Source organism: Macaca nemestrina, chromosome X (assembly GCF_043159975.1).
Source record: "Macaca nemestrina isolate mMacNem1 chromosome X, mMacNem.hap1, whole genome shotgun sequence".
NCBI classification, from domain to species: Eukaryota; Metazoa; Chordata; class Mammalia; order Primates; family Cercopithecidae; genus Macaca; species Macaca nemestrina.
Genome location: NC_092145.1, coordinates 115,828,467 through 115,900,555, shown reverse-complemented (window position 1 = coordinate 115,900,555; position 72,089 = coordinate 115,828,467). Strand labels below are relative to the sequence as shown.

The 72,089-nt window shown below is 43.3% G+C and overlaps 1 pseudogene; it reads left to right on the top strand.

Annotated features, from left to right (window-relative positions):
- The first annotated feature begins 19,591 nt into the window (after positions 1-19,591).
- Positions 19,592-43,722, top strand: LOC112423499 (decreased expression in renal and prostate cancer protein pseudogene; annotated as a pseudogene).
- Positions 43,723-72,089: the final 28,367 nt, after the last annotated feature.

The window sequence follows — 72,089 nt, the reverse complement described above, 5'->3', positions numbered from 1 at the left end:
CAATTCCCCTGTCTTGATTAATTGGCTCTGTCTAGGCAGTGGGCAAGGTGAACCCATTGGGCAGTTACACTCTGTCACCCAGGTTGGAGTGCAGTGGCACCATCATGGCTCACTGCAACCTCTGCCTACCGGGCCAAGCAATTCTCGTGCCTCAGCCTCCCAAGTAGCTAGAACTATAGGCATGTGCTCCCATGCTGGGCTAATTTTTTTTTTTTTTTTTTGTAAATACAGGGTTTCACCATGTTGTCCAGGCTGGTGGCAAACTCCTCGGCTCAAACGATCCACCCACCTCAGCCTCCCAAAAGTGCTGACATTACAGGTGAGAGCCACCGCACCCAGTGGGTGTATGTAGGGCTTTTTTTGTTTTTTGTTTTTTGTTTTTTGTGTTTTTTTGTGTTTTTTTTTTTTTTTTTGAGCATTACAAATGAGCAGATATATAATTTTTTTTTTTTTTTTTTGACAGGGTCTCACTATTGTCTAGGCTGGAGTGCGGTGGCACAATCTCGGCTCACTGCAACCTCTGACTCCCAGGTTCAAGCAATTCTCATACCTCAGCCTCCCGAGTAGCTGGGATTACAGGCATGCACCATCACGCCTGGCTAATTTTTGTATTTTTAGTAGAGATGAGGTTTCACTGTGTTGGCCAACCTGGTCTCGAACTCCTGAGCTCAAGTGATCTGCCTGCCTCAGCCTCCCAAAGTGCTGGGATCACAGGTGTGAGCCACCATGCCTGGTCTTTTTATTTTCAAGTCTGTATTCAATGATGTCAGTAGCTAGAAATCAGCCACAGTGGTAATATTCACACCATAGATATTGGCGAATGCTAGAAAAGAGAACTTTTTATCCCTGCAGAGAGCTAGTGATTACATATTTACTACCACACTACTGCATATCCTGGTGTTTATGTAAAAAGTTTCTCTAGATTATAGTCACAGAAGAAGAATTTTTAAATCTTAAGATATTAACATTTAAATTTTTACTATATGTTGTCGAATTATTCGGGGAAGTGTTTGTACCATTTTATATCCCCACCACCAATGGGTAAGTTCATGACTTTTCAAATCCTCACCAATCCTTGCTATTTATTTTTATCAAACTTTTGGCTGTGAACTGGTATCATTATTTGGTTTTTGTTTATTAGTAACCGCCTTATTGAGATATAGCTGACATGCAATAGACTGCACATGTTTAACCTGTACAAAACTCATAAGTTTATATAAATATATATATGCACCCATAACATCATCACTATATCATGACAGACAATAATGCATATATCTATCATCCTTGAAAGTTTCCTTGTGCCCCTTTGTTATTGCTCTGTCTTAGTCCATTCAGGCTGCTATAACAAATATGATAAACTGGCCAGACATGGTGGCTCACACCTGTAATCCCAGTACTTTGGGAGGCCGAGGTGGGTGGATCACGAGGTCAGGAGGTCGAGACCATCCTGGCTAACATGGTGAAACCCCGTCTCTATTAAAAATACAAAAAAATTAGCTGGGTGTGGTAGTGGGCACCTGTAGTCCCAGCTACTCAGGAGGCTGAGGCAGGAGAATGGCGTGAACCCGGGAGACGGAGCTTGCAGTGAGCTGAGACCATGCCACTGCACTCCAGCCTGGGCAACACAGTGAGACTCTGTCTCAAAAAAAAAAAAAAAAGCCATAAACTGGTTGGCTTATAAACAATAGAAATGTATTTCTCACAATTCTGGAGGCTGAGAAGCTCAAGTTCAAGGCACCCACTGATTCAGTGTCTGGTAAAGGCCCATTCCTCCTAGAGGGTGGCTTCTCGCTTTGTTTGCACATGGTGGAAGGGAACCGTGCATTTCCAACAGTATGCAAGATTGTTGTATCATATCAGGCAGAATTATGACCCAGTTATTGTCTTTATTTTGAGATTAAATATGGTTTAAGGAGATACGTATGAGTGCCAAGTTGACAAGAGGTGGACTTGTGATGGTTAGTTTTATGTGTCTACTTCACTGGGTTAAAGAATACCTAGATAGCTGGTAAAACATTATTTCTGGGTGTATCTGTGAAGATGTTTCTGGAAGAGATTGGCATTTGAATCAGTGGACCGAGTAAGGTGAGTAAGAAAGATCCATCCTTGGCTGGGCGTGATGGCTCACGCCTGTAATCCCAGCACTTCGGGAGGCTGAGGCAGGTGGATCATGAGGTCAGGAGATTGAGACCATCCTGGCTAACATGGTGAAACCCCGTCTCTACTGAAAATACAAAAAAATTAGCCAGTGGGCCGGGCGCGGTGGCTCAAGCCTGTAATCCCAGCACTTTGGGAGGCCGAGACGGGCGGATCACGAGGTCAGGAGATCGAGACCATCCTGGCTAACATGGTGAAACCCCGTCTCTACTGAAAAGTACAAAAAACTAGCCGGGCGAGGTGGCGGGCGCCTGTAGTCCCAGCTACTTGGGAGGCTGAGGCAGGAGAATGGCGTGAACTCAGGAGGCGGAGCTTGCAGTGAGCTGAGATCCGGCCACTGCACTCCAGCCTGGGTGACAGAGCGAGACTCCGTCTCAAAAAAAAAAAAAAAAAAAAATTAGCCAGGGGTGGTGGCAGGCGCCTGTGGTCCCAGCTACTCGGGAGGCTGAGGCAGGAGAATGGCGTGAACCCGGGAGGCGGAGCTTGTGGTGAGCTGAGATCACACCACTGCACTCCAGCCTGGGTGACAGAGCGAGACTCTGTCTCAAAAAAATAAATAAATAAATAAAAATAAAAAATAAATAAATTAGCCAGGGGTGGTGGCAGGCGCCTATGGTCCCAGCTACTCGGGAGGCTGAGGCAGGAGAATGGCGTGAACCCGGGAGGCGGAGCTTGCGGTGAGCTGAGATCACACCACTGCACTCCAGCCAGGGCAACAGAACGAGACTCTGTCTCAAAAAAAAAAAAAAAAAAAGAAAAAAAAAGAAAAAAAAGAAAGATCCATCCTTACCAACGTGGGCAGGCATCACCCAATCCACTGAAGGCCCAGATAAACAAAGAGGCAGAAGAAATGCTAGATAGATGGATAGATAGATAGAGATCGCACCACTGTACTCCAGCCTGGGTGACAAAACGATCATATATATATATATATTTATATATATATATATATTTATATATATACTAATATATATTTATATATAAGTATATATATAAATATATATATATATATAAATATATATTTATATATATATGTATTTATATATATATTTATATATATATATATATGTATTTATATATATACACACACACACTATGTTGCCCAGGCTGGTCTCAAACTCCTGGGCTCAAGGAATCCTCCCACCTCTGCTTCCCTAAGTGCTGGCATTACAGTGTGAGCCACTGTGCGTGGCCTAGTTCATTTTCTAAATTTTTAACTGGTATTCCATTATATGAATATACTACAATGTGTTTATCCATTCACATATTCATGGATAGTAGGATGATTTCTAGCTTTTGGCTATTACAAATAAAGCTGCTATGTACAAGCCTTCTTGTGGACATAAGCTTTCATCTCTCTTGGGTAGATACCTAAAAATGTTGTCACTGGATTATGGGCATATGCTTAATTTTATAAGACATTGCCAAACTTTTCCAAAGTGTTTGTATAATTCAACATTGTCACTAGCAGTGTATGAGAGTTCCAGTTGCTCCACATGCTTGTCAACACTTAGTATGGCCAGATTTTTTTTTTTTTTTTTTTTTTTTTACATTTTAGACATTATAATATGTATATAGTGATATCTCATAGCGGTTTAATTTGTATTTCTCTATTGAATAGTCATTATTTTATTTTATTTTATTTTATTTTAATTACAGCCTCAAACTCCTGGGCTTAAGTGATCCTCCTACCTCAGTTTCTGAGTAGCTGAGGCAATAAGCACAAGCCACCACTCCTAGCAACTGAGAATTTTAAGTATCTTTTCATGTACTTATTTTCCATCTATATATCTTCTTTGGTGAAGTATCTGTTCAGACCTTTTTCTCTTCTTGTTTGGATTGTTTGTCTATTTATTATTGAATTTAGGAGTTCTTTATAGACTCAGAATACAAGTCCTTACCAGATAAGTGGTTTCCAAATATTTTCTCCTACTCCATGGCTTGTCTTTTCCTTCTCTTAATAGTGTCTGAGCAGAAGTTCTTAATTTTGATGTATCTCTTTTTTTTTTTTTTTTTTTGGATTGTGCTTTTGGTGTAGTATCACATAAATTTTTGCCTAACCCAAGATCACAAATATTTTTTTCCTATTTAACTGCCAGAGGGGGAAAAAAGAAGATATATTAGATAGAAGACAGTTGAAGAATATCCTTAAAGTACTGGAATTCTATATCCAGTGAAAATATCTTTCAAAATTAAGACAATGTAGCCGGGCGTGGTGGCCAGCACTTTGGGAGGCCAAGGTGGGTGGATCACAAAGTCAGGAGTTCAAGACCAGCCTGGCCAAGATGGTGAAACCCTGTCTCTACTAAAAATACAAAAATTAGCCGGGCATGGTGGCAGGCACCTGTAATCCCAGCTACTCGGGAGACTGAAGCAGGAGAATCACTTGAACCTGGGAGGCAGAGGTTGCAGTGAGCCGAGATTGTACCACTGCACTCCAGCCTGGGCAACACAGGGAGACTCTGTCTCAAAAAAAAAAAAAAAAAAAAAGACAATGTAAAGACTATCTTGTACATACAAAACCTGAAATAATGTATTACCAGCAGATCTGCACTACAAGAAATGTTTCAGCCTAGGCGACATGACGAAACCCCGTCTCTACAAAAAATACAAAAATTAGCCAGGCATGGTGGTGCGCGTCTGTAGTCTCAGCTACTCAAGAGGCTAAGGTGGGAGGATCACTTGGGTACAGGAGGTAGAGGTTGTAGTGAGCCAAGATCGAGCCACTGCAGTCCAACCTGTGCAACAGAGTGAGACCCTGTCTCAAAAAAAAAAAAAAAAGAAAGAAAAGAAAGAAAGAAAGAAAAAAAGAAAAATGTTAAAGTCCTCCAGGCAGAAGGGAAGTGATACCAGACGGAAATTTGGATCTATACAAACTTACAAAGAAGGTACTACATGTATGTGGGAGTATATTAGTTTTCTATTGTAACACATTATCACAAATTTGGTAGATTGAAGTTACACCACCATGCCCGGCTAATTTTTTTTTTTTTTTTTTTTTTTTGTATTTTAGTAGAGATGGGGTTTCACCATGTTGCCCAGGCTGGTCTCGAACTCCTGAGCTCAGGCAATCCACCCGCCTCTGTCTCCCAAAGTGCTAGGATTGCAGACGTGAGCCACTGCACCCAGCCAAATTTATCATTTTACAGGTCTGTAGATCACACGTTGATATGTGTCTCACCAAGTTAAAATCAGGGTACTAGAAGGGCTACATTCTTTTCTGGAGGCCCTAGGGAAGGATTTATTTCCTTGCTGTCTGTCAGCTGAGGGGGTTACCCTAAACCTTTAGAGTTCTGTGATCCTTGCACATGACCTCCTACATATCAGAATCTTTCTTACACTTCCATCACTCTGACTCACTCTTTCACTTCCCTCTTCCACTTTTAAGACTTGTGTGATTATATTGGACTTACCTAGTGATTCAGAATAACCTCCCCATCTCAAAGTCCATGACCTTAATCACATCTCCAAGGTCCTCTGGCCATGAAAAGCAACATATCCACAAGTTCTAGGAATTAGGATGTGGACATCTTTCTTTGAGGGATCATTATTCTGCCTACCACAGTAGTAAATATAAACGACCATTTTCTCATTATTTAAGTAACTTTAAAAGATAATTGAATGTTTAAAGCAAAAATAAAAACAATATCTTGTGGGGTTTATAAGATGTAAAGGTAAAACATATGATAACAATAGCACAAAAACCTAAAGGGGAGAAATAGAAGTGTAATGTAAACTCTTTTTCTTTTATTTTTTTAATTTACATTTTTAAATTTTAGTAGAGGTGGTGATATGGTTTGAATTTGTGTACCTGCCCAAATCTCAATTCGAATTTTTTCTTTTTTTTTTTTTCTTTTGAGACAGAGTTTTGAGTTTGTTGCCCAGGCTGGAGTGCACTAGCATGATCTCGGCCCACTACAACCTCCACCTCCCGGTTCAGGGGATTCTCCTGCCTCAGCCTCCCACGTAGCTGGTATTACAGGCACTTGCCACCATGCCCAGCTAATGTTTTGTATTTTTAGTAGAGATGAGGTTTCACCGTTTTGGCCAGGCTGATCTCAAACTCCTGACCTCAGGTGATCCTCCTGCCTTGGCCTCCCAAAGTGCTGAGATTACAGGCATGAGCCACTGTACCCGGCTCATGTCAAATTGTAACCACCTATGGGCTGGGCGCGGTGGCTCATGCCTGTAATCCCAGCACTTTGGGAGACCGAGGCAGGTGGATCACAAGGTCAGGAGATCAAGACCATCCTGACTAACACAGTGAAACCCCGTCTGTACTAAAAATACAAAAAAAATTAGCTAGGTGTGGTGGCGGGCACCTGTAGTCCCAGCTACTCGGGAGGTTGAGGCAGGAGAATGGTGTGAACCCGGGAGGTGGAGGTTGCAGTGAGCCGAGATTGCACCACTGCACTCCAGCCTGGGCAACAAAGCGAGACTCCGTCTCACAAAAAAAAAAAAAAAAAAAAAAAAAATTTAACCCCCAATGTTGGAGGAGGGGCCTGGTGGGAGATGACTGAATAATGGGGGTGGATTCCCCCTTGCTGTTCTCATGGTTGTAAGTTTCCTGAGGCTTCCCCAATAATGCTTCCTATACAGCCTGCAGAACCGTGAGCCCATTAAACCTCTTTTCTTTGTAAATTACCAAGTCTCAGGTAGTTCTTTACAGCAGTGTAAGAACAGAGATGGGGTCTTAAGCTATGCTGCCCAGGCTGATCTTTAACTTTTGGGTGCAAGCGATCCTCCTACCTCAGCTTCTCAAAGTCCTGGGATTACAGGCATGAGCCACTGTGCCTGGCCTAAAGTTCTAATACTAAACATTAAGTAGTATAATAAGTTAAAGATGTTGCCAATTTTAGCTAAGAAATGTACATCCTTGTACATTTTTCCTCGTATTTCTGAATGAGAACTTCTGTAGTTTTTTATCAATGAAGTGAATTTGTAAGGTCAAAGAGCATGTGCTTATTTAATATCTTCATTAGAGAGAACGGGTGGAGTGGCTCATGCCTGTAATCCCAGCACTTTGGGAGGCCAAGGTACAAGGATCACTTGAGCACAGAAGTTCAAGACCAGCCTTGGCAACAAGGTGAGATCCCGTATTTACAAACAATTTTAAAACTATACATGTGTACTAGTGTACACTTGTGGTCCCAGCTACTTGGGAGGCTGAGGTTGGAGGATTGCTTGAACCTGGGAGGTCGAGGTGGCAGTGAGCCAAGATCATGCCATTGCACTCCAGCCTGGGTGACAGAGCCAGATCCTGTCTCAAAAAAGAAGAAAAACATTTCACTAGAAATTGCCAAACTGGTTGTATTCATTTATATTTTTATTAGCAAACAATGAGACTTCCTGTTTTATCATGACAGTACTTGGTGTTGTTAGACTGCTTAACTTTCGTCAACCTCGAGGATACGAACATAATATGCCATTTTATTTTACATATTCAGCATCGGTTCATGTCCTTTCATATGCTTATTAACCATGCGGATTTCCTTGCCTGCTAAAGGCTTATTGTCCCTTTTTTATTATTTTTCCTTGAATTTATAGAAATTCTTTGCAGACAGTCTGTATATTAATCTTCAGGCAGTTATGCATACTGAAAATGTCTTTTGGCCGGGCATGGTGGCTCACGCCTGTAATACTAGCACTTTGGGAGGTGGAGTTGGGCAGATCACTTTAGGTCAGGAGTTCGAAACTAGCATGGCTATCATGGTGAAACCCCATATCTACTAAAAATACAAAAATTAGCAGGACGTGGTGGCAGGCACCTGTAATTCCAGCTACCCAGGAGGCTGAGGCAGGATAATTGCTTGAACCTGGGAGGTGGAGGCTACAGTGAGCCAAGATCGTGCCACTGCACTCCAGCTCAAAAAAAAAAAAAGAAAAAAGAAAAAGAAAAGAAAGCCGGGCACGGTGGCTCACGCCTATAATCCCAGCACTTTGGGAGGCTCAGGCAGGCTAATCACCTGAGGTCAGGAGTTTGAGACCAGCCTGGCCAACCACCATGGAGAAACCCTGTCTCTACAAAGGCATGCCAGTGGCGCATGCCTATAGTCTCAGCTACTCAGGAGGGTGAAGTGGGAGAATCACCGGAGCCTGGGAGGTTGAGGCTGCAGTGAACTGTGATCATCCCACTGCACTCAAGCCTGGGCAACAGAGACCCCTTCTAAAAAAAAAAAAATTTAAATCTATACAAAAAAAGAGACCACCAGCAATGTGAAAAACACAAGCCAGAGACTCATAAAAATACATTTTCTTTTCTTTTTTTTTTTTTTTGAGACCTAGTTTCGCTCAATCTGAGCCACCAAATTAAAAAAAAATTCTAATTCAGCCAAACTTATGGATCTTTCCTTTGATTATTTATATTTATTTTTATGTCTTGCTGGAAAGAAACTACATTTTCTTTTGCAAGTTTTTATTCTCACATTTAAGCCTTTAGTTCATCGGAATTCATTTTTGTTTAAGACCAAATTGTTTTTCTGTTTGGCTTCAGTTGCCCCAGTATCAGGTCATCTTTTCCCTATTGATTTATAAAGCTACCTCTGCTGTATATGAAATTTCCATAATTTTTGGGGTCTGTTTCTAAGTTTCTAAACTTATGTTCAATTAATCTATTTATCTATCTCTGAACTATTAGCACACTGGTTTATTTTACTATCGCTTTGTAATAAGTTTTAATGTTTGGTAGGGCAAATCTCACTTCTTATTCTTCAGAAACTTATTGAGTATTCTACAGAATTTCCTCACATTGCAGACAGAGTTTTTGTTTTTTGTAATTGAGATTAGCACTAAGGCATTGTGCAGTTCTCACCACACTTGGAAAAATCTGAATTCCTTACCCTGACCTACAAAGTCCTCTGTGATCTACCCTTGATACCTTCCTTTTTTTTTTTTTTTTTTTGGAGACAGAGTCTTGCTCTGTTGCCCAGGCTGGAGTAGTACAGTGGTATGATCTCGGCTCACTGCAACCTCTGCCTCCCAGGTTGAAGTGATTCTCATGCCTCAGCTTCCTGAGTAGCTGGGGCTACAGGTGCCCCTCATCACACCTGGCTAATTTTTGTACTTTTATTTATTTTATTTATTTATTTTTGAGATGGGATCTCCCTCTGTTGCCCAGGCTGGAGTGCAGTGGCATGATCTCAGCTCACCGCAACCTCTGCCTCCCAGGTTCAAGTGATTCTCCTGCCTCAGCGTCCCCAGTAGCTAAGATTACAGGCACCTGCCACCACACCTGGCTAACTTTGTATTTTTAGTAGAGACAGGGTTTCACCATGTAGGCCAGCTGGTCTCAAACTCCTGACCTCAAGTAATCTGCCCACCTCGGCCTCCCAAAGTGCTGGGGTTATAGGCATGAGTCATCCCGCCAGGCCTAATGTTTGTATTTTTAGTAGAGATGGGCTTTCACCATGTTGGCCAGGTGAGTCTCGAACTCCTGACCTGAAGTGATCTGCCCACCTCAGCTTCCCAAAGTGCTGGGATTATAGGCCTCAGCCACCGCACCTGGCCTTACCCTTCATACCTTCTATCGTGTACTTCTAATCTTTTATATGAGTTTTAGAATTCACTTGTCAAGTTCCAAGGAAATTCATGTTTAGATTTTGTTTTGAATTGCCTTGCATTTGTAGATTTCTTTCTTTCTTTCTTTCTTTGTTTTTGAGATGGAGTCTCACTCTGTCACCCATGCTGGAGTGCAGTGATCTCGCCTCACTGCAACCTCCCCTTCCTGGGTTCAAGCTATTCTCCCTGCCTCAGCCTCTTGAGTAGCTGGGATTACAGGCGCCTGCCACCATACCTGGCTGATTTTTGTATTTTTAGTAGAGACGGGGTTTCGCCATGTTGGCCAGGTTGGTCTCCAACTCCTGGCCTCATGTGATCCGCCAACCTCAGCCTCTCAAAGTGCTGGGATTATAGGCGTGAGCCACCGTGCCTGGCCGAATTTGTAGATTTCATCTGTTCTGTGATGCCATAGACTATGAGACACATCATTATTTTATGTGCCACTAAGAAAAATTGCACTGGGCATGGTGGCTCAGGCCTCTAATCCCAGTACTTTGGGAGGCTGAGGCGGGCAGATTGCCTGAGCTCATGAGTTCAAGACCAGCCTGGCCAACATAGCAAAACCCCATCTCTACTAAAAATACAAAAATTAGCCTGGTGTGGTGGCACGTGCCTGTAGTCCCAGCTATTTGGGAGGCTGAGGCAGAAGAATCCCTTGAACCTAGGAGGTGGAGGTTGCAGTGAGCTGAGATCACGCCATTGCACTCCAGCCTGGGTGACAGAGTGAAACTCAGTCTCAAAAAAAAAAAAAAAAAGAAAAGAAAAAGAAAATTGCTTGTTATCACTTAAATTGTTTAGTTTATACTCATTGAAAGAGCTCCTTTAGACTTATTTAGATACATACTTTTATCATATATTTTTCTCGTGTGTTCATAAACATGAAAATGTATGTGAAATAAATTAGTTAAGATATCTCTAAAACTTCTTGACATTCAGAATTTGACTTTTCTGGATCACTATAAAACTTCAATATCCATGTTTTTCTACACAATAATAGCCTCTGTGCCATCAAGGACATTGGTAATGCAGCATTTATTATAAGAACAGTCCATCCACTGCTGTCTCTGAAATGTTCTTCCCAGCCACAGTAACAAAACATAATTCAGTTTCAACCGCTGTGCGTATCTGCCTGTTTTAGACCCTATAAAGCTCTTGACTGTTCTTTGCAAGAAAATATGCAATTTCAGCCATTCTTCTGATAACATAGATTTGCTTCCTTGATATCAAATTTATGCCTGCTGCTCTGTTTCTGTGCCTTTCTGTACACACAATAAATTTTCACTTTATTTTTATTTTTATTTTTATTATTATTTTTTTTTGAGACGGAGTCTCGCTCTGCCGCCCAGGCTGGAGTGCAGTGGCCGGATCTCAGCTCACTGCAAGCTCCGCCTCCCGGGTTCACGCCATTCTCCTGCCTCAGCCTCCCGAGTAGCTGGGATTACAGGCGCCCGCCACCTCGCCCGGCTAGTTTTTTGTATTTTTTAGTAGAGACGGGGTTTCACCGTGTCAGCCAGGATGGTCTCAATCTCCTGACCTCGTGATCCGCCCGTCTCGGCCTCCCAAAGTGCTGGGATTACAGGCTTGAGCCACCGCGCCCGGCTATTTTTATTTTTATTTTGTTGCTTTGGGGACGGAGTTTCTCTCTTGTTGCCCAGGCTGGAGTGCAACGGCGCAATCTCGGCTTACCACAACCTCTGCCTCCCGGCTTCAATCTATTCTCCTGCCTCAGCCTTGCAAGTAGCTGGGATTACAGGCATGCGCCACCACACCCCGCTAATTTGTATTTTTAATAGAGACGGGGTTTCTCCATATTGGTCAGGCTGGTCTCGAACTCCCAACCTCAGGTGATCCGCCCGCCTCGGCCTTCCAAAGTGCTGGGATTACAGGCGAGAACCACTGCGCTCAGCCTAAATTTTCACTTTAATGCTAAATCACAGTATTACCATTTTAAGACATTTTAAACAGCTGTTAGGCACATAGTTCAAAAATGCACATGACTTGAAGTAACAAGAATATGAACAGCTATGACCAAAAGTTTACCCAGGTTTAGGCAATGACAGCTACAGTACAATCTATCCTAGAGGATAAGGTGTAATAAAATATTTGCTGTAAGAAAGTTCTGGAGCCAGTTTTAAAAATGTTTAAACTGTTTGAACTTCTGATGAACAATGGTATTTGTAGCAGAATTGTTTTCTTTTAAAAATGAAGTTAAAGCTGGGCACGGTGGCTCATGCCTGTAATCCCAGCACTTTGGGAGGCCGAGGCAGGCGGATCACCTGGTCCACTGGTCAGGGAGTTCGAGACCATCCTGGCCAACATGGTGAAACTCCGTCTCTAGTAAAAATACAAAAATTAGCCGGGCATGGTGGCACATGCCTGTAATTCCAGCTACTTGGGAGGCTGAGGCACGAGAATCGCTTGAACCTGGGAGGTGAAGGTTGCTGTGAGCTGAGATCACGCCGCTGCATTTCTGTCTGAGTGACACAGCGAGACTCTGTATCAAAAAAAAAAAAAAATTAAGTTATAGAAGTATTCGAGATGAAATTATGTCTCAGATTTGCTTCAGTACAATCCTGTGCTAAGGTGGGAGGGGAAGAGTGGTGAGAATCCAGATGAAACAAAAATAGCAACTGTTGACAGTTATTGAAGTTGGGTGAGGAGTATGTGAGTGTTCATTATGCTAGCCTATCTTTGTATATATTTGAATTTCTTTTCACCTTTTTAAAAGGGAAGTTGTTTAAATAAACTAAGGTTTAAACATATAACTTAAATAATATTAACGAAGACAAAATCAACCATAATTTCGCATACCTTCATGATAATCGAAAGGAATAAAAATTTAAATTAGAGGTTAGTGAAAACAAATATTTTTTTTTCCCTATTATGTTTATAGACCCCTGAAATCTACTCAGAGACTCCTCTGGAACCTGAGGAATCCATGGATCTCAGATTAGGAACTCCTAACTTGAGCAAAACCAAAAAAGGTCTTGGGACTTTCCAGAAATGGAATTGAAATATCCATGGGTACGACCAACTTAAGATGGGGGACTAAATAGAAGAAACATTGTAGAAACAGAAAAATGTATGCCTCACATCCTTTTTTGTTTGTTATTTTGAGACAGTCTCGCTCTGTGGCCCAGGTTGGAGTGCAGTGGTGCCATCTCAGCTCACTGCAACCTCCGCCTCCTGGGTTCAAGCGATTCTCCTACCTCAGCCTCCCGAGTAGCTGGGATTACAGGCGCCCATCACCACACCCCGCTAATCTTTTCTATTTTTAGTAGAGACGGGGCTTCACCATATTGGCCAGGCTGGTCTGAAACTGCTGACCTCAAGTGATCCACCCGCCTCAGCCTCCCAAAGTGCAGGGATTACAGGCAGGAGCCACCGGCAGCGCCGGGCCTGCCCATTCTTTAGGTCCACAATGACTAGAAAATATGTCTGAAGTCAGAGCCTCAAGGTGCAATTAGCAATTAATGAGAAAACTTGAAAATAATATGAACACTATTGGTATACTATCACACCTGGTTAGATAAAAAACAATTTAGGGCCGGGAGCAGTGGCTCACTCCTGTAATCCCAACACTTTGGGAGGCAGAAGCCGAGGCAGACGGATCACCTGAGGTTGGGAGTTTGAGACCAGCCTGACTATTATGGAGAAACTCTGTCTCTACTGAAAATACAAAATTGGCCGGGCGCGGTGGCTCAAGCCTGTAATCCCAGCACTTTGGGAGGCTGAGGCGAGTGGATCACGAGGTCAGCAGATCGAGACCATCCTGGATAACACGGTGAAACCCCGTCTCTACTAAAAAAATACAAAAAACTAGCCGGGCGAGGTGGCAGGCGCCTGTAGTCCCAGCTACTCGGGAGGCTGAGGCAGGAGAATGGCGTAAACCCGGGAGGCAGAGCTTGCAGTGAGCCGAGATCCGGCCACTGCACTCCAGCCTGGGCGACAGAGCGAGACTCCGTCTCAAAAAAAAAAAAAAAAAAATTAGCAGGGCATGGTGGCACATGCCTGTAATCTCAGTTACTCAGGAGGCTGAGGCAGGAGAATTGCTTGAACCCGGGAGGTGGAGGTTGTGGTGAGCCAAGATCACACCATTGCACTCCAGCCTGGGCAACAAGAACGAAACTCCGTCTCAAAAAAAAAAAAAAAAAAATTTAGAAAATATTTACAAACCATTTCCCAGGCCAGGCGTGGTGGCTAACGCCTGTAATCCCAGCACTTTGGGAGGCCAAGGTGGGTGGATCACTTGAGGTCAGGAGTTTGAGACCAACCTGGCCAACATGGTAAAACACTGTCTCTACTAAAAACACAAAAATTAGCCAGGTGTGGTGGCATGCACCTGTAATCCCAGCTACTCGGGAGGCTGAGGCAGGAGAATCATTTGAACCTGGGAGGTGGAGGTTGCAGTGAGCCAAGATCGCCCCACTGCACTCCAGCCTGGGTGACAGAGGGAGACTCCACCTCAGAAAAAGTTAACTTGTAACCTCAAAATTATAAATGTCCATTATAGGAAATTAAAATTATTAAAATGTAAAAGAAGGAGTTAGTTACATAATTCTTAAATGTCATAAATGGAGATTTACAGTGACTTTTTTGTCTTTTCATAATGCTTTGTATTTTTTCTTTTAGTTTTTTGCTATTAAAATACTATATATATATATATATATGTATTTTTTTATTTTTTATTTTTTTGGTGAGACAGAGTCTCACTCTGTCACCCAGGTTGGAGTGCAGTGGCACAATCCCAGCTCACTGCAACCTCCACTTCCTGGGTTCAAGTGATTCTCCTGCATCAGCCTACCAAGTAGCTGGGACTACAGGCGTGCACCACCACACCCAGCTAAACTTTGTAAAATACTATGTTTTTCATCCAGGAAGGAAGGCAGCTAAAAAGAGAAAAAAAAGTAATAAAATAATGTATTTTATACAATTGCATTTTATAACTGATTATGGGGTTTAGGAATATTACTATTATTTTACATAGTGATCTTGTATTCAGCAACTCTGCTAAACTAGTTCTAAAGATTTTCCTAGTTTTCTATCTAGACAAATCATGTTGTCTACAATTAACAGCACTGGGTCTCTTCCTTGGCAATCTATGCTTCCTAATTACTTTTCCTTTCTTATTACATTGTCTAGGACAACTAACACAATTTGGAGTAAATGTAATTATTATGGGCATATTTGTCTTATTTAAAAAGTTCATGTGGCTGGGCATGGTGGCTCACACCTGTAACCCCAGCACTTTGGTAGGCCAGGGCTGGTGGACCACTTCAAGCCAGGAGTTTGAGACCAGCCTGGCCAACATAGTGAAACCCTGTCTTTACTAAAAACACAAAAACAATTAGCCGGGCATGGTGGCTCATGCCTGTAGTCCCAGATACTCAGGAGGCTGAGGCAGGAGATGGAGCAGAGCCCAGGAGGCAGAGGTTGCAGTGAGTGGAGATCATGCCATTGCACTCCAGCCTGGGCAATAGAGGGAGACTCTGTCTCAAAACAAAAAACAAACAAACAAACAAAAGTTAATGTTTCTTTATTTTCACCATCAAATGGGAAGTTTGCTCTAGGTTTTTTTCAGATACCTTTCTCAAGGTAAGGCCATTTCCTATATTCTCAGTTTGCTATAAATTTTAATACTGAATTACTGATGAATTTTATCATATCTCTTTTCTATTTACTAACATGACCCTGTAGTTCTTTTCAAAAAAATTTTTGTAGAGACAGAATCTCACTATGTTGCCCAGGCTGGTCTTGAACTCCTGAGCTCAAGTGATCCTCCCACCTCAGCCTCCCAAAGTGTTGGAATTACAGGTATGAGCCATCATGGCTGGCTGAGTTCTTCTAATCTGCTAATATGGTTAATTCTGTTGGTAAAATGTTCAGGTTTTCAACAAGTCTTGTACTCCTGCCATAAATCCTACCTAGTCATAGTATTTCTTTTTTAATTCAGAGTTTTATTTAAATTGTCATTATTTTATTTCAGATTTTGGAATTTGCAATTAGATGTAAAGTTAATCCATAATTTTCTTGTTCCTCATAAAACACATTAAATAGCTCTCTCTTGCTATTATCTGATATAGCTTGCATAAATGAATCTCAAGGATTTCATAAAACTCACCTGTAAAACTATCTTAACCTGGGACTTTGATGATTTATGATTTATTACCAATTAAATTTCTCCCCATGGTTAGTAGTCAGTCTCCTCACATCTTCTATTTGTTCCTTTTTTTTTTCTGAAACGGAGCTCCCTCTGTCACCCAGCCTAGTCTATTTCTTCTTGGATCAACTTTGGATATATATATATTTTTAAATATTATTAATATGTTAATTAAACATATTATGTATTTAATTACCCATTTTATATGTTCTTTATTGGCACAAATTTGTTAACAGTGTTATCTATTATTTCTGAATTTCTACCTTAATTTAATAATAATTGCCTTTTATTCCTAATTTTCTTTTACTCATTTTTTTCTTGATCAGTCTTGCTAGAGATTTATCTTTGTAAATTTGTGAAGAAAATTTTCCATAAGTATTTTGCATAAAAATATTGTCTGTTTTTTCTCAGGTACTTTTTTTGTTATTTCTAGTATCTATATTGAGATTTTCTCATTTAAAAAGTAATACTTGTTCAATATTTTAAGATTTTAAGAGTAACTGTTGAATGTAGCAAGTGACCTGTTTGCTTATTTATCATTAGCTTTAAAAGTATGATCTTACAATACATACTGTGTTATACCTTTCTATTATCTTGTATGATATTTCCTTTCTCAAATAAAGATATTTTACTTAGAGCCAGGAAGTTATTAGCCTTACTAATAGTAATTTAAATCTGAACAAAATTAACTAATCTGCTAACTTGTTATTTTGGCTACAGACATTAACCTTTGACCTGCAATATACATCATATTCAAGATGAATCCTACAATGCATGTAAACATTTAACTTTACTGTTTTAATTTACAGGGATGAATAACAAAAGACTTTCTTTTTCTTGGATTAGCTTAATAACAGCTCACATTTCACCCTTAAGTATATTGGTTTTGAATGTAATCCTTTTTGTTTTTAATGTAGCTACATTTTTTCATCTTAAAAATATTTATATTTAGCCAGGCGCAGTGGCTCACGCCTGTAATCCCAGCACTTCGGGAGACTGAGGCTAGTGGATCACCTGAGATCACGAGTTCGAGACCAGTCTGGCCAACATGGTAAAACCCCATCTCTACCAAAAATACAAAAAATTAGCCGGACGTGGCAGTGTATGCCTGTAATGCCAGCTACTCGGGAGGCCGAGGCAGGAGAATCACTTGAACCTGGGAGACCAGGAGATGGAAATTGGAGTGAGCCGAGATGTCACCATTGCACTCCAGCCTGGGTGACAGAGCAAGACTCCGTCTAAAAAAAAAAAAAATTATATTTCTCTTTTCCGGTTTGAAAGCCCCTATAAAAGCTCCATGGACGTCTGTTGTAGCTCTTCCAGAACAAGGACCTCAGGTCTTTCTGTTTATGAATCTCCAGCCTCCAGCACAATGCCTGGATCATTACAGATGATGACATTATCGATAGCCACCATCCATTGAACACTTGCTGTATTCTAGGAACTGTGCCAACCGTTATGCATGCATTACAAAAATTAGATGAGAAAAAATTATTTTTAAAAATCAGGCTCTTTTATAACAGAAAGTAGAATGATGGTTGCCAGGGACTGTGGTGAGGGGAAAATGGACAGTTGTTTAAATGGGTACAGAGTTTCAGTTTTAAAAGATGGAAAAGTTCCTGAGATCTGTTGAAAAACGACATGCATATAATTAACACTTTTATACTGTACTCTTAAAAATGGTTAGGATGGTAAATTTTATGTTATGTGTTTTTTACCGCAATAAAAAATTGTTTTTTACATCAGGCCCTCTTAAATCAAAACCACGATGAGATATTACCTCACACCTGTTGGCATGACTATTATTAGGGAAACAAAAGAAAATAATTGTTGGCAACTGGGCGCGGTGGCTCACATTTGTAATCCCAGCACTTTGGGAGGCTGAGGCAGGCGGATCACTTGGGGCCAGGAGTTTGAGACCAGCCTGGCCAACATAGTGAAACCCTGTCTCTACTAAAAATAAAGAAAAAAAAAAATTAGCCAGGTGTGGTGGTGGGTGCCTGTAATCTCGGCTACTCAGGAGGCTGAAGCAGGAGAATCACTCGAACCCAGGAGGTGGAGGTTGCAGTGAGCAGAGATCACGCCATTGCACTCCAGCCTGGGTGACAAAAGAGAAACTCTGTCTCAAAAAAAAAAAAAGAAAAGAAAAGAAAAGAAAATAATTATTGGCAAAGACATAAAGAAATTGGAATCCAAATGTTCGTGGGAATGTAAAATTTTGTAGCTGCTAAGGAAAACAGTACCAAGTTTCCTCAAAAAAATAAAAATAGAACTACCGTAGGCTCTAGTAATCCCATTTCTGAATATAAATCCAAATGAAACAAATTCATTATCTTAACCCCTACAGTCCTCCGCTTTACCAGCTAAGCTATCAAAGAGCATCAAATTCATTATCTCAAAGAGATGTCTGCACTTTCATGTTAATTGCAACATTATTCACAATAGTCAAGAAGTATGTATTAGTCTGTTCTCACACTGCTATAAAAAAATACCTGAGGCCGGATGCCATAGCTCATGCCTGTAATCCCAGCACTTTGGGAGGCCAAGGAGGGTGGACCACCTGAGGTCAGGAGTTTGAGACCAATCTGGACAACATGGTCAGATACAAAAATACAAAAATTAGTCTAGGCACGGTGGCTCACGCCTGTAATTCCAGCACTTCAAGAGACTGAGGTAGACAGATCACTTGAGGTCAGGAGTTCAAGACCAACCTTACCAACGTGGTGAAACCCTATCTCTACTAAGAAAAAAAAAAGAAAAAAAATACAAAAATTAGCTAGGCGTGGTGGCAGGTGCCTGTAGTCCCAGCTACTTGGGAGGCTGAGGCAGGAGAATCACTTGAACCTGGGAGGTGGAGGTTGCAGTGAGCCCAGGTCATGCCACTGCACTCCAGTCTGGGCAACAAAGCTAGACTCCATCTCAAAAATAAATAAATAAATACAAATAAAAATATAAAAATCAGTTGGGCATGGTAGCACACACCTGTAGTCCCAGCTACTCAGGAGGTGGAGGCAGCAAAATAACTTGAACCTGGCAGGTAGAGGTTACAGTGAGCCAAGATCATGCCACTGCACTCCAGTCTGGATGACAGAGCGAGGAGACTTGGTCTCAAAAAAAAAAAAAAAAAAAAAAAAAATTAGCCAGACATGGTGGCAAGCGCCTGTAATCCCAGCTATTTGGGAGGTTTAGGCAGGAGAATCACTTGAACCCGGGAAGTGGAGGTTGCAGTGAGCTGAGATTGCGCCACTGAACTCCAGCCTGGGCAAGAAAACGAAGACTCCGTCTCAAAAAAAAAGAAAGAAAGAAAATAGTATACACATACAATGGAATACTCTTCAGCCTTAAAAAGGAAGGAAATCCTGGCTGGGCATGGTGGCTCACACCTATAATCCCAGCACTTTGGGAGGCTGAGGCAGATGGATCACCTGAGGTCAGGAGTTCGAGACCACCCTGGCCAACATGGAAAAACCCCGTCTCTACTAAAAATACAAAAATTAGCCAGGCTTGACGGCACGCACCTGTAGTCCCAGCTACTTGGGAGGCTGAGACAGGAGAATCACTTGAGCCCGTAAGGCAGAGGTTGCAGTGAGCTGAGATCGTGCCACTGCACTCCAGCCTGGGTGACAGAGCGAGACTCTGTCTCAAAAAGAAATTTTTTTTCAAAAAGAAAAACATAAATAAAGGAAAGAAATCCTGACAAATGCTACAATACGGATGAGCCTTGAAGACTTTATGGTAAGTGAAATAAGCCAGTCACAAGAAGACAAGTACGGTATGATTTCACTTATATGAATTACCAAGAGTAGTCAAATTCATAAAAACAGTAGAATGGTGGTTGTCAGGGGCAGGGGGATGGAGAACAGGGAGTTGGATATGGAGTTTGACTTTTTTTTTTTTTTTTTGAGATGGAGTTTCACTCTTGTTGCCCAGGCTGGAGTGCAATGGCGCGATCTTGGCTCACTGCAACCTCTGCCTCCTGGATTCAAGTGATTCTCCTGCCTTAGCCTCCTGAGTTGTTGGGATTACAGGCATGAGCCACCATGCCCTGCTAATATTGTATTTTTACTAGAGATGGGGTTTCACCATGTTGGTCAGGCTGGTCTCGAACTCCTGACCTCAGGTGATCTGTCTACCTCGGCCTCCCAAAGTGCTGGGATTACAGGCGTAAGCCACCGCACCCGGACAGAAAACTATTCTTTGTTACTTACGTTTTCGGGTCACAAAAAGTACATTGAATTGTGGGCAAGTTAGTAAACTCTATTTACCTAGAATGGAGGATTATATCATGAGGCTTTCTTCATCAAGAAAGCAGAGGGGGCTGGGCGAGGTGGCTCACGCCTGTAATCCCAGCACTTTGAGAGGCCAGTCAGGAGTTCAAGACCAGCTTGGCCAACGTGGTGAAACCTCCTCTCTACTAAAAATACAAAAATTAGCCAGGTATGGTGGCCCACCCCTGTAATCCCAGCTACTGGAGAGGCTGAGGCAGGAGAATCGCTTGAACCTGGGAGGCGGAGGTTGCAGTGAGCCGAGATTGTGCCACTGCACTCCAGCCAGGGCCACAGAATGAGACTGTCTCAAAAAAAAAAAAAAAAAAGAAAGAAAGAAAGAAAAAAGTAAAAAAGAAAGCGGAGGGGAGTCTAACAGCTTTTGAGTGCCAGGTTGTGTTTCTGTTCATTCTCCTTTGATAAAAAATACCAAACCTCGGCCAGGCGCGGTGGCTCATGCCTGTAATCCCAGCACTTTGTGAGGCCGAGGCAGGCGGATCATCTGAGGTTGGGAGTTCGTAGACCAGCCTGACCAACATGGAGAAACTCCATCTCTACTAAAAATATAAAATTAGCCGGGTGTGGTGGCACATGCCTGTAATCCCAGCTACTCAGGAAGGCTGAGGCAGGAGAATCGCTTGAATCCGGGAGGCGGAGGTTGCGGTGAGCTGAGATCGTGCCACTGCACCTCCAGTCTGGGCGACAAGAGCGAAACTCAGTCTCAAAACAAAACAAAAACAAACAGAAAAATACCAAACCTCTCTAAATATCATCCCAAAGTTCCATGCTTATAATTTACGGTAACATTTAGTTAACTCCCGAATAGCACACATCCTTGTCAGATTGTTTTCTTACTTCCAAGTCAACATTTTTTGGGTGCCCATCCAACCTGATGCATATAAATCTTCATTTCCCATTGGAGTGTACCCAAAAGTATTCAGTATTAATGGATCATTTGTTCGTGTCTTATGCTAAAATTTGTTTAAGATGAGTAGGTGTCTTGTTTGTTCTGTCATTAGAGAGACCATATGTTAGCACAGCCATATGTGGGAGTGTTTTTATTCTTTTAAGAGTTCAAAACAGGGCATCTCCTAAGAAGCCTTAATTGCGTGTCCAAGTACAATATAAAAGCAAAACAATAACTGATGTCCTAGTCATTCCAAGCAGCTATTTATTTTATTCCATTTATTTCCAATATTAAGCTTAATGTCTAAAAGCAAAGCAAAACAAAACGAAGCAGAAACTAATTTTATTATACAGCTAGACACCGTATAATCTTGGTGCCTAAGAAAACGATACCTGCATATTTTTGAACTCCTGAGCTCAAAGCTATCCGCCTACCTCGGCCTCCCAAAATGCTAGAATTACAGGCATGAGCTGGCGCGCCTGGCCAATACTCGCATATTCTGAGCATAATAGCAACTCTAGGCAGGGCACAGTGGCTCACGCCTGTAATCCCAGCACTTTGGGAGGCTGAGACAAGGGGACCGCTTGAACCCAGGAGTTGGAGATCAGCCTGGATGACTTGGCAAGACCCTTTCTCTACCAAGAAAAACCTTTTTTTTGAGACGAAGTCTTGCTGTTGTCGGCCCGGGCTAGAGTGCAACGGCATGATCTCGGCTCACTGCAACCTCCACTGCCCAGGTTCCAGCAATTCTCGGGTCTCAGCCTCACAAGTAGCTGAGATTATAGGCACGTGCCACCACACCCGGCTAATTTTTGTATTTTTAGTAGAGACGAGGTTTCACCATGTTGGCCAGTCTGGTCTCGAACTCCTGACCTCAAGTGATCTGCCCACCTTGGCCTCCCAAAGTGCTGGGATTACAGGCGTGAGCCACTGTGCCTGGCCAAAAATTTTTTAAATTATCCAGACGTGGTGGCACATGCCTGTAGTTCTAGCTATTCAGGAGGCTGAGGTGGGAGGATCACTAGAGCCTGGAAGTTGGGAGGTTACAGTGAACTGTGATCATGTCATTGCACTCCAGTCTGCACGACAGAGCCAAAGTGAGGAGATCCCATCTCTCTCTTTCTCTCTAAAAAAAAAAAAAAGGGATTCTATAAGCCTAATCAAATGATACACTAGTATATAGCAGCCAGACCCCAAAATAAGATTATTTCCTTTCCATGCAGTGAAAAAAAGTTGTTTTTTTGAGGTTTTGTGTGTGTGTGTGTGTGTGTGTTTTAAAGAGTCAGGGTCTCCCTCTATTGCCCAGGCAGCCTCAAATTCCTGGACTCCAGCAATCCTCCCACATCAGCCTCCCGGGTAGCTGGAACTAAAAGTGTGCACCATCACGCCCAGCTAATGTTTGTATTTTTTGTAGAGACAAATGTCTCCCTCTGTAACCCAGGCTGGTCTTGAACCCCTGGACTCAAGAGGGTCTCCTGCCTCCGTCTCCTGAAGTGCTGGGATTACAGGCGAGAGCCTCTGTGCCCAGCCTAGAATTAAGTCTTAACATGGAGAAGTGTTTATTGTCCTTTGATTTGATAACTGGTTTTATCTTCAACACTACTTATAAATTTTTTAAGTGTATAATAACTTTCCCAAAGTAAAGCCTCCATTTAAATATAAAATAATATATATTTCTTACAATGCACAAGTTATTTTTTAGAAAATAGAGACCCACTTTTTTTGAGGACTTTTCAAACTAGATTTTTATGATGATTTCCCCTTTCAAAACATTTATTCTTTACCCTTTAAAAGGAATTTATGCATCTGCTGTTTTGAAAACATCTCAAGGTCTTCTTGAGAATACACATATTATACTCTGAAATCTTGAAAGAGCTGGCATTCTGGGATGTATACTCAAATTACTTAAATTCTTAAGATGATGAGCTCTTATTTTCTCAATGTTTGCAAGTTTTCAATTCTTATGGTCCTGGGTTTCTAAGTATCATATTTTAATCTATGACTTTCCTCCCTCGATGTAGCAGGTTGCAATATCATGGAGTTAAGAGTCACTGCTGAGAAATATCTTTCAGGCCAAGCATGGTGGCTCACACCTGTAATCCCAGCACTTTGAGAGGTCGAGGCAGGAGGATCCCTTGAGACCAGGAGCCTGAGCAACATAGTGAAACCTGGTCTCAGAAAAAAAAAAAAAAAAAAAAATTAGCTAGGCGTGGTGGTGTGCACCTATAGTCTCAACTACTTGGGAGGCTGAGACAGGAGGAACACTTGAGCCCAGGATATTGAGGTTGGAAAACAGAGGGAGACCCTGCCTCTAAAAATAAAATAAAATAAAATAAATCTTCCTTAGTAAGTCTTTATCTTAAGCCTTTGAAATGCTCAGGCTAAGGTTTCTCCTCATCAAAACACAGAAGAGTGGAAGCAGAGGTTAGTGCAAGAGGGAGTCTCATTTGTGCAGTTTTTCAGTCATTTATGTGCTAAAAAGGTTAAAACTTCTAAGGCTCTGAACGTGATGCCTCCTTGTTGATCTAATTTAGAGGAATTAAACGTTTCCAAAGGAGTTTGTTCAAGAATACACGGATCTATGTTTTGGGATAGCTATGGCGGATTAGTATTCCTTGTGTGGCTGTAGGATGGTTTATTCAATAGTTCCCTATTGACATGTAGATTGCTCCCAAACTTCTGTTTGTACGAATAATGCTCATTGGCCGGACGCAGTAGCTCACGCCTGTAATCCCAGCACTTTGGGAGGCCGAGGCGGGCAGATCACCTTAGGTCAGAAGTTCAATGAGGTCAAAAGTTCAAGACCAGCCTGGCCAACACGGTGAAACCCCATCTTTACTGAAAATGCAAAAATACAAAAATACAAAAAAAAAAAAAAAAAAAAAAAGCAGCTGGGCGTGGTGGCAGGTGCCTGTACTCCCAGCTACTTGGGAGGCTAAGGCAGAAGAATTGCTTGAACCAGGGAGGCAGAGGTTGCAGTGAGCCAACATGGTGCCACTGCACTCCAACCTGAGTGACAGAGCAAAACCCTATCTCAAAAAAAAAAGCTCAATAAATAACCTTGTACATATATTACTTCAAATCTGTTCAGGTGTAATTTGCATTTCCCTTTTGTTTATTTTGGTAGAGATTAGGGTCTCACTATATTGCCCAGGCTGGTCTTGAACTCCTAGCCTCAGGCAATAACCACCCCTCACAAACCGCGCCCCCCACCTCCCGCCCCGCCTCTGCTTCCCAAAGTGCTGGAATTCCAGGCGTGAGTCACTATACCCTTCCAATAATTCACAATTGATTTGTAGTGGAACTTCTGGGCCAAATTGTAAACACATTTGCATTTTTGCTAGTTATTGCCTCTGCTGCCCCTTCGTCCCCCCGCCCCCAACTGTTTTAACACCTTAAACCCTGCATAAAACTCTTGGTATAATTTCAGTGTATGTTCTTACCACCTCCACAGTGATACTACTGCACTGGGCTACTCAAGGGTATAATGTTGGTGTCACCTCTGGGAAGGACAGGCAGGTATGACCACCACGGTGACCAGAACACATTTGCCTGTCCTCCTCCATTGCCGTCTTCCTCTGTCAGTGTCACTCTCTTCAGAGCCTTTGTGAGGCCCCAGAGGTTGGGGGTTGATGAGGTTGCTCCCCAGGAAACCCTGGCACTGCCTCATCCATCCCTGCCATCTCTCTAGTGTCTTAGAATGATCTCACATCATCGAGAAGCAACTCCTACATCCCCCCGAGGCCTTCTCCGAAGATTTATAAATAATCCACCACAAAGTTTTAATGACATCATGAATTACCGAATGGGGATTTCAGTTAAACACTGCTTTTCCCGAAGGACAAAGCCTAATGGTGGAAATTTCCATACCCAAGGCAAGCCTAGTGATAAGTCACTGCTCTGCAGGGAGCCTTTGCTGATGCTCCACCACCACCCCTTCTGTCCCCTTCCCCCAAGGCAAGGCAAGGTGTTGAGTGTTCCCTTCCCAGACTTCTTTTTTTTTTTTTTTTTTTTTTTTTGAGACAGAGTCTTGCTCTGTCGCCCAGGCTGGAGTGCAGTGATGTGATCTCGGCTCACTGCAATCTCTGTCTCCTGGGTTCAAGCGATTCTCCTGCCTCAGCCTCCCGAGTAGCTGGGACTACAGGTGCACACCACTACGACTGGCTAATTTTTTGTATTTTTAGTAGAGACAGGGTTTCACCTGTTATGCCCAGACCCTCTATTCCCCAAAGAAGACCACTAGAGTCCAGAGTCAAAGCCAAGCGGCAAGGATCTTTATGACAAATTCGAACTTGGTCCCTCCATTACACAGCATACAAGAGGGCCCTGAACAATGCGAGTGTTTGCTTTTTATAGCCCGAAAGTTACAAGGGAACAAAGGAATTCTTTTGGTTCCCGCGCTTTCAGTAAAACTTTGAACGGCTGCCTCCTTATCGGAGACTTTTCCAGGTGGTGTTTGTACTGGGCTCAGGAAGTTTGAGAGATATATGGCGATATGTGGTGGGATGGGAGGATGGGATGTGTTTGTATTGGGCTTGTTTGTTTTGAGCCCGGGGCTGAGGAATGTGCCCAGCTCCTCTCACACCATGTTGGCCAGGCTGGTCTCAAACTCCTGACCTCAGGTGACACACCTACCTCAGCCTCCCGAAGTGCTGGGATTACAGGAGTAAGCCGTGCCCCGCCGAATGAGATCGAACTTAACCTACTCCATCTTGCTTCCAGCCTCCAAGCTGTCCTTGTTCATTCCTGAGCCTAGGCTGAACTAACTTTGGGAGAAACTTGAAGCTATAGCTTATAGTTTAAAAAAAAGATGATAACAGCCCTTTCCCAAAGCAGACCTTCTTGCTTGGGGACTGGATTGCCTCTGTAGGACTAACATTAGCCAGAAGATTAGAAATTATGGTTTAGGAGTCATGCAGCAGGAGGCTACAAGGTTCTGACTCTCCCTAAGCTGCCCCTAAGACCAGTACTTGAGATATTTTGCAGACCCTGCCTTTGATGGATCAGTCGGCACTACCCAGATCGAAACCCTGGCTCATCTGATCTTGTGACCCCCAACCAGGAACTGACTCAGCGCAAGAACACAGCTCCGACTCCCTATGATTTCATCCCTGGCCAATCAGCACTCCCAGCTTACTGGCTTCCCCTCACCCACCAAGTTGTCCTTAAAAACTCTGCTTCCCGATTTGATTTGAGTCATTTGAGTAATAATAAAACTCTGGTCTCCTGCACAGCCGGCTCTGCGTGAATTACTCTTTATTGCAATTCTTCTGTCTTGATGAATCGGCTCTGTCTAGGCAGCGGGCAAGGTGAACCCACTGGGCAGTTACAATAACGGTTCACTGCTGCCTCGACCTCACGGGCTCAAATGATCCTCTTGCCTCAGCCTTCCTAGTAGCTGGGAATACAGGCATGCTCCACCATGTCTGGCTAATTTTTGTAGAGACAGGGTCTTGCTATGTTACCTAGACTAGTCTTGAACTCCTGGGCTCAAGCCATCCTCCTGCCTTGGCCTCCCAAAGTGCTGGGATTCCAGGTGTGAGCCACTGCGCCCGGCCAAGTCGAAACTCTTAATAAGGTCAACTCATTGAATGATAGTTTTCTGATAGGGTTAGGGTCAGTTTATTCAAAAAAAGAGCCTCAGACCACTCTCTTTCACCAGGCTTCCCGGCTGTATTTTTATTGTCTGACTTGAAAATCCAGGACTTTTCTCAATATGAGTAAAGAGTAAGGAAACAAGTGATGCATCCCTTGTATAAGCCTGTGGTTAGAGAAGCCTGTGAGGGGCCAGGAGTGGTGGTTCGCACCTGTAATCCCAGCACTTTGGGAGGCCGAGGTGGGTGGATCACCTGAGGTCAGGAGTTCGAGACTAGCCTGGCCAACATGGTGAAACCCTGTCTCTACTAAAAATACAAAATTAGCCAGGCATGGTGGCACATGCCTATAATCCCAGCTACTCAGGAGGCTGAGGTAGGAGAATTGCTTGAACCCAGGAGGCAGAGATTGCAGTGAGCCGAGATGGCCTCTGCACTCCAGCCTGGGTGACAGCAAGACTCTGTCTTAAAAAAAAAAAAAACAGAAAAGTTAGATCTCATTCACTGTCTCAGTCATAATTTTGCAAGGGTGGTTTCATTATCGCACCACTGCACTCACGTCTGGGCGACAGTGACACCCTGTCTCAAAAAAAAAAAAAAAGAAAAAGTTTAGATTTGATGACTGGTCAATCGGCAAATATCTGTGGGGCAAACCTTCCACCCAAGAGTGACAGGAGACAATGAATCAATTCATTCCTCTTTGGTGTCCCTGTCTCCTGCCCCAGCTTCCTCCTGCTTCCACCAGCTAGAGAAGTCCTGAGACTGACGAAATGGGGCTTCTCTGGGGCACAGTCCCACAGATTGAGCAATCATATTGCACATAAAGATGGCCAGCTTGATAACACACCATTTCATTGGCTCTCCGTCCTTCTCTGCTTTGCTCCCCCAATGGGAAACGGCATACATGTCCTCTGCCTCAGGCTTTGCTTTCTGAGGAAATCAATCTGAGATTAAAAAGAAAAAGGAGTGACAGGAGCTATAGTGTAGCTAAAATCTCTGATTCTAATTGAGAAAGGCTGATAGAGAGAAGGAGTCAGATATCGGTGAGCAATGATTCAGAGTAGAATATAGCTCAGCATAGACTCAGAAGGATAAAGGACAGAAAGGCTCCTTAGGCTGCGAAGCATCAACAGTCCTTTCGTGTTAAAAACTGAAAAAAGGCCAGGTGCGGTGGCTCACAGCTGTAATCCCAGCACTTTGGGAGGCCAAGGAGAGCAGATCACCTGAGGTCAGGAGTTCGAGACCAGCCTGGCCAACATGGTGAAACCCCATCTCTACTAAAAGTAGAAAAATTAGCCAGGGCGTCTCAAAACAAACAAAAAATAATAATAATTGAAAAAAAAAAGTTGGGGGGCGCATGGTAAAAAACCATAGACGTGGACAAAAGAAATACAAGAAACAGGCCGGGCGCGGTGGCTCAAGCCTGTAATCCCAGCACTTTGGGAGGCCCAGGCGGGCGGATCACGAGGTCAGGAGATCGAGACCATCCTGGCTAACATGGTGAAACCCCGTCTCTACTAAAAAAAATACAAAAAACTAGCCGGGCAAGGTGGCGGGCGCCTGTAGTCCCAGCTACTCGGGAGGCTGAGGCAGGAGAATGGCGTAAACCCGGGAGGCAGAGCTTGCAGTGAGCCAAGATCCGGCCACTGCACTCCAGCCTGGGCGACAGAGTGAGACTCGGTCTCAAAAAAAAAAAAAAAAAGAAAAAAAAAAAGAAATACAAGAAACAAAAAATTTGCAAATTATAATTATGTTGCAAAAGTTCTTAACAATTGAGAAGAAAAAAACAAATAGAAAAATCAGTGAAAGACATGATCAGAGGGTTCACAGAAAAAGAAAAGCAAGGAGTCTCAAACATGAAAAAATGTTCAACTTCACTCATAATAAGGGAAATGCAACGGATCGGTACACTGAAATATCATGTCTTGTTGATCAGATTGGCAAAAATTCAAGTTTGAAAATGTACTCTGTTGGTGAGCCTGTGGAGAAGTAGGCGTTCTCATTCATTTCTGGTTGGAGTGCAAAATATTACAGGCCCTATGGAGAGGAATTTGATCATATTTAGCAAAAAGGCAAATGCATTTACCGTTTTTGACCCAGCAATCCCACTTCTCGGAAATAAATGTAAATTATACCTGGGCATTATCTGTACAAACAAAAGTTTGGGAGCAATTCATGTGTCCATCAATAGAAAACTGATTGAATAAACCATTGTACAGGCACAGAAGGATACTATTCAGTCATTCAAAAAAAAAAAAAAAAAGCATGAGGAAGGTCTCTGTATTAGTTTATTGTGACTGCTGTAACAAATTGCTATAAATTTGGTGGCTTAAGACAACGGAGTTTTATTATCTCACAGTTCTGGAGGCCAGAAGACCAAAATCAAGGTATCAGCAGGGTTGATTCCTTCTGGAGGCTCTGAAGGAGAATATGTTCCATGCTTCTCTCCTTGCTTCTGCATCACTCTAATCTCTACCTCCATCTTCACATGGCCTTCCCCTCTGTCTCAAAACTCCCTTTTTTTTTTTTTTTTTTTAAGGTGGAGTCTTGCTCTATCAGCCAGGTTCGAGTACAGAGGCACGATCTTGGCTCACTGCAATCTCTGCCTTCGGGGTTCAAGCGATTCTCCCACCTCAGCATCCTAAGTAGCTGGGATTACAGGCGCGTGCCACCACCCATGGCTAATTTTTGTATTTTAGTAGAGACAGGGGTTTCACCATGTTGCTCAGGCTAGTCTTGAACTCCTGACCTTGTGATCCACCCACTTTGGCCTCCAAAAGTGCTGGAATTACAGGCATGAGCCACCTCGCCCAGCCAAAACTCCCTCTCTTTTATAAGTACACTCCTAATTGGATTTAGGGCTCACATTAATCCAAAATGGTCTTGTCTTTTTTTTTTTTTTTAATTTTTGGGGCAGGGTCTGGCTCTGTTGCCCAAGCTGGACTTCAGTGGTGCGATCTCGGCTCACTGCAACCTCCACCTCCCGGGTTCAAGAGATTCTCCTGCCTCAGCCTTCCAAGTAACTGGGATTATAGGCACCCACCACCATACCTGGCTAATTTTTTGTATTTTTAGTAGAGATGGCATTTCACCATGTTAGCCAGGCTGGTCTCAAACTCCTGACCTCAGGTGATCTGCCTGCCTTGGCCTCCCAAAGTGTTGGGATTACAGGTGTAAGCCACAGTGCCCAGCTTAAGATTCTTACCTTAATTGCATCTGCAAAGACCCTTATTCCAAATAAGGTCGTATCCTCAGGTTCTGGATGAACACATCTTTTGGGGGAAAAAATTTAACCCACTACAGTAGCTGTATAATAATACCAATTAATTTCCAAAATGTATCATTATGTCTAAAAAGCAAGATGCAAAGCAGTGTTGACCAGGCACGGTGGCTCATACCTGTAATCCTAGCACTTTGGGAGGCCAAGGCGGGCAGATCTCTTGAGGTCAGGAGTTTGAGACCAGCCTGGCCAACATGGTGAAACCTCATCTCTACTAAAAATACAAAAATTAGCTGGGTGAGGTGGCATGCTCCTTTAATCCTGGCTACTCGGGAGGCTGAAGCAGGAGAATCTCTTGCACCCTGGACGTGGTGGTTTCAGTGAGCCAAGATCACACTGCTGCACTCCAGCCTGGGCACAGAGCGAGACTCCATCTCAAAAACAACAACAACCTTATTTATTTATTTATTTATTGATTGATTGATTGATTGATTGAGATAGAGTCTCGCTTCCGTAGCACAGGCTGGAGTATAGTGGCACGATCTTGGCTCACTGCAACCTCTACCTCCCGGGTTCAAGTGATTCTTCTTCCACAGCCTCCTGAGTGGCTGGGATTACAGAAATGTGCCAGCAGGGCCGGCTAATTTTTTTTTTTTTTTTTTTTTTAAGACAGAATCTCGGCCGGGCGCGGTGGCTCAAGCCTGTAATCCCAGCACTTTGGGAGGCCGAGACGGGCGGATCATGAGGTCAGGAGATCGAGACCATCCTGGCTAACACGGTGAAACCCCGTCTCTACTAAAAAATACAAAAAACTAGCCAGGCGAAGTGGCGGGTGCCTGTAGTCCCAGCTACTCGGGAGGCTGAGGCAGGAGAATGGCGTGAACCCGAGAGAAGGAGCTTGCAGTGAGCTGAGATCCGGCCACTGCACTCCAGCCTGGAGGACAGAGCAAGACTCCGTCTCAAAAAAAAAAAAAAAAAAAGAAAAGACAGAATCTCGCTCTGTCGCCCAGGCTGGAGTGCAGTGGCGCCATCTCGGCTCACTGCAAGCTCCGCCTCCCGGGTTCATGCTATTCTCCTGCCTCAGCCTCCGAAGTAGCTGGGATTACAGGCATGTGCTACCATGCCTGGCTAATTTTTTTGTATTTTTAGTAGAGATGGCGTTTCACCATGTTGGCCAGACTGGTCTCAAACTCCTGACCTCAGGTGATCCGCCCGCCTCGACCTCCCAAAGTGCTAAGATTACAGGCGTGAGCCACCGCACCCAGTCAAACAGTGTTTATAGTATGCTATATTTTGTGTGAGAAAAGAGGAGAAATAAGAATACATACACATAGACACATATATGTACGTATTTATACGTGCATATATTTTCAAACAGTAATGCTAGAATAATAAACTAGAAACTGATCAAAATAGTTAACTCAGGGGGTGGGGAGGGAGGTGAGAAGACAGGAATAGAAGAGAGACTTCTGAGTATACCCTTTTATATCGTTTTGGCTTTTGAAACATGTAAATGTTCTGCCCATTATTTAAAATTATTATTATTATTATTATTATTTTGAGATGGAGTCTTGCTCTGTCGCCAGGCTGGAGTGCAGTGGTGTGATCTCGGCTCACTGCAATCTCTGCCTCCCAGGTTCAAGCAATTCTCCTGCCTCAGCCTCCAGAGTAGCTGGGACTACAGTCACGCACCACCATGCCCGGCTAATTTTTTATATTTTAGTAGAAACGGAGTTTCACCATGTTGGCTAGGATGGTCTCCATCTCCTGACCCTGTGATCCGCCTGCCTCGGACTCCCAAAGTGCTGGGATTACAGGCGTGAGCCGCCGTGCCTGGTCAATATATTATTATTTTTTAAAGACAGGGTCTGACTCTGTTGCCCAGGTTGGAGTGCAGTGGCATAATTACAGTTCACTGTAATCTCAAACTCCTGGGCTCAAGTGATCCTCCTGCCTCAGCCTCCTTAGTAGCTAAGACTACAGATGCATGTCACAATGGTCGGCTACTTTTTTAAAATTATTTTTTGTAGAGATAGGGTCTTGTTACGTTGTCCAGGCTAGTCTTGAATTCCTGACTTCAAACAATCCTCCTGTCTTGGTCTCCCAAAGTGCTGGGATTACAGGTATGAGCTGCTGAGCCTGGTCAAATTAAAACCTAACTTAAACATTTTTTTGAAATCCCAAAATTGAAAACAAATTTGAACAAATGAACCTAATTCTATATCAGGTAGTATCACTACACAGAGAAAGTATTTACTTTATATGATTATTTTAATATTGAAATATAGTATATCCTTATAGGTACATATTCTAAGATAAAAATAATTGCAAACACGTCTTTTTTTTTTTTTTTTTTTTTTTTTGAGACGGAGTCTGGCTCTGTCGTCCAGGCTGGAGTACAGTGGCCAGATCTCAGCTCACTGCAAGCTCCGCCTCCGGGGTTTACGCCATTCTCCTGCCTCAGCCTCCCAAGTAGCTGGGACTACAGGCGCCCGCCACCTCGCCCGGCTAGTTTTTGTATTTTTTAGTAGAGACGGGGTTTCACCGTGTTAGCCAGGATGGTCTCCATCTCCTGACCTCGTGATTCGCCCGTCTCGGCCTCCCAAAGTGCTGGGATTACAGGCTTGAGCCACCGCGCCCGGCCTTTTTTTTTTTTTTTTTTTTAGACAGAGTCTCACTCTGTTGCCAGGCTGGAGTACAGTGGCGAAATCTCAGCTCACTGCAACCTCCACCTTCTGGGTTCAAGCGATTCTCCTGCCTCAGCCTCTTGAGTAGCTGGGATTGCAGGCGACTGCCACCACGCCCGGCTAATTTTTGTATTTTTAGTAGCGACAGGGTTTTACTATCTTGGCCAGGAAGGTCTTGATCTCTTGACCTCATGATCTGCCCGCCTCGGCCTTCCGAAGTTCTGGGATTACAGGCATGAGCCACCGCCCCCGGCCATATCTTGTATATCTTATCTTGTATATCTGAAAATAAACTTTTACATTTTAATTAGAAATATAAATAATAAAAGAAAAACAGAGAAAATGAATGAGACCAAAAGCTGTTGTTTTGAAAAGATCAATAAAATTAAAAAAATATATAAAAGTAATAAAAGAAATAAGATCAATAAAATTGAATTTTTCCATTTCATCTGTATTAACACATATATTGGAATAAAGCTGTTCATAGTGTCTCCTTACTAGCCTTTTTTGTGTGTTTTTCTTTTTTTTTGAGACGGAGTCTCGCTCTGTCACCCAGGCTGGAGTGCAGTGGCCGGATCTCAGCTCACTGCAAGCTCCGCCTCCCAGGTTCACGCCATTCTCCTGCCTCAGCCTCCCGAGTAGCTGGGACTATAGGCGCCCGCCACCTCGCCCGGCTAGTTTTTTGTATTTTTTAGTAGAGACGGGGTTTCACCGTGTTAGCCAGGATGGTCTCGATCTCCTGACCTCATGATCCGCCCGTCTCGGCCTCCCAAAGTGCTGGGATTACAGGCGTGAGCCACTGCGCCCGGCCATGTGTGTTTTTCTTAAGACAACGTCTTGCTCTGTCACCCAGGCTGGAGTGCAGTGGCATGATCTCGGCTCACTGCAACCTCTGCTTCACGGGTTCAAATGATTCTCCTGCCTCAGCCTCCAGAGTAGCTGGGACTACAGGCACAAGCCACCACATCTTGCTAATTTTGTTTATTTTTTGTAGAGACAAGGTGTCCCTATGTTGCCCAGGCTGGTCTCTCGAACTCCTGGCCTCAAGTGATCCTCCCACCTCAGCCTCCCAAAGTGCTTGGATTATAGGTGTGAGCCACCACACCTGGCTTAACTAGCCAGGATGTCTGTGTTACCATAGATGTCTATAGGCTCTATGGTGGTGAACCCTCCTTAATCTCTGATGCTGGTTTTTCCTTTTTTTTTTCTTTTTTTTTTTTAAGACGGAGTCTTGCTCTGTTGCCAGGCTGCAGTGCAGTGGCATGATCTCGGCTCACTGCAACCTCTGCCTCCCGGGTTCGAGCAATTCTCCTGTCTCAGTGTCCCGAGTTGCTGGAGCTACAGGGGCGCACCACCACACCCAGCTAATTTTTGTATTTTTAGTAGAGACAGGGATTCGCCATGTTAGCTAAGATGGTCTGGATCTCTTGACCTCATGATCCGCCCGCTTCGGCCTCCCAAAGTGTTGGGATTACAGGGGTGAGCCACCACACCCGGCCAATACTGGTATTTTTTTGTCTTCTCTTGCTTTTTCTCTTTCTTTTCTTTTTCTTTCTTTTGTTTTACCATTCTGGTGCATTTTTTTCCCCAGAAGCAAGGAGATCCTCAAATATTAATGGAGGCTTCAGAAAAGAGCTTGTCATTTAAAAAGAAAAAAGGTTAATGAAAGCATATTGAAAAGATAAATGAATTAGATTTAAGCGGCTCCCACTGATTAAATTTGTGATTATTTGAGCATAAAAAATAATGAATATAATTAAGCAAAACACATGAAATAAGAAAAAAAATACACCAAAAGCCCAAAACCAAACCAAATCTTATTTCTCAACCTGTGAGGTAATTATTATACATGCTCCTAATTCTGAAAATTGGTTGTTACAGGAGATGATCTAAGCAACTGTTTTGCCTTCTCCGTAGGAATTGTATTTCAGGGGTAATAAAATGGTCTTAGCTGAAAACGAAACTCTTCTTTTCTGAAGACTGCCTGCTAATAAATGGAGAAGAAATAATAAAATTGGAACAACCCCCAGTCCAGGCATGGTGGCTCACGCCTGTAATCCCAGTACTTGGGGAGGCCGAGATGGGTGAATCATTTGAGGTCAGGAGTTTGAGACCAGCCTGGTCAACATGGTGAAACCTTGGTCTCTACTAAAAATATAAGAATTAATCCCAGCTCCTTGGGAGGCTGAGGCAGGAGAATCACTTGAACCTGGGACGGGGAGGTTGCAGTGAGCTGAGATCACGCCACTGCACTCCAGCCTGGGCAACAGAGCGAAACTTCGTATCAAAAAAAAAAAAAAAAGGAACAATCCCCATTTTGCTACCCTCAGTGAAATAACTGATTCAGACAAAAATTATCAATGAGTGGGGCCGGGCGCGGTGGCTCAAGCCTGTAATCCCAGCACTTTGGGAGGCCGAGACGGGCGGATCACGAGGTCAGGAGATCGAGACCATCCTGGCTAACACGGTGAAACCCCGTCTCTACTAAAAAAATACAAAAAACTAGCCGGGCGAGGTGGCGGGCGCCTGTAGTCCCAGCTACTCGGGAGGCTGAGGCAGGAGAATGGCGTGAACCTGGGAGGCGGAGCTTGCAGTGAGCTGAGATCCGGCCACTGCACTCCAGCCTGGGCGGCAGAGCGAGACTCCGTCTCAAAAAAAAAAAAAAAAAAAAAATTATCAATGAGTGTGTTAAAATCACTACACAAAACCATTACATCTCCCCTACATCCTGGAACCTGGATGTTCCCATGGCACTAAGTATGACTCCACAGATAACTCCCTGATTGAAAAGTAAAAACTGTTAATGTTGTAATAAAAAGATTTAGGGTGTGGGAAAAAATCATGAAAGACTTTGAAATGAATCAAAGATTCTATTCTTCTATGGAAAATAGATGTTGTCCAGGTTATCTGATTCCACTGGCCTTTTACTATTTCTGAGCTATTTTTCAAGCTTATAAGTTCTAGAATATTGAGAACACTGCAAATGATTCAGGTCCTTAGAAAAATGGAAATTGTCTAGTAAAGGTGCAGTTGATTATTGCCCTATGGATATTGACCAGTTTGAGCAAATCCATTTTAACTTTTATTCAGCCTGTATATGTGTCTGCTTTTTGGATTTTCCTTTAAACCAATTGTAATATCTTACTGGTTTCCTCACTAATTAATGAACTAAATAACGTCTTTGGCATATGTTCGTTTTGTATTTGTTTGAGAGTCCCGAGCTTACCCTTTTTTTTTCCCAGTTAAGCTTGCTAAGGATTACCCTTATCAAATATTGTCCTTTAACAAGCAAAAAACACCTTAATTCAGTGAACAAAGTTAGCATCATTAATAATAGACACATTAAAAAAATGTGCCTCCTGGCTGGGTGCAGTGTCTCACACCTGTAATCCCAGCACTTTGGGAGGTGGAGGTGGGTGGATCACTTGAGGTCAGGAGTTCGAGACCAGCCTGACCAAACTGATGAAACCCCGTCTCTACTAAATTAAAAAATTAACTGGGAGTGGTGGTGCCCGCCTGTAATCCCAGCTACTTGGGAGGTTGAGGCAGGAGAATCGTTTGAACCTGGGAGGCGGAGGTTGCAGTGAGCCGAGATTGTGCCATTGCACTCCAGGCTGGGCAACAAGAACAAAACTCCTTCTCAAAAACAAACAAACCAAAAAGTGCCTCCTGATGTGATATATATAAAGCATACATCACCTATGTAGTATTCTTAATCAAGCTTTTAGATCTAACTTCCTCTTCACAAATTAATTGCAAGAAGATAAACAATCTGAGTGTTATGACACAGAAATAATTATATAAAGTTAAAACGTGAGACATGCTACAAAATATTTGATCATTCTCTTCCAAAAGTCAGTGTCATCAAATAAGAAAAAAGAAGGTCTGGCTGGGTGCAGTGGCTCATGCCTGTAATCCCAGTACTTTGGGAGGCCGAGGCAGGTGGATCACCTGAGGTCAGGAGTTCGAGACCAGCCTGGCCAACATGGCGAAACCCCATTCTCTACTAAAAGTATAAAAATTAGCTGGGCATGGTGGCAGGCGCCTCTAATCCCAGCTACTCAGGAGGCTGAGGCAGGAGAATCGCTTGAACCTGGGAGGTGGAGTGTGCAGTGAACCGAGATCGCACCACTGCACTCCAGCCTGGGCTACACCTCAGAAAAAAAAAAAAAAAAAGTGAGAGTCCACCTCAACAACAAAAAAAAAAAAAAAAAAGAAAAAGAAAAAAGAAGGTCTAAATTTTAAAAGGCCAAAGAGATATAAGTTTAAGACAGTCAATGATCCTTGACTGAATTCTTACTGTTAGGAAGGAAGGAAGGAAGGAAGGAAGGAAGGAAGGAAGGAAGGAAGGAAGGAAGGGAGGGAGGGAGGGAGGGAGGGAGGGAGGGAGGGAGGGAGGGAGGGAGGTGAGGGGGGAGGGGAGGGGGGGGGAGGGAGGGAGAGGGGGGAGGGGGGAGGGGGGAGGGGAGGGGGAGGGGGGGAGGGAGGGAGGGGGGAGGGGGGAGGGAGGAAGGAAGGAAGGAAGGAAGGGACTATAAAAGGCAATTTTTTTTTTTTTTCTTTGAGATGGAGTCTCACTCTGTCGCCCAGGCCGGAGTGTAGTGGCTATTTCGGTTCACTGCAAGCCCCACCTCCCGGGTTCACGACATTCTCCTGCCTCAGCCTCCGGAGTAGCTGGGACTACAGGCGCCCGCTACCATGCCCGGCTAATTTTTTTGTATTTTTCGTAGAGACGGGGTTTCACGGTATTAGCCAGGATGGTCTCAATCTCCTGACCTCGTGATCCACCCACCTCGGCCTCCCAAAGTGCCGGGATTACAGGTGTGAGCCACCGCGCCCAGACTTATAAAAGGCAATTTTTAGGCAATTGAAGACATTTGCAAAGGAATTGGGTATTAGGTAATAGTAAGAAATTATTGCTCGTTTCCTTACGTTTACAGTATTGTTGTGGATACATAAGAGAAAGTTATTTATTTAGAGATTGCTATGGGCTGAATGTTTGTGTCTCCCCAAAATTTATATGTTGAAATCTTAAACCCCAGTGTGATGGTGTGAGGAAGTGAGGTTGTTAGGAGGTGGTTTGACCATGAATACTCCACACTCTAAGGGATTAATACTTTCATAAGAGACTCCAGAGAGCTCCCTTTCCCCTTCTACCATGTGAAGACACAGCAAAGAGATGGCTCTATGAAATACGAAGAAGGCACTCACCGAATCTTCTTGATCTTGGATTTCCCAGCCTCCAGAACTGTGAGAAATAATTTCTGTCGTGTATAAGCCACACAATCTATAGTATTCTGCTAGAGCAGAACGAAGGAACTAAGAAAGAAAAAAAAGAATTTTTTTTTTGAGACAGAGTCTCCCTCTGTCACCCAGTCTGGAGTGCAGTGGTACGATCTCAACTCACTGCAACCTCCACCTCCTGGGTTAAAGCAATTCTCCTGCCTTAGCCTCCCGAGTAGCTGGGATCACAGGCGTGCACCATCATGCCTGGTGAACTAAGACAGAGATTAATGTTAAAGTTTTTAGAAGTGAAATATCACGATATCTGTACTTTAAAACACTGCAGAAATGAAGCAAATGTGGCAAAAGGTTAATGATTTTTCAAACTACTTGGTAAGTACAAGGATGTTCAATTTCCTATTCTTTTTGCTTTATTTTATTTTATTTATTTTATTTTATTTTGAGATGGAGTTTTACTATGTGGCCCAGGCTGGAGTATAGTGGCTATTCACAGACTCAACTGAGTCTAGCTCACTGCAGACTGCATAGCACACTGCAGCATTGAATTCCTGGGCTCAAGTGGGCCTCCTGCCTCAGGCTCCTGAGTAGCTGGGACTAACTTTGCTCTATTTTTGAAATACTCATAATAAATAATGAGAATAAAATGAATCCTTATGTGGCAGCTCCATGGACATTTCATTGAAAACAATACTGACTTACGAAGGTAGCTTCATTCATATTTGTTTCCTTTTTTTAATTCACCCTTCATACCCCAATTTCATAATGGAACTTTATGACAATTAATGGTGATCAGACCGGGCACAGTGGGTGGCTCACGCCTGTAATCCCAGCAGTTTGGGAGGCCGAGGTGGGCGGATCACTTGAGGTCAGGAGTTTGAGACCAGCCTGGCCAACATGGTGAAACCCCATCTCTACTAAAAATACAAAAATTAGCCAGGTGTGGTGACGGGCACCTGTAATCCCAGCTACTGGAGGGGGCTGAGGCAGGAGAATCACTTGAACCCAGGAGGCAGAGGTTGCAGTGAGCCAAGATTGCACCACTGCACTCCAGCCTGGGTGACAGAGAGAGACTCTATGTCAAATAAAACAAAGCAAAGCAAAACAAAACAAACAAAAAAAGAAAATGAATGGTGATCAACTCATAATGATATAATAACCTGTATTCAATTTCATTAATAACTTTTCAGTGGTACGCCCATCTAACAGCAACCTGGTGACAGGAGTGGCCATCATGGTGGTCTATTAATTCCTGAGTACCAAATAATTAAGTGAAAATTCAATATTTTTGTTTGTTTCTTTTTACTTTTCCATGAGCTTTCAACTCTGAAAAAAAAAATTCTATTAAATTAGACAAAATCTATGTATGTAAAGAAGTTCAAATGGACTGTTCCCCAGAGTCAAATAAATCATTTATGGCCCTGGGGCCTAGGGTATTTTTCAAGCACATAATTGTAATAGACAGAAATATAGGCACTGGAAGATCAAATCTTATAGCTAGTGGCAGGATTGAAACGAGAATATTTAGGTATTCTGAATATTGGGTATATTTATTCCTCAATGGCCCTCAACAGGTGGGCCCCCACCTAGAGAACACTTGGACATGTGTTATAAATGGGATTGTTTTGGGTTGTCATAATGACTGAGAGTTGCTTATGGCAATTAGTACCTAGAGGCTGTGGATGCTAAAAGTGAGGCAATTTCAGAGAAAGTCTCACACTATAAAAAACAAAATAAAACGAACTGTCCTAATTCAAATGCCACTAACTCAGCTTCCCCTACCACATCACCACACACTGAGAAATTGCTACCCAAATACAACTTAATGTCAATTTGGCTGATTAAAGGCACAGTGTAATAACGAAGAAAATTCAAAACAGACAAGAAAAAAGACAATTTCTTTTTAGCCATTGATATTTTTAAGAATAAAATGTCACCGGCACAGTGGCTTACGCCTGTAACCCCAGCACATTGGGAGGCTGAGGCAGGTGGATTGCCCAAGGTTGGGAGTTCGAGACCAGCCTGGCCAGCATGGTGAAACCCCATCTCTACTAAAAACACAAAAATTAGCCGGGCGTAGTGGCAGGAGCCTGTAATCCCAACTACTTGGGAAGCTGAGGCAGGAGAATCACTTGAACCCAGGACGCCGAGATTGTAGTGAGCCGAGATTACACCATTGCACCTCCAGCCTGGACAACACAGCGAGACTCTGTCTCAAAAAAAAAAAAAAGAAAAAAAAGAATCAAATTTCATTTCCACTGATAGTTGTTTCCTGTTTGTATTAAACTTTACTTGGATTTTTAAGTCAAACATCAAATGGAAGAATTGTGACATCCTGAAGTACACTGAAGAAATCTTGAGATTAAAGCTAATTCACATGAAACTTATATGTTGGCATAAGCTGAGAACCAAAATTAAAATGAACTGAACTAATTTACTAAGAAGCAAAAGCAATAAAGCAAGCAAACAACAAAAATTTAAAAACCAGTATAGTGAGCTCATTTGACTTGAAAGTGAAACTCCTTTTGTTTTCCAAACTCAGCAAACTGGAAGGGAAAAAAGAACCATAATATACTCAAAACAAACCAATATTTGATTCTTTTCAAGACCGTCTCAGTGAACAATATGTGTCAAAGAGCTGTGGTTAATTGAAATCCATGACTGTACTGTATATTGCAGACTTCTGTACTTTTTTTTTTTTTTTTTTTTTTTTTTAAACAAGGTCTCTTTCTATTGCCTAGGTTCCAGGCTACAGCCTCATCCTCCCAGGATTAAATAAACCTCTGACCTCAGCCTCTTGAGCAGCTGGGACTACAGGTGCATGCCACCACGCCTGACTAATTTTCAATTTTTTTGTAGAGATAGAGTCTCACTATGTTACCCAGATTGGTCTCAAAACTCCTAGGCTCAAGCGATCCTCCCACCTCAGCCTCCCAAAGTTCTGGAATTACAGGCATGAGCCACTGCACCTGGCTTACTTTACTCTTAATAGTAACATAGCTATCACCTTTTGCTCTTATCTTGCCAACCAGTGTTTAGCAGACATACTTTAACTGATTTTAGAGGTAAATATATGGAAACAGAGAATGCATAAAATGTTACAGAATACACTTTGTGGTCCTGAAATGCTGTGGGATATCCATTAATTAACTCTTGGCTGAGTACCTGCTATGTGCCAGATTCTGTCTAGCACTGTAGTAGGTACTAGAAATAAAGTGTCTCTTTTCTTTTCCTTTCCCTTCCCTTCCCACCCCACCCCTTCCCACCCCTCCCCCACCCCTCCCCCACCCCTCCCCTCCCCTCCCTTCCCTTCCTTTCCTTTCTTTTCTCTTTTTTTTTTTAAGACAGAGTTTCGCTCTTGCCCCCGAGGCTAGAGTGCAATGGTGCGTTCTCTGCTCACTGCAACCTCCACCTCCTTGGTTCAAGCGATTCTCTAGCCTCAGCCTCCCAAGTACCTGGGATTACAGGCACCAGCCACCACGCCGGGCTAATTTTTGTATTTTTAGTAGAGACAGGGTTTCGCCGTGTTGGGTTTCACAATATTGGCCCGGCGCAGTGGCTCACGCCTGTAATCCCAGCACTTTGAGATTACAGGCCAAGGCGGGAGAATTACCTGAGGTCAGGAGTTCGAGACCAGCCTGGCCAACACGGTGAAACCCCGTCTCTACTAAAAATACAAAAAACTGGCACAGGCAGTGCTCGCGGCGGCAGCGGCGGCAGTGGGAGGTTCAGTTGTGCCCCGTTGGCTCCGCAGCGCCGCACTAGGCGGCCGCCATTGCAGTCTGTTTCCACTTGCTTTTTAAAGACAGAAAGCTCATGGTGCAAATTGTTATCTCCAGGGAATCCCTGTGCTGATCCTGTATGGGAAAATTATCCACCTGGAGAAACCTTTTGCAGTCCTTGTCAAACACACCCTTGAGTGTCAGGACTGTGATGAACTTGGCGGCGAGACTGGCACTCGGTACCTGGTGAGAGCACTCATCAAAGACAGGATCCTTTTCAAAACTCGCCCCAAGCGCATTATCACCAGCGTTCCCAAGAAAGTATGAAAGAGCCTCGGGGCCGGGCGCGGTGGCTCAAGCCTGTAATCCCAGCACTTTGGGAGGCCGAGACGGGCGGATCCCGAGGTCGGGAGATCGAGACCATCCTGGCTAACATGGTGAAACCCCGTCTCTACTAAAAAAATACAAAAAACTAGCCGGGCGAGGTGGCGGGCGCCTGTAGTCCCAGCTACTGGGGAGGCTGAGGCAGGAGAATGGCGGGAACCCGGGAGGTGGAGCTTGCAGTGAGCTGAGATCCGGCCACTGCACTCCAGCCTGGGCGGCAGAGCGAGACTCCGTCTCAAAAAAAAAAAAAAAAAAAAAAAGAGCCTCGGATTTTCCCTAGAGAGAGGCCAACTCCTTGGACTCGTGCTCCGCTGCCACCTCGAGGACGGCTGGACGGTTCCCTGGGACCACAGTGGGGTCCTGTTCTGAACATAGGCCACCCACTGGGTGTGTGAACTCGGATCCCTTCCTTATGGCGGCCGGTTTTCTTGGTGGAAATCTGGCCCCATTTCCAAGGAACCCATCTCCTTTTCCAGCTTCATCAGGCTTATTGGCTTCAAATCCAGCACCTTTCCCGGCTGGTGCTTGTGACCCAAGCATAGCTTCTTTTCCAGGAGGGATGAATCCCACTGGCACAGGTGCAGTTTCTTTCCCAAGGCCTGGTGGCCTCTTGGGGCCAGGCCCAAGATGAGGCCCCACCCTAAACCCTAGGACAGTGGCTCTTCCAGGCCCGGGGCCTCTGTCTAACCCCAGGTTAGGGGGTCTCCCAGGACCAGGTCCTATGTCCAACCTAAGGGCAGGTGGTCTCCTGGGAGCAGGTCCTGACCCCAGAAGTGGTGGTCCCATGGGCCCTGGATCTGGACCTAACCTGAAAGCAGGTGTTCTGTTGACCTTCAGGAATGGTCCTCCCAATTCTAGGCCAGTTGGCCTGGGCCCAGGACCTAACCCCAATCTGAGATCAGGCTTTATAGGGACAAATCCTGCCCCCAGGTTAGGTGTGTTTCCAGGCCCAGGCCTTGGGCCCAATCCAAGACCAAGTGGCCTGGGCCCAGGCCCTAATCTAGATGCCAGAGCAGGTGGTCTCTTGGGCACAGGACCTGGTCTTAAGAATGGTTGGACCTCAAGGCCTCCATCTTGTCCCCATTCTAAGAGCAGCAGGTCTTTTAGGAGCAAATTCAGCTTCTTTGTCACAGGCTTCTGGAAACATGGGCACAAGCCCATCTTCCATGGCAAGAGTACCTGGCCCCATGGGCCCAAACTCGGGTCCTGGCTCTCGCCCAATTGGCCTTCCAGGACCAAATCCATCTCCCATCTCAAGGGCTCCTGGCCCCATAGACCCTAATTCAGCTCATTTCTCAAGGCCAGGGAGCCCCATGGGGGTAAATGCTAATCCTTTTCCCAGGGGAGTGGGTTCATCTGCCTTCTCTCAGTCTTCAGGCACATTGACATCAAATCCAGCTACCTTCCAAAGGTCCGCTGGCCTCCAGGGCTCAAATCCAACAGTTTTCCCAAGAGCCTCTGGGCCACTTGGCCCCAAGCCAGCTAACTTCCCAAGGACCGCTGGCCTGCAGGGTCCAAGTCCGACTACCTTCCCGAGGTCTACTGGCCCATTAGGCCCCAGTCAAGTTACTTTCTCCAGGTCAGCTGCCGGGCACCTGGGCTCTTCTCCAGCAGGCCCTAGGGGTATCAACCCAGCTCCTTTCACGAGGCCAACTGGGACCCTGGGTCTCAACCCAGCTTCCTTTCCAAGGATGAATGGCCCTGCAGGCAAGAGTTTGGTCCCATTTCCTAGAGTGGGAAGCCTCCCTGGCACAAACCCAGCTGCTGTCCCAGACCAGGGGGTCCAATGGCTGCAGTGTCCCCAAATGGAATGTTACTCCCTTAAACACCATTTTCCCTCCATGACTATCTTAGTTTATAGGCACTGTGGTTCTTAGCAGGGACTATCTCTTAGGTAAAAGGGTAGTTGTGGAGCTGCATTCTGAAGAGCATAGCTGGGCCTTAAGTTCAAATGAGCCATCTTTTTCCTCTGCATTTTTCTTGACTGAAGGTGAGATGTTATTTCTGGCATGTGAACTGTGGCAGGTGGGAATAATCCTGGCCTTGAGAGAAAGGATCTCCAGCCTCCCAGAAGCCTGCTGTGCTTTCATCACACAGTTTTCTGCCCATTGTTTCTTACTAGTTTCTTGAATTGCTCTTGTGGACTTTTCCTCAAGGATACATTGGCCTGCGGGTCCCAGTTCACATGTAGTCCCCTGGTCACCATTGGAGAATCAGTTCGCTGCTCTCTAGAAATGTGGCGTTGGTGAACAGACCATTCTTCCATGGCTCTGACCTGGGCAGCTTGGACCTGGTCATCCTCTACCACCATACCTTTCCCTGGGGGCTTGAACACAGAACAGGGAGATGGACAACCACTTCAAAGACCCACCAAATGCAGTTTCTGCTTGACTGACTGGGCCTGCAGCTCCCTTCTCCTGGGACTTAGAGGTAGGCAGATTTAAGGCTCCTCTACTCATCCAGCTCCCTCTTCACTGGTACTCCCAATCAAAGAACCTCAAAATTTAAACTGATGTGGATGGGAATATGGGAATTGGGGTGAGGGGGATGAAGGGAAGAAATCACTGTGCTTCGTTCAGCCTGCTGTGAAAGGATGGTTGGTGGTTTTCCTGCATTGTATCTTTTCTTACTGTGTCTTTAATAAATGGGATGAGAGGACAAAAAACAAAACCAAAAACAAAACACTTAGCCAGGCATGGTGGTGCACGCCTGTAATCCCAGCTACTCGGGAGGCTGAGGCAGGAGAATTTCTTGAACCCAGGAGGCAAAGGTTGCAGTGAACTAAGATTGCGACACTGCGCTCCAGCCTGGGCGATACAGTGAGACTCCATCGCAAAAGAAAAACAAAACAAAAAAAAGAAATCAGCATATCATGGTGGATCACAGACCACGCTCTGGGCTCAGGGAGATCTGGGTTCAAATCCAACTCTACCAGCTCATGACTATGAGTTATAGCCAGATAAAAATAGAAGATACAGGATAAAATAGAATATTTAAGGAATTCAGGGATAAAGAGAGTTTAGTCTGCCACTTGAGTAGGGTTGCAGGTTTCTGTTTAACCCAGTCAGGTAACTAAAACTTTATAGCTAAAAGGTATGGCCTTACGCCCTCCCATGAGCAAAATGGCTATTTAAAAAAAAGGGGGGGGGTCCCAATTTTTGCTATGAATAAAATTATTGTGACTAATTTTGTAAGAAAAATATGATATAGTTCATTGTTTTTTTTAAAAACCAAGCTTACTGACATAACAATAAACTGCCTTTATTTAAAGCATAAGTTTTGAGGCCAGGAGCAGTGGCTCACGCCTGTAATCCTAGCACTTTGGGAGGCCGAGATGGGTGGATCTCCTGAGATTTGGAGTTTGAGACCAGCCTGGTCAACATGGCTAGAAACCGTCTCTACTAAAAATACAAAGCTTAGCCAGGCGTGGTGGCACACGCCTATAGTCCCAGCTACTTGGGAGGCTGAGGCAGGAGAATTGCTTGAACTTGGGGGGTGGAGGTTTCAGTGAGCCAAGATCACACCACTTCACTCCAGCCTGGGTGACAGAGCAAGACGCCATCTCAAAAAAAAGTGTAAGTTTTGATATATGTATATACCCTTAAATTCATGTCAGCCCTCAAGGTAATGAACATATCTATCCCCCTATGGTGGTCTCTCTCTTCTCCTTGAACCCCCATCTGCTTTCTGTCACTACAGATTAGTTTGCATTTTCTAGAATTTAATGTTAAAGGAATTATATAGTGTGGATTCCTCTTTGATTGGTCTCTTCCATGTAGCATAATGATTTTGAGATTCATCCCTGTTGCAGTGTGTATCAGTAGTTCTTTCTTTTTTATTGCTGAGTAATATTCCATTGTATCAGTACATCACAATTTGTCTGTTGATCTGTTGATGGACACTCGGTTTGTATCCAGTTTGGGGCTATTACAAAGAAAGCTGCTATGAACATTCATGTAAAAAAAGGGGGGGTTCCTGTGTACCCCGTGACTAAGATAGAATCATTCAGGAAGCATGAGGCTCTTAAATCCTATGTCTGGGTCTTGAATCTCTAACTACACAAACACATCCTGAGGGGAAAAGCCACCTTCTGACTTCAGCTCAATTTACCTGATATAGTAAATCTACTACCCTTATAGTAAATCTACTACCCTTATTTGAGTAAGTGACTTTTCAATCCTGGGGAGAATTTAGAATGATATGATGAAGTAAATAGCCATAGTAGTAACACTTTGTATAAATTAAAAACAATTTCTTTGTAATGTTTAAGAGAATCGAGCATTTTAGGAAATCTATTAGATTAGCCTTGAGCAATTGATTTTGACTTGTAATTTCACATAGAAAAGCATAAGAGATTTTCACAGGCGTATTAACAGTATTGAAATGTTTATGAGAGCTCAAGATTCAACAAATTTATAGGCTTAATCTATTATCTTCACCAGAGTCATTTAACTGGTAGAATTTTGTTTGTTAGGATTATACTTACGCCTTGTCAGGCATTTGAAGGGCTCAGAAAGTTCAAATATATTACATTTATGAGTGTAGTTTAAAAAGGGGAATAAAATAAACTTATAAATGGGATTAATTGTTTAAAGTGATTTTAATCTGTTTGAATTGTGTTGACTATTAATCAAAGAACAAATGAAAGTAATTGCTCTTATTTTATACAACAATTACAAGATTTATAAATATGCAAGTTAGAAATTGCATATTACTATAAAACCCAACTAACTATAGGTAGTCCAAGAGACCCCTAGTTATGTCACCTTGGGATGAGCTTCAGTAGCCTCATCTGGAAAATTTCTAGAGTGTTTGTGAAGACAATTAAATGAGATAATATGTCCAAATCACTTAGTCCAGTATCTCTCATAAGGTTTAACTTGACAGATCGTTCTATGTTTAAAAGCCTTCAAAAATACGAATTTAGCCTGGATGCAGTAGCTCATGCCTGTAATTCCAACACTTTGGGATGCCGAGGTGGGCGGATGACTTGAGGTCAGGAGTTCGAGATCAGCCTGGCCAACATGGTGGAATCCCATCTCTACTAAAATTACAAAAAAATTAGTTGAGCATGGTGGCAGGGGCCCGTGATCCCAGCTACTCGGGAGGCTGAGGCAAGAGAATCACTTGAATCCGGGAGGCAGAGGTTGCGGTGAACAGAGATCACACCACTGCACTCCAGCCTGGGCAACAGAGGGAGACTCCATCTCCAAAAAAAAAAAAAAAAAAAAAAAAGGATTTAAATATGTGGATTCACTGTCAGGTGGAAGAGGAGCCAAATGCATTCTGTAATGACCTGGGGAATGGAGCTGGTAATACCATGAAGATGGAGACTATAACAATACAGGTCCAAGGATGCTGGGTACTTAACTACGTTCCAGGCACTGTAACGAGTGCTTTACATAGATTATTTCATTTATTTGTCGCAAGGTACTGGTATTATTGGGGTTTGATCAGAGAAGCAGAGCCACTGTGAGTTAAATAAGAAATTTAGCTTACAGATCAGACTTTACGAATATTGAGAGCTGTGTAGTTTGTGTATAGCTCTTGCTTCTGCATCTGGTTTTGGGCCTGAAGTCAGCATCTCCAGGAGTTGGGAAGGGAAAATGGATGTAAAGTGGAAGAGAGCAAGAAAGAGCTGAAACTCACATCTGTCTCTCATCAGAACTTACACTGGTCACATTGGTATCACACTGGAATCTTCGTCAGTCTCTCACTGTCTCCAAGCCTCTGACTTTAAAGATGCCAGTGACCTGTAGAAGAGCTGGCACACTTCACCACGGAACTTCACACAGAGTTGGCCCAGGATCCAGAGATGCTGAAGAAGAGCTGGCCAGGGTTGGAAGAGCTGCATGCCCAGTTGGTGACCTACTTGAATAATGCAAACCAGGCCTGTGCTGATGTAGGGAAACTACAACAGCAGTGGCCCTATACCCTACTTCCTGCCTTACTTCTGCCCTCCAATTTCCCCTGTGGTCAACTCTAACCCAGGACCAAACAAAGAAGGGAATTCTGGGAGTCTTAGTTCCAACTTAGCTAAATCGATACAACGCAAAGCTACTGTTATCCCCATTTTACAGAGAAACAAACTGGATTAGAAGGTTAAATAACTTGCACAAGAGCACACAGATGGTAAGTGGGAGAGCAGGAACATGAACAAAGGCAGTCTGGCTCAGAACCGGAATCTTGACCACTGCCTTCTACTGCCTTTCCCTAATGCGTGAAAATTAAGAAGAAAGCAGCCAGACTCAGTGACTCATGCCTGTAATCCCAGCACTTTGGGAGGCCGAGGCAGGTGGATCACCTGAGGTCAGGAGTTTGAGACCGGCCTGGCCAACATGGCGAAGCCCTGTCTCTACTAAAAATCCAAAAAAATTAGCTGGGCATAGTGACATGCACCTGTAATACCAACTACTCAGGAGGCTGAGGCAGAAGAATCACTTGAACCCGGGAGGTGAAGGTTGCACTGAGCTGAGATTATGCCACCGCACTCCAGCCTGGGCAACAGAGCAAGACTCTGTCTCAAGAAAGAAAGAAAGACAGAAAGAAAGACAGAAAGGAAGGAAAGAAGGAAGGAAGGAAGGAAGGAAGGAAGGAAGGAAGGAAGGAAGGAAGGAAGGAAGGAAGGAAGGAAGGAGAAAGGGAAGAAAGGGAAGAAAGGGAGGAAGGGAGGGAGGAAGGAAGGAAGGAAGGTAGGAAGGAAGGAAGGAAGGAAGGAAGGAAGGAAGGAAGGAAGGAAGGAAGGAAGGAAGGAAGGAAATGAAAATTAGAAGAAAGCAAGTTTCAGCTCAATGGCAATATGATCAGTTTAGCAGTATGAGCTCGCCCACAGTGGAACAAGCTGCTTTGCAAAGCAGAGGGTTCCCTGTCCTAGATGATGCTCAAATACAGGCTGGGTGGCCATCTGTCAGAGATATTACACAAGAGGGTACCCGCTGGGAGGAAGAATGAACTATGTGGCTACCCACAGCACTTTCAACTCCAAGATTCTATGTTTCTAGAACATACAGTTCAGGGAAAGGGCTGGAACTCACAGCGTACAAGGAACATAACAGAAGGGATGGAGAAGACAGAAATGCTCAAGGGTGGGCTAGAAAGAGCCTTAGCCAAGCTGTGCCAAGTGGTGCCAAAATCCACTGTGAGAAAAATAAAAATTATGGTCAACCCAAGAATTGTTCTTCACACACATGGTGCCACATTAAAAAGAAACTCTTTAGTGTTTTTTTTTTAATTCCATTAACTGACTTGATCTCACTGAATTGACAGGCCATTTTTGTTGTTGTGTAGGTGTGATCTTTAAAAGACCTGTGGAAAGGCTGCACATTAAGACATGCTCTCCATTGACTCTTTAAAATGAAAGTTTAATCAATTGAGGGCATGACAAAAAGTTTGAAGCAAATATCCAAATACTTCAAAGAATGGTTTAGAAAAGAATTTTCACATTTGAATCTCTGCCAACATAAACACATAATAGTGAACCTTATGTCTCAGTTACAGTTTAAAAAATTAAAAGAAAAAGACAGTGACTACTCCAATGTTTCTGTAGCAGATGCATCCTAATAGCATCTTTCCAAAGCAGATATTACAATAATTTTCTTTTCTCCCCTCAAATTCTACACAGGCTGGTTCACCAACTATACACATTGGAGGCCATGAAAAATCAAGGTAAAGGTGTTAGATGAAATTGACTTCTCACCAAGAAAATTACCAATCTGTAAAGTTTATGGAATAACCAAACCTCAAAGCCAATAGATAGAAACGAAATCCCATGAGAAAAGTTATTGCAGGCCAGGTGTGGTGGCTCACGCTTGTAATCCCAGCACTCTGGGAGGCTGAGGTGGGTGGATCACGAGGTCAAGAGATTGAGACCATCCTGGCCAACATGGTTAAACGCTGTCTCTACTAAAAATACAAAAATTAGCCAGGCGTGGTGGCACATGCCTGTAACCCCAGCTACTCAGGAGCTGAGGCAGGAGAATCACTTGAACCCGAGAGGCAGAGGTTGCAGTGAGCCGAGATAGCGCCACTGCACTCCAGCCTGGCAACAGAGCAAGACTTCACCTTAAAAAAAGAAAAAAAGAAAGGTTATTGCAGTGTGGCAGATATCTCTCTCCACCGTTCTTTGCCTGCTCTCTGCCCAGGTGGCTGACTTGAATGGAGCACAATTAGTGGGCATCATTGTTCTCTGGTTTCCAGTGGGGTGTAGCCAATGCACAGTCCCAGAAGATCAGAGGGAGGAAGGAGAGTCAAGTTGTGGTATTTATTCTCCTAGCATTCTCCTTTCAAGGTCACCTTGGGCAACAGAAGATAGTGTTATTTATTTATTTATTTATTTATTTATTTATTTATTATGTATTTATTTTCGAGAGAGAGTCTTGCTCTGTTGCCCAGGTTGGAGTGTAGTGGCGATCTCGGCTCACTGCAACCTCCGCCTCCTGGGTTCAAGCAATTCTCCTGACTCAGCCTCTTGAGTAACTGGGATTACAGGCATAAGCCACCACGCCCAGCTAATTTTTGTATTTTTAGTAGAGATGGGGTTTCACTATGTTGGTCAGGCTGGTCACGAACTCCCAACCTCAGGTGATCCACTCCCCTTGGCCTCCCAAAGTGCTGGGATTACAGGTGTGAGCCACTGCGCCCGGCTGGATAGTGTTCTTAAGGCATCTCTCTCTCTGTCCAGGTCTCTCTCTTTCTCATCCCATTGTTCATATACACGGTAAAGGCTCTCCACTGTTAAGAGACTCAGGGGACTGGCCGGGCGCGGTGGCTCAAGCCTGTAATCCCAGCACTTTGGGAGGCCGAGACGGGCGAATCACGAGGTCAGGAGATCGAGACCATCCTGGTTAATACGGTGAAACCCCGTCTCTACTGAAAAGTACAAAAAACTAGCCGGGCGAGGTGGCGGGCGCCTGTAGTCCCAGCTACTTGGGAGGCTGAGGCAGGAGAATGGCGTGAACCTAGGAGGCGGAGCTTGCAGTGAGCTGAGATCTGGCCACTGCACTCCGGCCTGGGCGACAGAGCGAGACTCCGTCTCAAAAAATAAAAACAAAAAAAAACAAAAAGAGACTCAGGGGACTACACTCTCCTCTGTGGTCTCCCCTGCCCCACACCTTTGTAAGCAGTCAGTTATTAAACCCTCCTCAAGTTATGTTAATTAGAGAATGCTTTCTGTTTCTTGCTGGGTCCCTGACTGATACACACAGAATTATTAAAATACTAGTAATTGTCAGATCTCAGTATTAGTGCTGTGTCCACCATTTTCAGAAAGTTAGATTCTCACATTTCTTTTTTTAACGTCTCTTAAACATCTTTTCACAAAGATTCTCACATTTCTATTTCTGAAAATTCTAATTGTGACTGAGACGGTTACACCTAGAGTTTGGTGTTGTTAATATTTCACACTCTGCAGCCAGAATGCCCGGGTTGAATCTCAGTTCTAATGCGTACTACTTGTGTAATTTGGGCAAATCATCTAACCCAGTGATTCTCAACCTGGGGGTAGTTTTGCCCCTCAGGGAACATTTGGCAATGTCTGCAGACATTTGGATTGTCAAAACTGGGGTGCAGGGGTGTTGTTAGGCACCTAGTCATGGAGAGAAAACAGAGATCTTGCTAAACATCATACAAGTCCCCCACAGGACAGTCCCCCACCACAAAGAATTATATGGTCCGAAATGTCACTAGTGCCAATAGGTTGAGAAACCCTGATGTGACCCTTCTGTGCCTCCATTTCCTAATCTTTAAAGTGTAGTTAACATTAGCACATACCTCATGGGATTGTCTGAGGGTTCAGTAAGCTAATACATGCAAAGCACTTACAACAATGCCTGGGATATAGTATGCGCTCAATAAATGTAAGCTGACATTGTCATCTTCACCATCATTATCAGGCTTTCTAGATCTCCTAGTACACAGAGGACTTGCTCAAAGCCAGGCAGTTAGAAATGCATTATGAAAGAGAATTTACTAAAGCACTGCGAAAGCAGAGATCTTGTCTGGCTTTATTCTACTGTATCCTCAGCACCTTAGTGTCTAGCATCTATTTTATTTGTTGAATATATTGCACGGACTAGAATTCCTTACACACACACAGTAGCTGCTCAATAGTAGTGGTAGCTGTGGTGGTTATAATGGATTTCATGACAGTATGTCTTTGGAGCCTGAAAACAAGAACCAGTAGGTCTTTTCTTTCACTTTCTTGCTCAAATCTTTTTAATTTTGTTCAACAACTGTTCAACAACTCAAGGCCAAGAAGAAATTCACAGATAAGTTACATGATTTCTAAAACTGCAGAATGCATATTTATATTTTCCACATATTTTTAAAAGGTATTGATTTAGAATTATCTTAAGTGGCACTTTTTAAATTTTTTTATTTTTACCTTGCTTCAGTCCAACGAAAGAGTTAGAGTTGGATGGCAATGTCTAAAAATTAAGCAAGATGATAAGGCAAAAGCAAAAATGAGGGTAGAAAAAAATAGATGAAGCAAAGAGTTAGGTTAGAACCCCCCAAAATACCCTGTAAGAACCTAGCCCCCTGCCAGAAAGTCACGAATGTGGCAGGTAAATGCAGAGAGTAACACCTGATCCATCACGTATTTTGCACACTCATACAGTAAAAAACTACAAGAAAAGAACAATTATTCTTTGTGATGAAACGCGAAAGTTCTCCCTACACAGAGAATACTGAAATGAAATTAATCTCTTCAGTGGCGTCTTTATAGAGAAGTCAATAGTTTATGGGGCTATTCTTTATAATGTCCTGCAGTGTACACAAAAGGTGTGATGCTAAAGCACAGTCCAATAAAAGTAACTCTACAAAAGGGTAAAATGACACAATTTGGGTGTAAATCTTTCTAGTAGTCTCTCCTAGTCCTGGGCTAACAGGGCGCTGTAAGGAATGGCCAGAGCACTGTAAAGAATGGCCTCCCTAAGCTGAGCTGCTCACACACAAGCTCAGGTACGGCTGTACCTGGGCAGGACGATCTGGGTGGCAGACAAGTGCAGACACATGGTCTTTAGTGGTCCGCTCAGCAGGCGATCAAGCTGACACAGCTTGTGGAAATTGAGGGGCTTAATGATGACCAAACATGTTTCACATTTATGAGGTATTTTCTTGTGCCAGTCATTGTCCCAAGGGTCTTAGAAGTATAAGCCATTAGGGCCGGGTACAGTGGGTCATGCTGTAATCCCAGTACTTTGGGAGGCTGAGGCGGATGGATTACTTGAGGCCAGGAGTTCAAGACCAGCCTGGCCAACATGGTGAAACCCTGTCTCTACTAAAAGTACAAAAATTAGCTGAGAGTGGTGGGGTGCACCTCTAGTCCCAGCTACTCGGGAGGCTGAGGCAGGAGAATTCCTTGAACCCAGGAAGTGGAGGTTGCAGTGAGCTGAGATGGCACCACTGCACTCCAGGCTGGGTGACAGTGAGACTCCATCTAAAAAATAATAATAATAATAATAAACATATATATATATATATGTTATATATATATATGTAAAGTCCTACAACTTCATGGCAGGAGTATAATTAGTAAATCTCTCATTTTGCAGATGAGGAGACTGAAGAGGTAAATACTTGCAAAACGTTATCAAGCTAATAAGTGACAGTACAAGGAATTGGGCACAGGTAGCTTACATGTATGAGGTCTATATCACATGCAGCCTAAGAAGGGACAACGCTTCCTCCTGGCCTCCACACTTTGCCAAGTGTTCTAGACCTCCAAGCTCAACCCAAGTCCTACTTACCCGAAAGCATTGCCACTGGTTTTAGCCCACATCAATCTTTTACTCAGTTTTTGTTTATTTGTTTGTTTGTTTGTTTTTTGAGATAGAGTCTTGCCCTGTCACCCAGGCTGGAGTGCAGTGGCGCGATCTCGGCTCACTGCAACCTCCGCCTCCTGAACTCAAACGATTCTCCTGCCTCAGTCTCCCAAGTAGCTGGGATTACAGGCACCCACCACCATGCCTGGTTAATTTTTGTATTTTTAATAGAGACTGGGTTTCACCATGTTGGTCAGGCTGGTCTCAAACTCCTGACCTCGTGATCCGCCCACTTCGTCTCCTCAAAGTGCTGGGATTACAGACGTGAGCCACCACGCCCGGCTAGTTTTTTATTTCAGGAAAATCTGCATGCACTGCAGGGGCAGGAAGGCAATTGTTGCAGCTCTCAGACAACAGTCTCTGCCTTCAAGAAGCAAAATGGGATCCCCAGACAATCCGGAGACTCCAGAATCTCAAAGCCTAACTGTCAGATTAGTGTCCCAAACAGGAAACGAGAGAAGGAAGACCTAGACAAATGAAAGCTATTGCATCAGGGGCCTCCACATACAGGAGGGGTCTCCAGGTGGGCTGAGAGAGAAGGAAAGAAGGAGAGAAAGAAAGGGGAGCAGAGAAAGCCACCTTGGTCGGAGGCAATATACTGAATGAAGGCTCCCAAAACCATGTATGGCACAGTGCCAGGAACTATTCGAAGTGCTTTGCACATATTAACATATTAATGTTCACCACCACCATGCATGAGGTAGAGATTATTATCATTCACCTTTCATATGAAGAGAGTAAGCACAGATGGGTTAAGCAACTTGACCAAGATCACACAGCTAATGATAGGCAGTCTGTCTCCAGAGTCATTGCTCCTACCGTCTATGCTGTACTGCTTCTCTAGAAGGAAAACTTCCTGCAGTGGAGCATGCAGAAATGACGATGGCAAGGTAAGTAAAAGTCAAGGCAATGGAGAGCCTTGGAGGCCAGATTAAGGAGTTGCTAATTATGGATGCTGTAAAGGGCAGAAAATCAAGTGTCAGGAGAGCTTCAAGCCAGAAGATCCCCAACATGGGTACCCTGCTACTGGGTCATGGAAACTATTGTTGCATAACAAACCATCCCCCAAATTAGTGGCTTAAAACAACCATTTATTTGTTCACAGTTCTGCATTTTGGCTAGAGATTGGCAGGGATGACATGTCTCTGCTCCATGTGATGTTATCTGGGGTCAGTCATATGGCTACACTGAATTGGGAGCCTGGCTAAAGCTGGAACATCCAAAATGGCCCCAGTCGTGTCTGGTGCCTCAGCCTGGGTGGTAGCAGTGACTGGACACCTAAGCTCTTCTCTATCTGACCTCTCTCTCTTCTTCCATGTGATTGCGCATCATTCAGAAGTCTAGCCCAAGCGTCTTTATGTAACAGCTGGCTTCTAAGAGGGTGACAGCTGAAGGTGCCAAGTTTCTTCAGGTCTAGGCTTGGAATTGGTACCGCATCACTGTAACCGCCCAAGGGGTTCACCTTCCTCACTGCCTAGACAGAGCTGATTTATCAAGACAGGGGAATTGCAGTAGAGAAAAGAGTAATTCACACCCAGCTGGCTGTGCGGGAGACTGGAGTTATTTTTTTCTTTTTTTGAGACGGAATCTCGATCTGTTGTCCAGGCTGGAGTGCAATGGCGCGATCTCAGCTCACTGCAATCTCTGCCTCCCTGGTTCCAGCGATTCTCCTGCCTCAGGCTCCTGAGTAGCTGGGATTACAGGTGCATACCACCACGCTCAGCTAATTTTTGTATTTTTAGTAGAGATGGGGTTTCCCCATGTTGGCCAGGCTGGTCTCGAACTCCTGACCTCATGATCCACCCACCTTAGCCTCCCAAAGTGCTGGGATTACAGGCGTGAGCCACCACACCTGGCTGAGACCGGAGTTTTATTATTACTCAAGTCACTCTCCCGGAGCATTCGGGGAGCAGAGTTTTTAAGGACAACTTGGTGAGTGGAAGGAAGCCAGTGAGCTAGGAGTGCTGACTGGTCAAGGATGAAATCACAGGGAGTCAAAGCTGTCTTCTTGTGCTGAGTCAGTTCCTTGGTGGGGCCACAAGATCAGATGAGCCACTTTATCAGTCTGGGTGGTGCCAGCTGATCCATCAAATGCAGGGTCTGCAAAATATCTCAAGCACTTATCTTAGGAGCAGTTCAGGGAGGGTCAGAATCTTGTAGCCCCCAGCTGCATGACTCCTAAACCATAATTTCCAATCTTATGGCTAATGTTAGTCCTACAAAGGCAATCTAGTCCCCAGGCAAGAAGGATGTCTGCTTTGGGAAAGGGCTGTTATTGTTTTTGTTTTATTTTTATTTATTTATTTGTTTATTTTTGAGACAGAGTCTCACTCTGTCGCCCAGGCTGGAGTGCAATGGCGCTACCTAGGCTCACTGCAATCTCCGCCTCCTAGGTTCAAGCAATTATCTACCTCAGCCTCCCCAGTAGCTGGGATTACAGGTGCCCACCACCATGCCCGGCTAACTTCTTTGTATTTTTTTTTTTAGTAGAGACAGGGTTTCACCATCTTGGCCAGGCTGGTCTTGAACTCCTGACCTCGTGATTTGCCCACCTTGGCCTCCCAAAGTGCTGGGATTACAGGCGTGAGCCACCGCGCCCAGCCTATCGTCTTTGTTTTAAACTGTAAACCATAACTAAGCTTCTCCCAAAGTTAGTTCAGCCTATGCCCAGGAATGAATAAGGACTGCTTGGAGCTAAGAAGCAACTTGGAGCTAAGAAGCAAGCTTGGAGCTAAGAAGCAAGATGGAGTTAAGTTAGATCTATTTCACTGTCTCAGTCACAATTTTGCAAAGACGGTTTCATCACTTCTGCCATATTCCATTGGCCAAAACAAGTCCTAAGGTCAGCCCATTTTTAAGGGGAGGTAAATAGACCTCACTACTTGATGGGAAGTGCCTGAGGCACATAGCGGGATGGGTGGGATTGTTAGCAGCCATCTTTACAAACAATCCACCACAATGACACCAGAGATCTCTGATTTTGTTGCTCTTGTTCTCCCTCTAATGCTCTGTCATAAATAACATTCTCTCCACAGATCCCCAGATTTGTGGAAGGACATCATAGCAACATTCCCTATGCACTTACTCTCATCCAAATGACATGTAAGCTAACGAAATTGTATATCCAGGGTGTCATCAGGGAAAGTCATTTTAGATATCGCACGGGTCTCATGGGAAAGAACTCCGCTCAGGTCAAAGAGAACCAGAGCACCAAAGGTCACCAAGTACTCCACGGCTTGAGGTGATGGTACACTGCAAGGACTCTAATTTTCCTCCAGGAAATGAGTGGGTAAACTGGGACCCTGTGGCAAAATCTTGCTACTCGCCCTTTCTGTAGACAGTTTTATTGGAGCACAGCCACGCTCATTCATCCAACTATTGTCTATGGCTGCTTTAGCATTTAAACAGCAGAGTTGAGTAGTAATGACAGAGACTGCATGGTCCATAACACCTAAAATATATGCTGTCTGCCCCTCTACAGAAAAAGTTTGCCAAGCATGGCACCAGGAATAATGGTCAGTAACTGTACTCTTTCTCATACTTATTTTATTTCCAGAAATTACACTGACCCCAAGGTTCACATTTTAACTGGCAGTAATAGGCAATTCTTGGGCTGGTCCATTCAATTCCTTGAACAGGCAAGATAATGTAAACCTTTCAGTAATAAAATGTTAAGGTGCTTTTAAAGTCAAACTAACTTGTGCCCTTAGCATTTTTAGAACCTATTTTCAAGCCTTTACTGGCATACTCCCTCTATGCAAACCTCACATTATTCCCAGAACAGAGAGTTGTAGTAGATTTTGAATGCTCAGAGATTTTTTTTTTTTAATCGTAGGCAAATTGGTCATCTTCAGTGGATAATTACTGTGCCAATTCACAATCAAGAAAACCCGACAGAGCTCTCGAATTTTGCTAACCTAGTAGTACCTGAACTTTTTAAAAAATTCAAGGTAATTATAGAGGCCTGCCCTTTTGTCTTCACTTGCTTGTATACATCAAAGACTTTCAAAATACCTACTTTTTAAAACACATTTGATAATGTAAAATTGTGCTGTTTATGAGTAATGACTTTGACCATGTTCTCATATACAAAGTAAAATCAAAAGATCACTTCAGCCCAGGAGTTGGAGACCAGCCTGGGCAACCTGGTGAAACCCCTTCTCTACTAAATATACAAAAAATTAGCTTGGCGTGGTGGTGCTCACCTGTAGTCCCAGCTACTCAGGAGGCTGAGGTAGGAGGAACGCTTAAGCCCAGGAGTTAGAGGCTGCAGTGAGTTATGATCATGCCACTGCACTCCAGCCTGGGTGACAGAGAGAGACCCTGTCTCAAAAACAAAAACAAAAACAAAAAACAAAAAAAAAAAAGGTTTTTAAACACACATATCCACTGACCCAGCAATTCTAATTCTACAATTTTTTCCAAAGTTCATGATATGGTATAATTCAAGATTATTCACAGAACTGTTTGTAATAGCAGGAAAGCTTAAGTAACCTAATATCCATCAATAAGGGACTGGTATCGTTATCAGTAGAAGGTGTCCAGGTTCTTGGCTTCTCGAACAAAGAATTGGACAAAACTCACAATATGAAAGCAGTCAGCTATAAACAATACATAAACAAATAAGCATGATTGTGTTCCAACAATTTAATTGCAGTACATCTCCTTGTTGGATTAAAAGGAATAGAAAGCGGCCAGGCACGGTGGCTCATGCCTGTAATCCCAGCACTTTGGGAGGCCAAGGCGGGCAGATCACCTGAGGCCAAGAGTTCAAGACCAGCCTGGCCAACATAGTGAAACCCCGTCTCTACAAAAATACAAAAATTAGCCAAGCATGATGGCGGGTGACTGTAATCCCAGCTACTCAGGAGGCTGAGGCTGGAGAATTGCTTGAACCCAGGAGGCAGAGGTTGCAGTGAGCTGAGATCGTGCCATCACACTCCAGCCTGGGCAACAGAGTGAGACTCCATATCAAAAAAATAAAAAATAAAAGGAATGGAGAGAATCTTTAGAATCGTATATAGAACTCCAGGATTATTGCTAAATGAAAAAGCAAAGGGTTGGATAGGGTATAAAATATGTTATCATTTGTGAAAAAAAATAGAAGGGAGAGAACAGATATAATTTACTTCTATATGCATAAAATATTCTGGAAAGACACACACAAGAAACAGATAATAGTATTTCGTTCAGAGGGAAATTAATAGAAGAAACTGGCTACACAGGTGATAAAGAGTTAGGACACCAAATAGAAGATTATGAATTAACCTTAAAGTTATTAATAGCAAGAAATGACTACCAGCCTTACGGATGAAGGAACACAGGGAGGAGGTGTTGTTACCAGATCCCAGAAGCTGGGCCAATTCAGCAGTAGTAGAATCATGGTGGGGGCTGCCCAGAGGGGAGCTGGAGCCAAGAAGTTGCAGCAACTGCGGGAAACCCTACGTAAAGCATAAGGAGACAGAGAAATACCTTGGCTCTGCCTTCCTTGCACCCTCCAGTCTGTACCAGTGCCTGCCCTTCCTCCATTGCCTGAAGCTAGCCAGAAGCCACCAAGCAAAGGAACCTGGGAAATGTAGTTTCCTGCAATAGAAAACAGAGCTGACAAAGAGCAGGGAATGGATTTGTGAAGAAACAGGCAAATACCTGACAAGCCCAGAAGGAAATGTGTTGACCTGGGAGTTAGCAGTGGCAGGGGGATATTTTGATGTTTACCCTCTTGTGCTCCCTGAATTTTGAACCCTGTGAATATATTGCCTATTAAAATAAGTATAATTAAAACAAAGAATACGTGAAATAAATACGTGTCTAATGGAGTGTAATTTTTTTATTAGAAGAGGAAATTTCAAAGAAATGTCAAGCTAGAAACAACTGAATGATCACTATCAAGGGAATGGTGAAAGTATGGTGCTTATGCACAATGCACAATTAAATAACATACAGCTATTTAAAAGAATGAGTCATAGAGTACCTATGGAAAGACACACAAGAAAGTGGTGGCCAGGCACGGTGGCTCACGCCTGTAATCCCAGCACTTTGGGAGGTCGAGGCGGGCGGATCATTAGGTCAGGAGTTCGAGACAAGCCTGACCAACATAGTGAAACCCCATCTCTACTAAAAATACAAGAATTAGTTGGGCTTGGTGGCACATGCCTGTAATCCCAGCTACTCAGAAGGCTGAGGCAGGAGAATTGCTTGAACCCGGGAGGCAGAGGTTGCAGTGAGCCGAGATCACGCCACTGCACTCCAGCCTGGGTTACAGAGCGAGTCTCCGTCTCAAAAAAAAAAACAGGGGTGTCAACTGATGCTCAAGGGAGATGATGAGTAGATGGGTGGTTGTGGGACGGATGAGAAGACTAGGTGACAGGGAAGGTCCATAGTGAAAACACTGTATGCCTTTTTGCATTTTCTGATTTTGGTACCATGTGTACGTATTGCCCATTCAAAATAGGAATCAAGATTATTTTTCTCCCCCTTACCCTTTTTTTTCAAGACAGGGTCTTACTCTGTCGCCCACGCTGGAGTGCAGTGGTACAATCCTAGCTCACTGCAGCATCAACCTCTTGGCTCAAGTGATCCTCCTACCTCAGACTCCTGAGTAGCTGGAACCATAGGCGCACACCACCATGCCCAGCTAATTTTTTCCCCTAAAGAAATTTTAAGCAGTTGGGCATGGTGGCTCGCACCTGTAATCCCAGCACTTTGGGAGGCTGAGGCGGGCAGATCACCTGAGGTCACGAGTTCGAGACCAGCTTGGCCAACTGGTCTCGAACTTGTCTCTACTAAAAATAAAAAAATTAGTTGGGCGTGGTGGCAGGTGCCTGTAATCCCAGCTCCTCGGGAGGCTGAGGCATGAGAATCACTTGAACCCGGGAGGTAGAGGTTGCAGTGAGCTGAGATCATGCCATTGCACTCCAGCCTGTGCAACAACAGTGAGACTCCATCTCAAAATAAAATGAAAAAAAAAAAAACTCTGCTAAAATGCACATAACATAAAGTTTGTCATCTTAATCATTTTATTTATTTATTTTGAGATGGAGTCTCACTCTGTCGCCCAGGCTGGAGTGCAGTGGCACGATCTCGGCTCACTGCAACCTCCCCCTCCAGGGTTCAAGTGATTCTCCTGCCTTAACCTCCCGAGTAGCTGGGATTACAGGCACCCGGCCACCACACCCGGCTAATTTTTATATTTTTAATAGAGATGGGGGTTTCATCATGTTGGCCAGGCTGGTCTGGAACTCCTGACCTCAAGTGACCTTCCTGCCTTGGCCTCCCAAAGTACTGGGATTACAGGCGTGAGCCCCTGGGCCCGGCCCATCTTAATCATTTTGAAGTATACAGTCCAATGGTGTTAAGTATATTCACATTGTGCAACCAATCTCCAGAACTTTTCTGTCTTGCAAAACTGAAACTGCACCCATTAAGCAACAGCTCCCCATTCCTCACAGCTTCCAGCCCCTAGCAGCCACTATTATGTTTTCTGTCTCTATGAATGTGACTATTCTAGATATCTCATATAGGTGGAATCATACCATATTTGTTTTTTTCATAACTGCCTTATTTCACTTAGCATAATGTCCATCAGGTTCATCCATGTTGTAGCACACATCAGAATTTCCTTCCTTTTTGTTCTTTTGTAGAGACAAGGTCTCACTCTCACCCAGGTTGGAGTGCTCTGGCACCATTATAGCTCACTGTAACCTCAAATTCCTGGGTTCAAGCAATCCTTCCACGCCAGCCTCCTGAGTAGCTGGGACTAAAAATGCGTGCCACCACACCTGGCTAAGTTTTTGTTTTTTGTTTTTTGTTTTTTTTTTGAGACAGAGTCTCGCTCTGTTGCCCAGGCTGGAGTGCAATGGCACAATCTCAGCTCATTGCAACCTCCGCCTCCCGGGTTCAAGCAATTCTCCTGCCTCAGCCTCCCAAGTAGCTGAGATTACAGGCGTGAGCCACCATGCCCAGCTAATTTTTTGTATTTTTAGTAGAGATGGGGTTTCACCATGTTGGCCAGACTGGTCTCAATCTCCTGACCTCAGGTCATCCACCCATGTCGGCCTCCCAAAGTGCTGGGATTACAGGCGTGAGCCACCGAGCCTGGCCTCTAGCTAATTTTTTTTTAAATTTTGTATAGAAATAGGGTCTCCCTATGCTGCCCAGGCTGGTCTCAAACTCCTGGGCTCAAGGGATCCTCCCACCTCAGCCTCTCAAACTGTTGTGATTACAGGCATGCACCACCACACCCAGCCCCTTCCTTTTTTAAGGCTGAATGATACTCCATTGTATGGATACACCACATTTTGTTTGTGCATTCATTCATTTATGGACACTTGAGTAGCTTCCACCTTTCTGGTTATAAGAAATCAAGATTTTGGCCAGGCACGGTGGCTCACGCCTGTAATCCCAGCACTTTGGGAGGCCAAGGCAGGCAGATCACCTGAGGTTGGGAGTTTGAGACCAGCCTGACCAACATGGAGAAACCCTGTCTCTACTAAAAATACAAAATTAACTGGGCGTGCTGGCACATGCCTGTAATCCCAGCTACTCTGGAGGCTGAGACAAGACAATTGCTTGAACCCAGGAGGCAGAGGTTGCGATGAGCCGAGATCATGCCATTGCACTCCAGCCTGGGCAACAAGAGTGAAACTCCATCTCAAAAAAAAAAAAAAAAAAAGAATAAAAGAAATTAGAGACTTTCCTATATTTATGCTAAATGTTTTAATGATGAATATTTTTAGAAGGACAGGTAACAAAATGGAACGTACAGCATGATTCCAATTTAGGGGAAAATATATATGCATACACAGAAGAAAGTACTTCAAGATCAGAAATGGAAATCCCTCAATAGATTGAACAAAGAGAGATCTAAAGACGGAAGGAATCTAGACATTGGGTTGGCACATTACCCCAGGCATCAAAGAAAGAGGCCAGAGGGGAAGACGGAGGGTCTGCAATGGCACTAAGGAACCACTAACTTAACTGACCCAAGTGTCACTTGTTTCTGGATTTCTTGTTAATGGGAAAATAAAATTTTCTGGATTAAACTAACCAGAAACTAAACTATCAAAAGTCCCTTTTGATTACATGTCCTCCTAAGTTCTAATCCTATTTGATCTAATTTTCTCCATTTTACACGCTGTTTTTGTCCAGTATCTTAGTTCCATTATGTGTTTGTCGTTCTTTTTTAGTTTATTTTATTGTATGCAACTCATAACCTGAAGTTCCATTATGTTTTAATGCCCCCTTAATAACCATCCTTAAAAATATGTAGTAAATTCCTGTTTAGCTTTACTTACACATTTACCAATATATTTGTTCTCATAGGTCTTCCATCTGAACTCTTGTTTCCTTGCTCAAATATCTTTTTCCTTATGAACATCCTTTGCTTTTTTTTCTCAGTAAGGATTTAAACAAATTTTTGGTTTTTTGAGATGGGGTCTCGCTATGCTGCCCAGGCTGGTCTCGAACACCTGGGCTCAAGCCATCCTCCTATCTCAGCCTCCCAAAGTGTTGGGATTACAGGCATGAGCCACAGTGTCTGGCCCACAAGGATGTGTTGGTAGTAAATTTGTGTAACTCTTTGTCTATAAATGTTTTTATTTAACTCTTTCAATCTAATGATGGTTTAACTTCACAATGAATTCCTTTGACTTGCATGAGGCAAGGAATTGGAATGTCATATTCTACATAACTCCTGGGCCTTGAAGAGATGAACCATTAGTAAAAAGTGGAACAGAAAAAAACTTACCTACTAGCACAAGCTGACAACGAAGAATGTATTTATTTGCCTGGCCTCTGGGTAGAAAAATATCTCCCCTGAAAAATGTACAACCCTGAGCCATACCATACGACCTGCATGGACCAAGAACTGCTACAATGAAAAGTTGACATAAAAATGTTTCCCAGTCTCTGGTGTCTGGCAGAAACAAATACAAAAATACTTTGGAAGCCCACATCCCAAACCTGAGATACACAGGACCACACAGGTAAAGCTCCACCGATGCTGCACTTAAACTCTGAATTATAAACACGGCTGGGTGCGGTGGCTCACTCCTGTAATCCCAGCACTTTGGGAGGACAAGGCGGGCAGATCACCTGAGGTCAGGAGTTTGAGACCAGTCGGCCAACATGGTGAAACTCTGTCCCTACTAAAAATACAAAAATTAGCTGGATGTGGTGGCGCCCACCTGTAATCCCAGCTACTCAGGGGGCTGAGGCAGGAGAATTGCCTGTACCCAGGAGGCAGAGGTTATAATGAGCCGAGATCACGCCATTGCATTCCAGCGTGGGCGACAGAGTGAAACTCTGTCTCGAAAACATAAAAATAAATAAGTAAATAAATAATAAAACAGAAAATGAAAAGATTCCACGGGGAGAAAAAGTGGGTGCAAAACTGCAGATCAGTAGCCCCAAAGTACCTCAAATAATATAAAAACCTAATGGAAAGGAGAAAATGAATCTGTTTAAAATGATTAAAGACATAAATGGAAGCACTGTCATCCATAAGAACAAGTCGCTATTTTAAAAATAACCAACAGATTTTGAACCAAATTGGTCTCCTAGAAATGAAATATATAAATATTGAAATCTAAAACTCAGTGGACTTTTATATCATATTTAACATTGCTGAAGAGAATTACTGAACTGGAGAACATATCTGAAGAATTTACTCAAAATGCAGCACAAGAGGATAAAAAGATGGAATACATGAATTATGGAGCATATGAAAAAGAAGTTATGATATATCCAGGATAGAATGAGATAGTTAAATATATCACTAACAGGAACTCCCCAAGGAGAAACCAGAAAGATTGTAGGGATAGTGGGATGATGGAGAATTGATATTTTAAAACATAATGGCTGACAATTTTTTCTGTATTGATTAAAGCCATAAATCCCAGTTTTAAGAAGCACATCCATGCCAAGCAGGGAAAATAAAAATAAACCCAGACCGGGCGCGGCGGCTCATGCCTGGAATCCCAGCACTTTGGGAGGCCGAGGTGGGTGGATCACTTGAGATCGGGAGTTAGAGACCAACCTGGCCAACATGGTGAAACCCCACCTCTACTAAAAATACAAAACTTAGCCGTGCGTGGTGGCAGGCACCATAATCCCAGCTACTCAGGAGGCTGAGGTAGGAGGATCACTTGAACCCAGGAGGTGGAGGCTGCAGTGAGCCAAGACCATGACACTGCACTCTAGCCTGGGCAACAGGGCAAGACTCCGTCTCAAAATAAAATAAATAAAATAAAATAAAATAAAATAAAATAAAATAAAATAAAATCAACCCAGGCCGGGCGTGGTGACTCACGCCTGTAATCCCAACACTTTGAGAGGCTGAGGCGGGTAGATCACCTGAGGTCAGGAGTTCAAGAGCAGCCTGATCAACATGGCGAAACTTCACCTCTACTAAAAATACAAAACATTAGCCCGGTGTGGTGGCAGGCTCCTGTAGTCCCAGCTACTCGGGAGGTTGAGGCAGGAGAATCGCTTGAACCCAGGAGGCAGAGGTTGCAGTGAGCCGAGATTGCATAATTGTACTCCAGCCTGGGCGACGAGCAAAACTCTGTTTCAAAAATAAATAAATAAATAAATAAACCTAAACTTAGACACATTACAAAGAAACATCAACTACTAAAGTTAAACAGAAGCTCTTAAAAGCCGTCAGAGAAAAATGACAGAGCAACTTTAAAAAAACAAGAATTAAATTGAAAAGAGATATTGCATCAGCAATATTCAAAGCCAAAAGATAATGAAATAACATTTTTACAGGGCTGAGAGACAAGAGCTATCAGGTTGGAAATTCAATATCCAACTAAATCATCATTTAATCCAGAAGATTAAATAAAGACATTTTCAGACAGAGACTGAGAGAGTTTACTATAAACAGATCCTTGCTGAAAACAAAGCCCCCTAAAATATTATCAAAGATGAAGAGGGACATTTCATAATGACAAAGGGGTCAATTCATCAAAAAGACATAAATTCTAAATGCATATGCACCAAGCAGCAGAGCTTCAAATTACATGAAACAAAACCTGAGAGAACTTGAAGGAGAAATAGACAAATTCACAGTTATTATTCAAGATTTCAATACTCCTTTAGCAATAATTAACAGAACAAGCAGACAGAAAATCAGTAAGGATATAGAAGAATTAAATGCCATCAACCAACTTGACATAATTAACATTTATAGAACATTCTACCCAACAACACATTATTTTCAAGTGCACATGTAAGAATCACCATGATAGATTATATGTTATGTTATAAAATAAGTCTCAATAAATTTAAATGGATTGTAATCATACAACATGTGTCCTCTGACCACAAAGGAATAAAATTAGAAACCAGCAATAGAAAGATAACCAAAAGATCTCCCAAATATTTGAACACTAAACAACATACTTTAAAAAAAAACAAAACAAAAACAAAAACAAAAAAAAACAAAAAAAAACCACCCATAGGTCAGTTGAGAAATCAAAAGGAGATTCTGAATAAAGAAAGATAAAAATAAAGTATCATATTTGTGAGATGCTACTAAAGCAGTGCTTAGAAAGAAGTCTACAGGTGGCAGAAAGAGGGTGAGAGAATTCTTTGGGGTATTTTATAAGGGCACTAATCCCACTCACGAGGGCTCCACCTTCATGCCTAATCACCTCCCAAAGGCCCCCACTTCCTAATACCATCATGTTGAGGGATGAGACTACAACATATGAATTAGTGGGGACACATATTCAGTCTATTGCGATGAAGGTAAAGTAAAATATTGCCCTGAGCTTTATTGTCTGAGTAAAAAAAAAAAATTTTTTTTTTTTTGGGATAGAGTCTCGCTCTGTGGCCCAGGCTGGAGTGCAGTAGCACGATTTTGGCTCACTGCAGCCTCCGCCTCCCGGGTTCCAGCAATTCTCCTGCCTCAGCCTCTGGAGTAGCTGGGATTACAGGCACCCGCCACCACTCCTGGCTAATTTTTGTATTTTTAGTAGAGACAGGGTTTCACCATGTTGGCCAGGCTGGTCTCAAACTCCTGACCTCAGGTGATCTGCCTGTCTCAGCCTCCCAAAGTGCTGGGATTATCTGGCCCTGGTAAATGATATTTAGATTATATTTTCCTGGCTGGGCGCGGAGACTCACGCCTGTAATCCCAACACTTTGGGAGGCTGAGGCAGGCAAATCAAGAGGTCAAGAGATCGAGACCATCCTGACCAGCATGGTGAAACCCCATCTCTACTAAAAATACAAAAATTAGCTGGGCTTGGTGGTGCATGCCTGTAATCCCAGCTACTCAGGAGGTCGAGGCAGGAGAGTCACTTGAAACAGGGAGTCGGAGGTTGCAGTGAGCCAAGATCATGCCACTGCACTCCAGCCTGGCAACAGAGTGAGACTCTGTCAAAAAAAAAAAAAAAAAAAAAAAAAAAGAGGATCTCCAACCTGGTGACAGAGTGAGACTCTTTTCCAAAAAAAGAAAAGAAAAGAAAAGAAATTCTATTTTTCTGACTATAAGAACATTTGATCTTTGAGCATATTTCATATGTTACCCATTTGGATTTATTCCTCTGTGAATTGCCCATTCAAACCTTTTTGCCATTGTTTTATTGGACTGATTGTCATTTTGCCGCTGATACATTATTAACGTTCTTTGTAAGCTGAGATTACCAGTCTTCTGTTAATTAGATGTGTTACAAAAATATTCTGCCAGTCGCATCTGGACTTTGTTCTTAGGCATCATCTGTTTTTTCCTATCTCTTATACAAACTTTTTAAAATAGAGATTTTCAAACATACAACAAAGTAGAAAGAATTGTATAATGAACCTTTGGGTACCCATCATCTAACGTTAACAATGATCATAACCAATCTTGTTTGATTTATACCCAACCTAATTCCCAGCCCTCCTCTCAACCCTCACACCTCACCAATCCCTCTCCTTGCTTCCTGGTTATTTTGTAGTAAGTTCCAGATATTACATAACTTCATAAATATTTCAGTATAAATATTTTAAAAGGTAAAAACTTTTTTAAAAACATGGTATGGCTTGGTTTGTCATTTTGTTTTTGCGTCTTCTTCATACAAAAGTTAAAACATTTTTAAAACAGTCTAATATATCAAAATATTTCAAAGTTTTGCTTTTCACACTGAGGTCTTTAATTAACCAGAATTATTTCTTTTTGGTGCAGAGTGAGGTTTGATTATAATGTTAAAAAAAATTTTTTTTATATCTAGCAAATTGTTCCAGCACCATTTAATGAATAGTTCATCCTTTTTAGACTTTTGCCAATAACAGTACTTCTAATTACTGCAGCTTTATAATAGACTTAATATCGGAAAGACAAATCTTCCCTTCTCCTCTTTAAGATTTCAATGGCTATTCTTGGTCCTCTACCTTTTTTATGGATTTTAGGTTGAGACGATCAAGTTCCCTGAAAGATCCTGTTGAGATTTTGATTGAAAGTACACTGAATTTATAGATCAACTTTAGGAGACTGTATATCTTTATGATGCTGCAAATTTTCATGTACAAATATGGGATAGCTTACCATTTTTTGTCATCTTTTATATCTTTCATTAAAATTGTATAATTTTCCGGCTGCGCATGGTGGCTCGTGCCTGTAATCCCAGCACTTTGGGAGGCAGAGGCGGGCGGATCACCTGAAGTCAGGAGTTCGAGACCAGCCTGGCCAGCATGGAGAAACCCCATCTCTATTAAAAATTAGCTGGGCGTGGTGGCAGATGCCTGTAATCCCAGCTACTCGGGAGGCTGAGGCAGGAGAATCGCTTGAATCCGGGAGGTGGAGGTTGCAGTGAGCTGAGATTATGCCGCTGTACTCCCACCTGGGCGACAGAGTGAGACTATGTCTCAAAAAAGAATAATAATAAAAATAAACAAATAAATAAATGAATAAAATTGTATAATTTTCATTATGAAAATCCTACGAGATATTTTTGTTAAATTTATTTCAAAGAACCTTCCTTCTCTAGCTATTTTAAATGTTATCCTTTTCAAAATTACGTTTTAGTTTTTTAATGCTGGTATGGAAGAAGGCAAATGGTTTTGTATTTGAATTTTACATCTAACAACTTTGTTGAACAATCTCTTAGTTCTAATAGTTTGTCAATTCTTTTTTTTTTTTTTTTTTTTTTGAGACGGAGTCCCACTCTGTCACCCAGGCTGGAGTGCAGTGGCCAGATCTCAGCTCACTGCAAGCTCCGCCTCCCGGGTCTACGCCATTCTCCTGCCTCAGCCTCCCGAGTAGCTGGGACTACAGGTGTCTGCCACCTCGCCCGGCTAGTTTTTTGTATTTTTTTAGTAGAGATGGGGTTTCACCGTGTTAGCCAGGATGGTCTCGATCTCCTGACTTCATGATCCGCCCGTCTCGGCCTCCCAAAGTGCTGGGATTACAGGCTTGAGCCACCGCGCCCAGCCAGTTTGTCAATTCTATAAAGATAATTTTATCATCTACAAATAACAAGTTTTGTTTCTTTTTTTTTTTTTTTTTTTTTTTTTTTTTTTTTTTTGAGACAGAGTCTCACTCTGTCGCCTGGGCTGGAGTGCAGTGGCACGATCTTGGCTCACTGCGACCTCCACCTCCCGTGTTCAAGCAATTCTCCTTGCCTCAGCCTCCTGAGTAGCCGGGATCACAGGTGCCTACCACTACACCCGCAGGCACCCACCACTATGCCCAGCTAATTTTTTGTATTTTTAGTAGAGATGGGGTTTCACCATGTTGGCCAGGCTGGTTTCAAACTCCTGACCTCAAGTGATCCACCCGCCTCGGTCTCCCAAAGTACTGGGATTATAGGTGTGAGCCGCCGCGTCCGGCCAACAAGTTTTGTTTCTTGTATATTTTAATTATTTTTCTTTTCCTAACTCACTGGCAAGAATCATTAATACAATATTATATAAAGTAGTGATAGTGGAGATCCTTTTCTGTCTTAAGTTTAAAGAGAATATTTATAATGTTTTGTGTAACAGTCAGGGTTCGATCTGAGAAGCAGAGCCACTAGGAGATATATATTTATTATGTATTTGTTACAGAAATTTGACCTTACAAAATGGTAAGAGCTGGTTAAGCAGTCTCTCTGAGGCTTTGTGCTGGAGCTTGAAGTCCACAGTGGGGAAGGGAAGATGGATGTAAAGTGTGGGAAGATGAAGGGAAAGATTGAACCCCTAAGCAAAAACTGGAGCCCATGAGGACTGTTGGAAACTTGTATCAGCTCTTGTCACTTCTGACCTTGATGGTCAGGGCTTCTTGTTACAGACACCCTGCCCTGGCATCAGAAAAACCCCACCAGGTAAAGAACCATGACCAGCTGAGGAGCTTGCTGAAGGCAAAAGGAAGATGTGATGAGTAGTGGAAGAAGATAGTTATAAACACCAGCTATGACCATGTGACCAATTGTAGAAACAAGGACTGTGTAGTTATGAGTATTTCTTCCTTATTTTAATGTGAATAAGTTTATATATATTAGCCAAATATTTTTGTTTTCTTCCTTTCTGGGTCTGAGCTACCAGAGAGCTCAGATCACCCTCCCCCATCCCAGTAACTACAGTGGCCCTTATTATTGGCATAGTTGTGGTCTCCCCTTTTGTCTCAATCATTTCCTCATGATTGCATTTGTCTCTTTTTGTTAATCAATTCATATATTTTTGGGAGGGAAGAATTAAAGTAGAAGTCAAATAAGCAAACAATGATTCTAGTAGTAATCAGCTTTTGGATATTTCTTTTATTTTCCTTTTTACATAATACACATTTATAGTGGTACTACACATTTTTTCCTTGGGAACACACACACACACACATATATATTTCACTCTTGTTGTCCAGGCTAGAGTGCAATGGTGCGATCTCAGCTCACTGAAACCTCCGCCTCCCAGGTTCAATCGATTCTCCTGCCTCAGCCTCCCAAGCAGCTGGGATTACAGGTATGCGCCACCATGCCCAGCTAATTTTGTATTTTTAGTAGAGATGGGGTTTCTCCACGTTGGTCAGACTGGTCACGAACTCCCGACCTCAGGTGATCCACCTGCTTCAGCCTCCCAAAGTGCTGGGATTACAGGCGTGAGCCACCATACCCGGCCAGGAACATATTATGTGTAATAACGATGAAACAGAGGCTGAAGAAAGTTTTCTTCCTAAAGGGGCTTTATCAGTCAAGATTAAATCAGAGAAGCAGAACCATCAGGAAAAATTATATATATATATATACACACACAAAATATACATGTTATTTTATACACACACACAGACACACACATGAATTTGCTACAAGGATTTAACCTTAGGTGGTAGGAGATGGTAAAATTCTCTGTAAGGTTATTGTCTTCACATCTGATGCTGGAAATTCAAGTCCGCAAGGCAAGCAGTCGGCAAGGGAAGAGGGATGTAAAGTAAGAAAGAGCAGAGGTAAGTCTGAGCCCACAAGCACAAGTTGAAGCCTGTGAGAACCAACTGAAACCCACGTGTATTATTAGTCTGTTCTCATGTTGCTAATAAAGACACATCCCAGACTGGGTAGTTTATAAAGGAAAGAGGTTTAATGGACTCACAGTTCTGCATGGCTGGGGAGGCCTCAAAATCATGGTGGAAGACAAAGGAAGAGCAAAGGCACATCTTACATGGCGGCAGCCAGGAAAACGTGTGCAGGGGAATTCCCCTTCATAAAACCATCAGATCTTATGAGACTTACTCACTATCACAAGAACAGCATGGGAAAACCCGGCCCCCATGATTCAATTACCTCCCACAGCGTCCCTCTTATGACACATGGGGATTATTACAATTCAAGGTGAGATTTGGGTGGGGACGCAGAGCCAAACCATATCACCAGATTAGTTATTGTTGCCCCTGACTTTGATGGAGCTTTGCAGCCACTGCCTCACACCAACAAGGTGAACCAGAAGATAAGTGACAATACATGTGATTTACAAAATAGCTGCTGTTTCACTTCCAGCCTCCAAATCTCAGACAAGAATCTCTCTTATGGCTCCCACTTACTGGAGACACACAGGAAGGGGAATATGGGGAAGTGTGAGTCAACTCAGGCAAGCTGACAAATTGCGAACCCATCACAAACTCTTTGTTGTTGTTTTGTTTGTTTGTTTGTTTGTTTTTTGAGACAGAGTCTCACTCTGTTGCCCAGGCTGGAGTGCAGTGGCGTGATTTAGGCTCACTGCAACCTCCACCTCCTGGATTCCAGCAATTCTCCTGCCTTCCAGCAATTCTCCTGCCTCAGCCTCTTGAGTAGCTGGGATTACAAGCGCCAGTCACAACATCTGGCTAATTTTTGTATTTTTAGTAGAGACGGGGGTTTCGCCATGTTGGCCAGGCTGGTCTCGAACTCTTGACCTGAAGTAATCCACCCACCTTGGCCTC